The 71526-nt window shown below is 43.9% G+C and overlaps 2 protein-coding genes across 2 annotated transcripts; both read left to right on the top strand.

Moving 5' to 3' along the window:
- Positions 1-4193: 4193 nt before the first annotated feature.
- On the top strand, positions 4194-6853 carry LOC124320588 (prolyl 4-hydroxylase subunit alpha-1-like). The gene is made up of 10 exons (XM_046783426.1): positions 4194-4350; positions 4421-4572; positions 4682-4861; positions 4936-5096; positions 5223-5489; positions 5603-5853; positions 5934-6045; positions 6124-6252; positions 6353-6518; positions 6591-6853. Exons 1-10 carry the CDS (start codon positions 4220-4222, stop codon positions 6704-6706), a joined length of 1665 nt encoding a protein of 554 aa, XP_046639382.1. The 5' UTR covers positions 4194-4219; the 3' UTR covers positions 6707-6853.
- A 10673-nt stretch (positions 6854-17526) lies between these two features.
- On the top strand, positions 17527-61030 carry LOC124320584 (MOXD1 homolog 2-like). The gene is made up of 12 exons (XM_046783418.1): positions 17527-18336; positions 32507-32921; positions 52113-52259; positions 52438-52614; positions 53763-53849; positions 54009-54197; positions 54454-54605; positions 55764-55939; positions 57635-57759; positions 58348-58541; positions 58760-58928; positions 59004-61030. Exons 2-12 carry the CDS (start codon positions 32553-32555, stop codon positions 59646-59648), a joined length of 2430 nt encoding a protein of 809 aa, XP_046639374.1. The 5' UTR covers positions 17527-18336; positions 32507-32552; the 3' UTR covers positions 59649-61030.
- The last annotated feature ends 10496 nt before the right edge of the window (positions 61031-71526 follow it).

Genomic DNA, 71526 nt, shown 5'->3' with positions numbered 1-71526 from the left:
GATTAATTTTTTTTAAGTTTGCGAAGCTTGATTTTATTTATCCAAACATAAACCATATTTTTATAATCAGGGTCATTTCTCGTATTTTCTGAAAGATTTTTCTCGTTGTCGATATTTTTTCGTGAATTTCCGAAATTTAAATATAAAATGTTCTTTCTTTTGGATAAAACATTTAATTTTTATTAAATTCGTTGTACGTTTTGATTTAGAATTTGAATTAAATTGATTTGATTTGATTTATTATTTGGATTTTGGCGATTTTCTCTTTCCAAATGATTTGATTTGGATTTGAATCGTTTTTCAAATTGATGTTGACAACACTGCTATTTCTGATTCAAACCGAGAGCACCATGTTTTCTTTCGCAAAGACTTTGAAAAAAACGTGTTCAAACATAGTTCTGGAGAAAATTCGCTTGGTGTCACTACGATTTATCGTGGCAACCTGGGATCCAGCCTTTGGGAAACTTCTAGCACGGTCTAACAGGAGAGGTACACTAACGCCCTATCCCTCTGATCAGCCGGAATAATCAAGGGACTTAGAAGTTTCCTCAAAATGCCGCTTAGATCGCGGGCGTAGCTTGGTCACAACTCTTCAATGCTGCCATTGCCGCCAATTGCCGCTGGCGGCTTGGGGTGGGATTCCCCGAATATATAGAAGGAGGGGGGAGAGGGAGACTGTGCAACACACAACAGCTGGTGGCCAAGCTACGCCGCGATCCAAGCGGCATTTTAAGGAACCTTCTAAGTCCCTTGATTAGTCTGCTGCCATGGCGTTAGTCTACCTCTCCTGTTAGACCGTGCTTCTAGTAAGTGAACAAACCATCCCCTCTTTAACTATGCCTCGATGCTGACAACCAGCTGACATCCGACACTCGTTCTTGTTCACCAGCTCGTTTAAAATATTCTTTTTTAAACAGTTGTTCTTGAATCCAATAATTATTTCCTTAATTTTAGTAAAATGAATAAATAATATAAATTTTTGCAACGTCGCAAAAAGTATCAGCGATAATCGCATCGATACTTTTTTAGCTTCATCGTTCATCAATTGTTAAATTAAGGCGTATTGGTTTCACATGGTCTCAAGGGATGAGGAAGAGCGCTCCATAAGCCTCTGTAGCAGGAATTGAACCATTGCGTTACCGCCCCTCCTCTAGAAAAGCTATCAGACTGAGGAAGGTCTACCTGCTGATAAGAACATTAATTTTAGGCCTATCCATAATTTACAATTTTTGAGTGCAATTGTTTTCATCAAACGAAATCTTTATCTTCTATTAAGATTATCATTATTACCAACAGAACCAGTTGGAATGTCCAAGGCCAAGTGCCCTTATTGCAGTGAAATTATTCTCTCTTTTTATCAACGAACATTTAGCGTCTAATGCGAAATAAAAATGTCACCTGGTGAACTAATTTTTGTCATAAACTATTTATGAGTACAGTTAGTAAAAATGTTTCAATTGTCTGTATGTTTGATATAATTATTCATTGTCATCTTTAAGATGGTCAACTTTACGGAATTATTAATCTAACCTTAGGAGATTAAATATCCTGATTTTAAATATATTGTCTTCATAAAAGTTGCGCTCGCTTATGCGCGTGCGCATGCCGCGAACATTCAGTGTATCATCTGCAGCAAAATATATATAAAATAATAAGTAAAAATTTACATTGGAGAAATTTTCTTGTTTTTTAGCCCAGAAGACACAAAAAAAACATGGGAAAGAGAAGGGACAAGAAAAAATGAAAAAAGAAGGGCCCCAGTGATGATAAAGAAAAGTCTCTGATAAAATCAGAGTAGCTTTGACCTACGTAGCTTAAAATTACAAGTTAGCCTAAGTATGTACTGTAGCTAGTTTTTATAACATTATTTATAACATTAGTAATCATACTATATTTATTTATATTGAGGTACAGGTATACAAGCAGGTGTTTTGAGCTCTCAGTTACGTACCGATGAATAAGCGGTGAAAGTTTCCGCGTTTTAGAGTAAGAACTGAGAATATTTGTGCTTCTCGCTAGATGGCACAAAGCCACGCTAGATCATAGCTATTTTTTTTTTCAAATTTTATTGTATATATTTTTTTTTTGTTCTAATTTTTTTTACCTTTTGGCGTATCATAGTGCCATAGCGTGCCATTCCATGGAAAGGCGAAAACTTTTCTTTTTTAGTTATAGGAAAATTTCTAAAGTAAATCGCAATATAAGGGAATAGAAAAAAAAAGTGTATTTTATCTACAAATTATAGGAAAATACTATCTACAATATAGGTAAAAAAAGAAAATACACATAAAATCGAAACTGATTTGATGGGACACGAGGAGACGAACTGCCGACGCGACCGTGCGTTTTCCTGGCGTTTTCATTTGGTTTGATACAAGATTTTGATTTTGATGATTTTTTTTCGAAATCATTTGATTTAAATTTTATCGTTTTGAGTTTGCCAACATTGGCAGAATGCGTAGACAAAAACTTTTTTTTTTTTTCAATTTTGATGGTACTCCGCTGGATTGATTTTGATATTATTTGAAATCTTGCGAATTTCCGAACGTTTTCCTACAATAAATTTAATCAAATATAAAAAATGTGTAAGGTATGAGAGTGGGGAAAAACCTACTATTAGTTAATCCCGCATAACCATTTTTGGACCACCTACGGAGTCCTTACTGAAAACGCCTGGCAGAGGCGTAAATATCAACGGCCCAGAAGGCAAACGAGAACGTTATTTTTTATGTTATTATTTCAACATGCGTTTCGTCTGTCAAAGTGAATTTCGTTTAGCTCGTGGGTCTGACGGCAGTTAAAATTTTCAGCGCACAGACAAGCGTCAAAACTGACGAAACCTACGCTAAGCTTCCTTCACAATTCATTTCATCAAATACTTTCTGACTTGATACGAAAGGCCGAAAGCACGCAAATAAAAGTTAATGATTAATAGAATACCACAACTATTGGCTAGGCATCGCTAATAACCGCATCTCAGTCAGTCTAAGTCTAAATAATTTCAAGCTCAAGGCCATAATAGATTAGTCACTATATGCTTTGAAGTCCATCGAGAAACAAGGATATACATAATGAATACCCAAATTTGTATGTTAGTAATGGGTTGTAGGATTTCTGGTTGGCCGCGTAAGTTTCGTTTTTCCTCACGACGGCCTTTTCGGTCGGAACGATGGAGCGCACTCAGCTTACATGTACGCCTATGTTTACAGTAGCACCACATCGAGTCACCGACCCAACACGTGTAACGCCAAACTCTTCGTAACCGATCGAGATTAAATCTGATATATTAAAATGAGACGTCAGATTTTTTTTTCTTTTTTTAGAAATGACAACACAAAAATAAAAGTATTTCAAAACCAGTTTGTACATTAGCCAGGCCACCCATCAATATGAATAATATCCAATTACATTTCCATTTATTTCTCCTTTGAAGATTTACAATGTACAAATGGATTTCTTACTCTCTTCCACTTTTTTTTTATTCTTGGCGATAAGATCAGAAATATCAACCTTTTATGGAACTCCTTAATATCTTAACGCCATCAAAAAACATTAAATCTTCGATAGTTTCTCATCATAAACGTGAATCCTTGGCATTCTTTGAGTTGGAGGCAAGCAGACAAGTAATGTAGCACAATAAAGTCAACGCACATAAAAACAAAGCATTAAAAATCAATCTTTCCATATTTGTAAAATTCATGTCGACCGTGGAGCGCGGCTAGCTAACAACTCTTGTTTGTTACGAGCCTTACAAAAGGCGGCTTTGAGTTTATTTTTTGTGGTCAAACCGCATGCAGTCCACTATATATGCTTCACGATTTCTGAAGATCCAAGACCAATCCTGATTGTTCTTCTTCCAATCAGAGAGCTACCGACGACTTCCTTAAGGCTTCTTCTTCATAATTATTGCTGGTGTGTTAATGACCTGGTGGTAGAATCGCTGAAGTGCATCTGCCTCTGTACATCAAGATAAAAAGGAAATTGAAATGAAGGAGGGATAGGGGCGGGATTGAGGAAGGAAATGCGTCAGTGTGGAGAGCAGCGCCAAGGTCTTTGATCTTGTCTCCACTTGTCAACAAGAAAAAAAACTCATCAAACTCATTTCCAGTTTCTTGGCTGACGCCGTTTTGTCAGTCTTGGTTTCAAGTGTCAACTTTCAGTCGCCGTCGAAATGAACTGCTTTGTATCTCGTCTTGTGATCCTTCTATTGATAGGGGATATGGCGCTCGCCAGTGACATGTACTCGTCTGTAGCCGAATTAGAGCGACTCTATCTCAAGGAGCAGCAAGCCGGCCTGAAACTAGAAAGCCTCCTGGATCTCATCAAGAAACAAACGACTGCTATCGATCAGTATGTGAAACTGCCATTTGTGTGGGATTCCCTTTTCCTTCAACTCACGCACACAATCACCATTTTGTAGGTATTTGTCGGAATTGAGAGAAATTCGCTCCGCTAATCTGGACTCGAGGGGAGTCATCAGTAATCCAATCAATGCTTTCCACATGATGAGACGCTTGACAATCGGCTGGCGAGAAGTCAAAACTACCTTAGAATTCCACGGCAATGTTACTGGTAAAATTGATGACTTCAATTTTATTCAATTTATTCGAACTGAGTTTGGGAATAACCCGAATTTTATTTTATTTTATTTATTTATGTATTTTTTTTTTTTCAAATGCAGACATTGTTCAAGATGTTTTTAAAATTTCAAAGAGTTTCCCAAATGACGAGGACCTGTCGGGAGCGGCATTTTCTTTGGCTCAATTGCAGGGAGCCTATCGATTGAACGTCAGCCAACTAGCAAGCGGTAACGTCCAACTATCCGATAGAATCTCCTTCCCCAGTGTCAGAGGACTGAACGGTATTTAATCGGTTACACATTGTGTAACTGCCGGTTGTTCATGTTGTACTAAATTTTTATGTGGTTTCGAATAGCCCGTGATTGTCTTTTTATCGGGAAACATGCTTTCAATAAGGGGCTTTACGGCCAGGCCGTTGATTGGATTTCCACCGCCGTGGAAGTTGCCCGTTCCGAAAACAATCGATCAGCAAGCGTCAGTGAAATAAAGCCCTTTCTGTCTACTGCCATTCGAGTGGTACTTATCCCATCGATTAAAACCTAATTTATTACGCATTTAAGTTGACAAAGAAAGCTAACTTTGAGTAGACGGTATATGCCTGCTACGAAATAATTATTTTGGTTTCTATTTATTGGACAAAAGCACGACGACGTTTTAGAAAAAAAAGGTCCTATTGGAGCCGACTGGAGGACAAATCCGGAGCCCTTCGAGCGACGAGCCAAGAGTCTCAGCAGAGCTCGTCGATCTCAAGAACAGCAACAGCAGCAGACACAACGGATGAGAGATATTACTTATACCCCCTTGGGTGCGGGGCACGGATTGGCGACCAATAAGTCGCCCGAATGGAGCGAATGGGAAGAGATGGAAGTCTTTTTCAGGCTTTGTCGAGAAGGAGAAGAAGAATCTCGGGTATTTATAACAACGCACAGCCAGCCCAGCTTGATTCATGAATCATGAACAATGAATCTGTATAGTCCAAGTTGAATGGCTTTCCTCTTTTCTTTTCTTTATTTTTGATGAAGCCAACAGGTCTGAAGGGCAGGTTGAAGTGCCGTCAGATCAGCCACACTCACCCGTACTTCATCTTGCGGCCATTAAAGTTGGAAGAGCATTCTTTGGTGCCGTATATCGCCGTCTTTCACGATTTCATGTCCGACGCAGAAACGGAGATATTCAAGTCGCTTGCGATGGCGGAGCGCCTGGAAAGGTCGGCACACGGGAGCAAACGACCAGGACAAGGGGGAGTTACCAGCGATAAACGCACGTCCAAACAGTATGATATACTCTGACCATCTCTATCAGTTGCCTTTCCGTCTAGTGGTAGAGACGATAAAATGATTCGTCTTACGTCAGGTCGTGGGTGGAGGATGGCAGCCATCATGTTGTTGATCAAATCTCTAAAAGGATCAGCGACTCTGTCGGTTTGAACAGCCAACCTTCTAATGTCGGGTCGGAACATTATCAAGTATATATCTTCATATCGAGTTTTGGTCGGTAAGATTTCCACTGGCAAACTCCATTTTTTTTATTTTTCCCATAACAGGTGGCCAATTACGGAATCGGTGGAAGGTACACACCGCACACCGATCACGGCGTTTTGTCGAAATCCATGGGCGGACCCTCCGAATTTGATCTCTTCCGCGGCGATCGCATCCTTACTTTCATGACTTATGTAATCCTTTGCGTCTAATAAGCTAATGCCGACTGCTGATGAATAAGTATTGTTTTTGTGTTTTGTTTTCCTGCCCTTGGAATTTTTCTAACGCTGTAAGCTGGATGACGTGGAAGCAGGCGGGGCGACCGTTTTCACTCACGCGGGAGTAGTCGTCAGACCCAAAAAAGGAATGGCCGTCTTCTGGTGGAATCTCAAGTCGGATTCGAGCGGTGACACGTTGACTCGACACGGCGGATGCCCCGTTCTTCACGGCTCCAAATGGAGTAAGTCTCGATAATTCAATGTCGCTAAAAATCACAAAGTCACGCCTTTACTATTTCTCTGTCATTTCACAGTTGCAAACAAGTGGTTTCACAGTGGCGAGCAATTTCTCAAACGCCCGTGTGCTAAAAAACCGCGTTCTCGAATTTCATATCCGGGAACAACGTCGTCTTGGCTATTAAACAATTAAAGTAGACTGACGTAAAAAAAAAAAAAAAAAAAAACAAAACAAAACAAAACAAAACATTTGTTAATCTTTTTAAAAAATTTACTTAATATTTTGGTTGTTCAGTATATAAAAATCCACTTTACAATACAAAGGCCTGTAATGCGGTAATTTTTCGAATCCCAAGAGAAAAAAAAAACATTATTTGAACTTTCGCGTCCAAACACAATCGGCTGCTGTCTACATTTTCTCTTTTTTTTTTAGTTAACTAGATTTTTTATGTCGTAATGGATATATAAAACAGTTGAGTTCATTATTATTTAGAATGATTAGAAAAAGAGATTTAGTTTCGCCAAAGTATTTATACATTTTTTGTTTTATTAAAATTTCCCTTAATAAGCTGCAAGCCAGGGGGTGCTAACTGTTAGAAAATGAGAGATAGTTTGTTTCGGTTTATTTTTTGTTGCCCCAACTTTTCTCGATTGGAATTTTCTTTCTTTTTGCTTCGAGGCAATAGAGTGTAGGCATTCTACCCCATGCTGATTGCGGCTATTAATCGCGGAATAAGACCAATATTGAAAAGCATCACAGAGAAACAAAAAAAAAAACACCACGCTGGCCAGCAGTCTATACACAATTCAGATGATGTTCCTTTCTGGTTGATTTCCTTGTGGCATTTCCATCGTTATGTTGTTTTGTTTTTTTCTTTTTCTTTCCGAGGGGGGTGTATATATTTTCCGTGTTTTTTGTTGTTGTTGTTGAAACTGACGTTTTAATGTGCTGTAGTCGAGATGTATAACGATCGTAGGGATTATGACGTGCTGATGGAAGCCAGAGTAGTACTGCTGACCTTCGAACGTCTACCTTATCGGGTGAGATCGCCTTACCACTTTCACTATTCTCACACACATGTACATTACATAGAGACAAGCGCACACCACATGCATAAGGCTGCGCGATGTCTGATGTGCAACGGATGTGTATCATCACCGACTGATGGATGGGTCAACGAACGAGTATTTAGCCGGTTTCGGCGGAACGACGATGCGGAAGCGGGCGGAGTGAAAGTGTTCAATCATGCGGGAGTGACGGTCGGGAAAGAAGAAAAAAACTTGATGAAAAAAATTGACGCCTATTTGTGGCATGTCGATGAGGATCTCGGCAGTCGCCGCTCATCTTTGACGGCTCCGAGTGGTGGAGTATCTCAATTTTCTAAGGTGCTGCCCGGACCAGCCCCGTTGCAGCATTTCTAACATATACATACACAAGACACGTTGGGCTTGCTTGCTGCATCCACCCGTAAATACGTATAGACAGATATACACAATCTGAAAATGGATTCCCATGAAGCCATGAAGCTTTGGGGTTTGTTTGCTTAAAGGTTTTACGGCTTAAAGTAATTGCGTGACTATTCTCGAGTGGTGCTGGTGGTGGTGGTGCTAAGTGGCCGGGGGTCTTAATGGAACTGTGCTTTACACATAGTCTTTACACGGGTCTTACATAAAGCTATTTCTCCGTTGCTAAATGCGCTGGCCACGACTCAACGCATGTTCAGTTGTCCAAAACATAACTGCAGCAAAGCATTTACGTGAACGGGCGATAACCTCGGACAATTTCCCCCATTTGATGAAAATGAAGCGACTGGCCTAACAAATTTCTCCCCCATCGTCTGGAACATCACAGAACACGCACACATATGTAGTGCCTTGTCGCCTTATGCTGCATTTCTTCTTTTTATTTCCCCCCTTCACTTTTCTTCGCTTTTATTGTTGAATTTGATCAATAAGCGTCTCTGTTTTGCATTTTATTAACCTGCTTGGCATTCCTTGTCCGTTGGAGATAGCATCACCATTACTGTTCGGTGTCTGTCGTCTACAGTATTATTACCGCTACCCGTCAGTAAAATCAAAAATGCAATTCCATAAGGAGCGATTGTACGTAAAGACTTTTCTTTTAGTTCTCTCAAACCCAATTTGTTAGCAGTCTCCCCTTTTTTGATTTTATTCCAACTGTTTCCGAGCGCTGATGGAATGGCCATCATTTTTCACAATTCGTGACTGCTCTTTTTCGAATGGTGCAATTTTCGTCTGCGCATCTGCTCATCCGTTCAATTAGATTAGATACATTACAGATAAGATTCCGCCCCTTTTTTCTCTTATTTTTCTCCCCCCGAAGCGCTGGATATCCAGTTCGAATTCACGGCACTAGGTGGCCGGGGGAAAAAAAACTCAATCACCAAACGTCCCGGAGGGTGGATGATATAAAATAGATATAGAAGGAAAAGGAACTGGTTTCTCTCTGTTAGATTTTTAAAGTATACACCATCAATCTTCCTGATCCCGTAAAAATGTCATAGCATGGTTATCATTTTGGGTGCCTTAATGACTTCAACATCCGTTAGGTTTAGGTTATGACGAATTATTCCGACTTATGGAGAAGGTTGAGTGATGGTTTCGGAAAGAATCTGGCGCCTCCTTTTCGATCGCCAGAGATCAAAGTGGCATTTTTTGTTATAGCCAAGTCAAGGAATAAAAAGAAAAAACAAAAAAGAAAAAATAAATCTACAAAGACGACGAGCTCAAATGGGAACGAAACACTTGGGCAATGTTTTCCAATTACGCGGGCACTGACAGCTTGTTACGTGGGCATTTGCGCTAGAAGCGGTACATGCATAAGGCAAGGGACTATGGCAACAGTTGATTATTATGACCGAGGTTCACGGACGAGCATTGAGTGTTTTGATTGCGAATGACCTGGGTGTGTGTACTCTCTCTCTCTCTTCTTGTAGGCGAGCTGTATGCGACTGGCACGATAGCCGGATTTTGTTGTGTTTGTTGCCTTCCGTCGTAAATTTGCTGGATATGCGCTTCTCGGTAGGTGGCGCTTCGGTCATAACTCCGGGGTGATGCTATTTCAGAAAGAAAAGAAAGAAAAACATCGTGTCTCACCATCACCTTTTTAGCAACAACAAAAAAAAAAAGGATAGAAGGAAGAAAGAAAAAAAAGGAATGAACAATCAATGGCCATTGCGAGCACAGTTTTTCTAGAAACGGCCAGCAGACTGAGACCTTGATTAGAGCTCTTTGCTGGTCTCTGTCCGTGATGCCTGACAGGTGGCTCGGTCGTCCAGGCAACTAGCCGATTGAATAGCTTTCCGAATAGATCCTTTCTCCTCTCTTCTTCTATTCATTTTCATTTCCTTTCTTTACCCTTTTTGATCTCTTATACATACGTATAATATTATATACCAGAAGCGCTGTGTGTGTTGCTGTTGTTACTGCTGCCGCTCTGTCGATCGTATTAGCTGATCATACGAAAGAGGGGCCCCTCCGTAAAAGGTATAAAAACAGGTCAAAACAAAAGGAGGTAACGATATAGCTGCTGCTGCTGCTGGACGATCGGCTTTGCGTGTGTACTAGACAACATTTATATTACATATATAGTATAATGTCTAATGTATATATATACTACAATATAAATGTTTTAAGAGGCCGATTGTTTCAACAAAAAGGGGCTCTCTACCAGCTGTTTCACTTCTTCTTCTTCTTCTTCTTTTTTCGAATTCCAGTTTCGCCTGGAGAGTAGAGAAGAGCGGCCGGCGCGGTCACGTCAGCCCTTTTTGTAATTAATTGGAAGTTGTAACTTAGACCAACCCTTTTTGCCTCTTCAAACTGTCGTTAAACACCGCGATCGCTCGTAATTCCCATTCTTCTTCCTCAGAGTCGTCCCCCGTGGAAGGGAAGAAGAAGAAGAAGAAGAAGAAGAAAAAAAGAAAAAAGGAAAACTTTGTTTTGTTGCCCCCCTTTTTGTTTTTTGTTTTTTGTTTTTTGTTTTTTTGTTTTCCCTTTATAAGAGGAAAAACTTTTGCCTCTCGGTCTCCACCCTCCTTTCAGTCAAACTATCTCGACGGATTGCGTGTGCGTTCTTCTCGGAAGAAAGCCCGTGTCTTACACACACACACACGATACACCTGCAATCTAGGCTTTTACCTCCGTCTACCTGCCCAGGGTAGTTTGTGAACTAGAAATTAGTTTAGGAGCTCTATATACCATCCGCTCGCTTTTAAGAGGTAACGAGAGACGAAAAGGAAATTTAACAAATAACAACCCGAGTGGAACCTTTTTTGTTTTGTTTTTTCTGCCTCGACGGTAGAGAGAGAGAAAGAGAGGAAGGTCTGTGTCCTCCGGAGCTATATCGTTTCAAAAGCGGGGAGGCACGAACAACTACTCAAGAACGCCATAATGTGTATATACGTATATATATATATATAAAACACAAACAAACAACAAGAAGGCGAAAGGAAAAAAAGAAAAAGAAAAGGGAGGGGGGCTCAGGATAGGGCACACAGGCAGTCGGTAATAATGGCTGCCGATGTCGTGTTCATTTACTTTTCATTATGAAAAGACGTCGACTTGGAAAGAGGAGGAAATGAGAGTTGCTTGGGTTATTTGCCCTCTCTGACTTGCTTCCTTGTCTCTATCTCTCTCTCGCCTTTTCAAACCCCCAAACAAAAAAAGAATAGAAGCAAGCAGAGAGGAAATCGTGAGCGGCGCCGCTTATTCTTTCGTCTTATATATTTTCTTTTTTCTTCTTTATTTCTTTTTCTTTTTGTTTTTATGATAGCGCGTTGGTATAGAGCTGACCCCGGCGTCTTCTAAGAATGAAAGAACCGCGCGCTGTTGTTTGTACAGGTCCCGGCCCCCTCTTGCCCGCTTGTCTCGCTTGTCTTGCTTTTAAAAATAAATAGCAATTAAAGCATTATAATATAATTTATGATGGCGAAACATCAGGCGGTCGCGGCGCTGGCGTGAAATCAACTCATTAGAAAACAACAAGAACTCTTTAGTCTCTCTCGCACCCAGCAGTCCCCCAGCAGACTAGATAGGTAGGAATATAATAGGTATGACGTCTGAGAGAAGATGGGAACATGGGCTGTTTGCTTTTTGCAGGTTGCCGATGGAAATGAAAACCGACAATCACGAAAGACTTCTCAATTAATGGGGCTTAAATTCATTAGTTTGCCGGGCGATCAATATGTGTATTATGTATAGAAGAGGCGCAGCAGCGGCAAGTCGGCAACCCAAAAGTTGAATGTGTGTGGGTTTGAGCTTTGAATTTCTCACCATCAGCAGGGCTCTTCTTCTTGCGGGCCACGCAAGACGCAAAGCGCTATTTTCGTTTGATAATGGAAAATGAAAATAAAGAGGTAGGATGGAAAGGGAAACAAAACCAAACAACCAACACATATTCAAGCCGGATGGTAGGCGGTGTTGAATGTTTTCTGAAAACGGTAATCGTAAAAATTCAACCCCACCATCATCATCTGCCTCTCTCCCATCTATATAGCTCTACCGCCAAAGCATCAAAGGCGCAATCTAGGCGAAGGAGCCGGGGTAATTAAAACGCTTTTTCGTTCGCGGTGGCTGCTCCTGCAGGGCTGCAAAGCAGGTTGGAAAAAAGGCTGACTCTCGCTATACACATATCCCATAATAGAAACAGTTTGCGCTCCCATTTGGAGCGCTAAGAACGGTGAGAAAAGGTCGATAAAACGCAATGAAATACTCTGTTTGCCATTCTTAACAGAGCGGGTGCAGCAACGGTGTGCGAGCGACTGTGATGGGCCTAGACTGTGTGTACACACAACGCAAGGGATATACAGACACGAAAAATCTATAAAGAGAGTATAGTGCTGCAAGAATTTAACACGTCAAAGAGAAGAGAAAGAGAGAAAAAAATTCCAAACAATATTGACATAATCCGGCGGCACGGTATTAGAGAAGAGAAAAAAAAAGGTCGTGGGTATATGACGGCGGCTATACAAATAAAAATATTCTTTGTTGTCGGTTCAACGCTTTTCCTCATCAGGGATTTCCTGTTCAACAAGCGAGACGGCAAAGCAACGAAAAGAAGAAGAAGAAAAAAACACAACTGTATATAGTAGTTGGCCAAATCTGGAAAATACCAACAAAAAAAAGTCTCAACTCAAAACTAAATTGATTGGATTTCATGTGTAGGACATGGTGTATACGATGGGCCAGCGTGCGCCCAGCAGATCGGCAGATTCCTCTTATTGTCGGCGCGAGGGAGGGTGTTTGACCGTTTCTTTTCTGATTCTCTTCCAATACAATTTTACAGATCCCGAAAATCCCTCGTTCTTCGTTTTTTAGTTTTTTTTTTTTGTTTGTTTGTTATTGAATTATTTATAAATCCTTACACGGTAGAGCGAATCCATCAGCTTATTTCTCTTTATTCTCTCTTACCACGGTCTGCCACGGTCCCTCCGATCCATCGCCGTGTGCATCAGCGAGGAAAACTTGTCCAAATCTCTAATACGTGTTATAAATAAAATAAAAAAGAGAAACAAACTAGTCGACACACAGAAAGAGAGAGAGAGAGAAAAAAAAGGTAAATAAAAAAAACAAAAAAACTCTTTTATACCCAAACCACTTATACACGACGGACACGAGGCATAAAGACACAGAAAGAGAGAGCGAGAAAAGAGAGAAACAGTCTGGCACTATTATAAATTGAGATGAGAAGTGATGAGGAATTCGAGTGCATGCTGGCGGAAAAAAAAAGAAGAAGAAGAAAATGTTTGGCGGGCCGTGGGATTGGGACCAGATCTCTACCTGTGTGTGTGTGTGTGTTGCCCAGCACAAGATTCATTTATTCCATCGGTCGCAAAAATTCCTTATTCCTTAGAGCCAAAAAGGGGTCGAAAAAGGAGATACCGGTGTATAGTGAGATGTGTGTGTGGGGGGGGATAGATATCCTGTGGTGTTTCGAGAGATGCCGGAGAGAATTTCCTCCTCCTCCTCCTCCTCCTCCTCCTCTCTCTCTCTGGCATTTCCGACCGAATTCATTTCGGTTCTTTCGAGCAACATCTTCTCCACCCTCTATACGCTGTTATTAATCAGTTGAATAAATTGTACGACCCCCCCATCAAAAATAATGAGAAGAAAACGTCGTCTCTTTTGCCGTAGTAAATCAAACTCATTACAGCCTCTGATGAGGTCATTTGCATACGACGATGAAACTATTAACGCTCTTTCTCTTTATTTTATTTTTTATCTTTTTACTTGGTTTGTTTTCTCTTCCATATTGGTCGGTCAGGGGAAACAAAAGAAAAAAAAAAAAATACCTGATGACATTTCCTTAAATGGAATATAATATGGAATATAACCCCAATCGACGATCGAGTCGAGAGATTCAAGAGATTCGAGTCGCTCTTTAATTGGGCGCCGAGAGCGGATCGTTGACGACCAGCAAACAAACGAGCACTAGGGACATTGTAGACGAATGATTACGGAACGGTCCCGCTGTCCAAATTGGAACAATTCACTGGAATTGGTGGGTGTTGAGAAGACATTTCTTCGGACTGTCGTTTCTTTCGCCGTTCGGTGGCGGAAACCACGGTTCGAGTCCAGGTGTTTCGAACACAGAACCATTGATTATTATCTCGCGGTCCTTTTTTTCTCCGTACTACCGATGCGGCTCTTATTCTTTTATCACCAGAAAAAACAAAACGGCGAACCAACAATCGAAAAACTAGTTTTTTGGCAACGGAAATATAACGAAGAATCACCGTTGCGTCGATTGGTGTGGCGTTGACACGATGGAAGAATCGTGACGAGCCAGCCAGCAAAAAAATAAGAAAAAAAGGGAAAAGGCATCGAGAAACGTTGAGATTGAGGTCGGCAATGGATCGATGGAGTTTCGTTTAATTTGCATAATGCGTCGGCAGTGAGCCACTCGACAGCCTTGGTATAGCTTTTTTTGTCATCACCGTTCGTAATCCCAGCGCGAGTTGGGAAAACGCAGAAGTACAGTAACGTATTACAAAAAGGGAGAAATGAAGGCCCTCTTTTTCATTTCCCTCTTCTTCTTTTTCTTTTTCTTCTTCTTCTTCTTCTTCTTCGTCTTCTTCTTCTTCTTCTTGGCCTATCTTTTTTTCCAGCTTGTCGCCCTTTTGTTGACACAGTGAATGATTATTCTATTTAAAAGGAAAGAGATTGAGAGGTCTTCTTTCCTTCTATATCCCTAAAATCTCTCACTTCGCCCATGCACACGCATCTAGAAAAGCATCGGGGCCAGATGAAGAGGAGGAAAGAAGAGCTAGTAGATATATATATATATATCTATCTGTTTGATCTCGCGGGAGGATCAACCCGTGTGTGTTGTATACACAATACGGCACACGACCCTGCAGCAGCAGCAGCAGCCCCCGAACGAATGGTTCTTTTAGTCTTTAGATACACATCGCAACGAATATATATCGAAGAATTTTTCCAGATGAGCAGAGTCTCTCAATATTTGCTTCCGGTTCCGGGAGAAATAAGAGAAGATCGTCTTGTTTTTCGCCTTTTTTTTTTCCCTCCAGCGCTAGATGCTAACTCTTCCTTTTTTTCGCTAGCTCTCAATCTTGACACTTTTCGCTCTCTAATATATGTGTGTGGACTCGCTTTTCGACTGGTTTTTTTAATCTTTTTTCTTCTTCTTCTTCTTCTTCTTCTTCTTCTTCTTCTTTCGATTCCCTTTTTTCAAGTGCCAACGACTTGAATTCCCGCGTGAATCGACCCTTTCAGATATATCTATTTATTTTCACGTTTTCTTTAGACTATGAAGAAATATCCCGAGCTCTTTTCGTGTGTGTGTGTGTGTGTGTGTATGTGTACACCCGATCCATTCGGCAGAGTATAGCAGCTCAGCACTGAGAGAGGAGTCGAAGAGTTGTTACAGTATCAAAGTTCGATCACGAGAAACATGTCAGTGTTGTTTCATTCCTGAAATACTCGGAATAGATGGATGCAGAGGAATGGGTTCGTTACTGGGGGAGGACGGACCATTTTCCTCGTATCCCGCCGGTCCGCTATGAAATTCTTTATCCCGCCATACCAAATTGGGTGGGGATACCAATGTCATCTCGTTCTTTTTCCCTTTTTTTTTTTGATTCTCTTTTTGTGTTACCCCCCTTGTCTCCAGTTCTCCACGGTCTCGTGTATGCGTATATATAAGTTCTTCTTATATGTTGGTTCGGAATCTCGTTGTCCAAGTTTTGTCGTCGACATTTCGTCACGAAATCGGTTCGCCCTTTATAAATGTGAACGAGGCGGACGGCCGGCTCCCAGCAGCTCCTGACTTATAGTGCATACTGTAAGTATGCCGTATTCTAGTGTAGTCTACGTGTCGTTATTTCTCATTGGATCCTCACATTTCGAAAGTGAAATGGCCGGAACGACAATGTGTCCTTGGTTTTGGGAGTGGTTTTGTTTCTTCGTGTTGTTCAATCAGTAACGACGGGAGACGGCGGCGGCGGCGGCAAACCCGAGATTGACGTGCAACCGACAACGAGACGATGCCGTGACACGAAAGCTTCCCATTGCCGGGGCAACCAACTACTACTAATTAAACCGAAATCAGTGGACGGCAATACCAGCAGGCGTAGGCTACTGTATTGTGCCGTATATGTATGCATATGCATGTGCACACGGGGGTGCGAAGATCAGCCGGCCGTTGTTGTGCTGTGCAACCCCCACGCCCGTCTTCCGCCCGGCCAGCCCCCTTCAAGCCTTGCGCTGATATGGATAAGCCCAGAATGAAGCATCATGCAGATAGCATAGCTCTAGCATGCTGTTATATGGGCTGATACTCGGTACAGGGTGGAGCAGCAGCTAGCAGCAGTAGCGGTAGTGGGTTTCAAAGTTATACTGGTCCAACTTGTGTGTTCAGCGTTGATGGAAAACGATCCCGGGACCGGGACCCTCCTCGGTGTATATAACGTCAAGCTACATAGGCAGCAGCAGCAGCAGCAGCCGCATGAAACGGAGTCGCCGCTATCTGATGTCCAAGCCCCGCAACTTCTTCTTCTTATAGCCATATACACGCGCGTTTAGGGCAGCTCTGGAATGTTGAGACTGCTGTCGATCTGTGTGCATCTTCTTCGTCTCCTAACTACTACTCTGACTGGGATATCCTTCATGCCATCGACACACGAATCTATTCAAAGCCAGAAGGAGAAGGGGGGCAAGAGTGAAAAATGGAGAAAACAGTCGCCAGTTCTTCGTTGATGGAGCGGGACTGAGAGCTCCTTTGCTGCTGCCGAGGCTGGCGGTAGTCGTTCGCCTGTGTATTATGGAAGGGGAGTGAGAAATATTTACGGTTTGTTTACTCTGGAAGCCCGGCCGCTCTCGCAGCAGCTCCGACATTTCTTAGTTATCAGACGCGAAAAAAAAAAAAAAAAGAAAAAGAAATATGTAAGGAAAGTACAAACAAAATGAAAAGGAATTTCATGCCGTCATTTCTGCTGTCTGTAAGGCACTTGTGTTTCCCCATAAAAATTGACACACTTGGTAAAGCCGACACATTTCGATGGTTATAGGCTGCACACCATTTTCTTGTAGTCGTTCTGGGAGTGTAAACGACGACCTATACCGACTGGCTCGCGCGATTGACAATTGATCAACGAATAACACTGGAAAGACGATCAGGATCGTTTGTTTAGATCAGAAAGCCAATCCAGTCCTGGTTTCATATATAGTGCAGTGACCAAAGATCTTAAAGAGAAAATGTTTTTTTCTGATCGAGTTCATTTCTCGGGGATCCAAATCCATCCCCATGGAATGAAAGAATTAAAAGGAAAAGTAAAAAAATATACAAAAACAAACGAAAGTTTCGAACTCGCGTTTCGACTTTGTTATTTTTCTTTTTCACGCCACCACTTTGGCCCACAGATGGCGCGCGCGTCATTCCTCTCGCATGTACGTCCCCCTCCCTCTCCACTCACAAGCAGCCCTCCTCTAAAGGCCCTCCGGTATTAGTAACTCGTGGAACTCTTTACTCTCAGCTAGTCGACTACACGCCGCCGTAGAGTCCGGACAGGCACGTTAGTGTTGTCGTTATAATATACTCGTGTGAGCTTTGGCGAATTCTCTTCAACATCCGATTTTTTTTATTTTTCTCTCAAGTAGAAAAATCTCAGTCGTGACTTGTTGCGGAAAATTTGTCTCTAAAATAAAACATCAAGTGCGTTTTGAATTTTTATCATCAACTGACGGCAACTTGGACGAGAAGCAAAAAAAGTCGAATCTCCATCCAAACATTTGTCTTAAGTGAACCGTCTCTGGATCTCGTCTTGTCGTAACAAGTCTTGAAGATCTTCCGAGACTTTCAAGTGTTATTCGAGTCGGAAAACATTGTCTGTGACGAGGAACTCGTTCAGCGACCATTAGAGTCTGACAAGAGAAGAGGGACAGAGATTTTGTATATTTCTGTTTTTTTCATAATTACACACTGCCGAGGACGAGGGGAGGAAAAGAAATAGCCGTGGAAAAAAGGAAAAAAATTACTTAGTGTCTTTTTGCGTGTCAGTGCGTATCTTCGTGTTGTGTCTTTTGTGCCTTGCGAGTGGCGTACATCGAGAGCCGGCAGTGGCTTCGAGAGTGTCCATCTATTTGGCCTGTGTGCTGTCTATACGTTCGTCTAGGATTGTCGAACCGTTTTTCCTGCCACCGTTTTCGACCCTTCCAGTCGGGGTTGATAATCACCCGAAAAGAAATACAAGAAACTACTCATCGTTGTTGTGGCCTTTGCTCGTCTCAAGACTCAAGACTTTGGCTTTAACCAAGTCAAACCCCCTCTGGACGATAAATAATTAGGTAAGTCAGACTGGATTCTTTCCTAATGTTTTCTCTGGGTCTTTATCTCTCATCTGTTTTTTTTTTTCTTTCTTTTTCTTTTTGGGGCTTTTCGGGTTTTTTTTCCTCTCTTCTTTTTGCTTCTGCCTCTTACCTATTGTCGTTCATTCGTTGGTTATTTTGTTGTTTTTTTTCTTATTGCCGAGCTCCTTTAACCAAAGGGGTGGATCCACCACTTTTCTCTCTTTTGGATTTACTCCGGTCCCAAAGTTCCATCGCCCCGGTAATTGTTTGTTCATTCATCACGAAAGTTAGACAGTTCGTCTCCTCCGGGCTAATAAGAACCTCTCTTTTGCGTGTGCATCTCTCTCGCTCTGTGTGTTTTCTCTCTCTCGCTCGCTCTCATCTTTCTCGTTCAGCAATAAGCGGCTGCTGCTCTGGTATATAATAGTTGGATGATCGGGTCTGCTGCATCTCGCTTGGATGGCCAATGCTCGACTTTTTCTTCTTCTTCTTCTGTTTTTTTTTTTTTTACCTTTTTTCCTCCCGCTCCCTTTTTAGAGGCGGGGTGGTGTAAGACATCAGAGACAATGAGGGCAAAACCTCGTTCGTGATGATGATGATGATAATGATGATGATCTCAATCGGTTCTCTACTACGATCTGGTTGTTCCTGAAAACACCGTGAGAAAAAATTTCCCAACCACTCCAAGAATGTTACCAGCAAACTATGTGTGTTATTCCATTGGCAGCAGTCACAAAGTTTCAAAACCCAAAGGGAGAAAAAAGAAAGAAAGAAAAGAAAAAAAAGGGGGGCCCCCCGCTTTTGTCTTTCATACATTTTGTGGGCTCAGGTTTCACCCTACGCCTCGTTACGAAGCCCTCCTCCGCTGAGGAAGAAAAAGAGAGACAGAAGACATATGCCAGAGCGAAAAAATCACGGCTGAATCGAGAATGTCCAAGTTGTGCATCGAGAAGCTTTTTTTCTTGACTTGCTGAACAATTCTCTCCTACAGCACACACACACAAAAGCGCTCGAGCAACAATAAACCCAATAGATCTGTCAATTCCACGTTACTCACGTCAACTGTATCCTGTGCGCTTGCATACCTGCCAAATCCTAACGAGGTGTCACAAAAAAACGTCTAGTAATCCCCTTACGTCGTCGCTGTCTGTTACATATCTTTTTTTTTTCTTCCTTCTCCGACGACGACGGAAAACTAAAAAAAAAACTAAAACGGATTTCCGAGCCCCCCACCCAAATAGAGGAAAATGTGCGCAGGCATAAAAATCCGGATTGAATCGTCAACTGTTACTATTGATGGCCGCATTTCTTGTATTATAAGGCATATTATACAATAAGTTGGGAGGGTGTCAGGCGTAATTTATGGCATCGTCATTGTACAAGAGCTTTTTTCTTTAAAGAGGGAGGGGGGGGGGCTGGGGGCAGATGACTTGGATGGTAACACAAGATGCTGAATATTCGGTCGAGTGTCAGACCTCAATGTCAACCTTTGGGGTTTTCATTTTCAAACAAAAAAAAAGTGGAAGAAAATGTCCGGCCCCCTCTTTAGACTTTTGCTACGTGCCTTCGTTACCACTCACCCAGAAAAAAAAACCGAGTCCCCACAATTGGGGGGGGTTTACTATATATATATAAATTCTATTCATTTTTACGACGATACAATTTTTTTTTCTTTTCTAAAAAGGTTTACAATAAAGTAGGGCGCGCGCGATGGAACTTGGGCATTTGATTTCTTCTTCTATTTTTTTTTTTCTGGTCTCCTTCTTTATATGGGTGGGTGCCCTGTGTACATGTTGACGGGGCTGCAAGTCGAGGTGGTTCAAGCGGATACGTAGAAAACTGAAAAGAGACCGAGGAATGAGGAGTCCGGCTATTCAAATGTATCCGAGCGGAGAGACGGACAACGTGCGCCACGGGGAGTGTAAGCAGCCGACCCAAACTTTCGTTTAAGAGAAGGGAGGAAACGAAGATCTTCTGGGAGGATTGTGTTTTGGGTCCCCCCCCCCCCTCCCCCTTCCCACCCTCGATTTCAGGGTAGAATTATTTAGCGGTCCAAACCTTCACCCCCTTTGGGACTGTAGACCATTCACTTTTGTCACATGGTAGGCTAGATGTACTGTTGTGCTCTACTGTTACTTCTTTACCTTTTCATTCATTGCCCGGATTTTGATGATGGTCCCCCCTTTTCTGTTTCCACGATAACGACAATCCATTGTACGCTGTCAAGGCGAGCGGAAGAAAAGCGGGGGTCCTCTTCTCTCTAGATATTCCGTCCGGATAGTCTAGTATAGTATAGCATAGATGCGGGTTTGTTGTGTCCTCCAGGTGTTGTTTGGGGTACCGTAATCTCACTCCTCCCAAAACAGTTGGGTTATCGACAATTGCCAGTTTTTGAGAGGGTCCAATCGATCGGAAAAACAAGAAAAGAAAACCAGCCGACACAAATTCCATCTAACCTCGTTCTTCCGTAAACGTTTCACACGCGCCTTTATAGACTGGAAAGGATCCGCTAGGGAATTGTGGCGTCGATGATGGAAGACGACATCTTTTGAATGCGACGTCTCGAAGGTTAAGATCCCGCAGAGACCCCCAGACACACTGTGTGCTCTGTGCTGAAGAGGGGGGGGGATGATGGCTTCAAGTCTTATTCCATTCTAAACGGACCGCCGCCGTCGTCGTCGTCATCGACGTAGATCCATCAAAGTGGAAGAAAAATCCCAAAAAAGACGAAAAACTTGAATGATCCATCATTTGAGAGGAAACAGATTCGATCCGCATCTCTTTACATATGTGGTTTGCATGTATTCTCGTATGCACAAACCATACCTGCTGGTCGAGATTTAGTCATCACTTGTATTTTCCAGCGTGAGAAAAAAAAACCTAAAGCCGTGTGATTACCTAAGAACTCGGTTTCAAACTATTGGCAGAAACATTTTTTTCCCCTTTTTTTCCCCCCGGAAAAAAAAATATAATCTCTCGTGTGTGTTTGGTTGGTCATAAATTCAAATGGCCTCACCGCCAACGAAAAGAAGGAATGCGACGGGACCCGTGAAGATAAATCACGCAACGCCTGGCGTCTCTCTGCTATACTCCAATGAAAAAAAAAAAATTAAAAAGAACTGTGACAAATCAAAGTGCCTTTCAAGGCTGTCTTCATCTCCGCCGCAACCACCACCAACCGCCACCACTTGTTGTTGTTGTATTATTCCGGCGAGGAAATAACAAGCCCACAATGCATGTACGTGTGTGTCTAAGTCTAAATAAGAGAGAGTGAAAAAACATTCGAAGCCAAACAAAAACAAGTGACACAAAAAAAGGGGGGAAGGTATTTTACACGAGTAAATGCGTGTGCGATCAATATCCATTTTGGTGTTACTGTATGTAGCAGTGGATTGCTCGTCGTTTCAACGCGGAGTCGCGCTCATTGGCGCCGCCCATGTCTTGGCCGGACGAGCGGAACATTGTAAATATAGATTTAGGAGAAGGTTGCCTTTTTTCCGTTTTTTTTTTTTTTTTTTCTTTCTTGGTGTCGTGTCCTTATCACGTAATAACACGGTTCAAGTAGTGTACAGGGGGGTTTATTTGCACCGCTACCAAGGGGCTACTACTACCATGGTCGGCACCTGAGATTTCCACCCGAAAATGTTTTCCATCTCATGTTTGAATAGATGCCGGGAGAGAAAACGGGTTGTAATGATTTACGCTCGGTCACGATGGGCTGGAAAATATTTCACAAATGTTCACAATAATGATAGTCCCCCGTTTTTTTTATTTTTCGTCCCCCTTTTCTTCAAAAATCAGATGGCGGCCCCATCTAATATATTTAAATTGTTCGGCGCACTTTAATCATGGGGGCGCACGTGTGTGTTTGAACCGATGTTCAAGAACGAGGCATGGATATGAATAGAGAAAAAAGAAAAAAAGAAAAAAAATAACCCGACCAGAATGAGGAAGCCATCACATCATGACTTGGCCGTATTCTTCTTCGGTAGATTCGGGCCCCCGTAGCCCAACAAGGGGGTTCACGCCGCCGCCATGACTCGGCTCCTTTTTTCCCATTTTTTTATTTTTTAAATAACCCGAAATGTTTCCAAACATTTTTTTCGTCTTTTTCAAGGAAAAGAACTTGAAGAAAAGGGAAGAGAAAAAAAAAACGAGTTATGAACTCGTTCGTGTCAAACGGCCATTTTCCCATTTAGTTATTGTATTGCGTAAGGTGTCGCCGTGTGTGTGAACCGTCGGGTACGTCAACCGAGCGGAAGAGAAATAACCTCCAAATGATAATGATAGCGTGATTCGAATAGACACAATCAACTGTTCTTTCTCGTGACGGTACCTCGGGTCCAATCAGTGTTTCCCCCTTCCTCTTGCCTAACTTTGGACACTGTCGAGACGGATCGAGTCCAGCAGGCCCCGCGTTGCCCACTTGAAAATGTTACGCACGATTGGCTTCAACACGCCGTCAGATCGATGATTGTCACCCAGTGATACGACAAGACTGGTGGGGGGGGGGGGGTTTACCCGGTTAGTCTCTCTCCCCCCAAGGCAACAAGCCCCGCCACTTGCCACCGTTTATTTCGTCAATTTTCAGATAGGGAGAAAACGAAAATAAGATGGCACACTGGGAAATTAGCTGCAACTCTTTGCTGCTTATATGCATAACTGAGTTTATCTTGAGGGGGGGAATAAGGAAACGAACTAATGTCGACAGAGCTTCACGTTCCTCCATCTATATATGCATGCCTGGCTGGAGTTGTCTCGATTCACTCGCCCAAGTTATTACACAAAGTATACTTTTCCACGAGATGAGGGAGGCGACGGGTGGGGGGTGATGGTGGGGGGTTCTGGGGTAGAAACGGAGGCTCTGTATAAATCAGTTTGGTCGAGATTGCGTGCGTGCCGCAACGCCATGAAACGAGGCTACTAAGAAGGCAGATATGTTGATACTTTATAGCATGTCGCCGTCGAACGGTCTCAAAATATATTCGATCGATCGGAGTATATGTAGCATTCGTGGGTGTGTGTGACGTCGGAGGTGAGAAATGAGAGGTATACAAATGTATTCCGGTTTGGCCAAAAGATTCCGCGTAGGAAAGAGATGCGCGTGAGTGACATATCCAGTACATATATACCGGCAGACGGCAAGTAAACTTGAATAGCGCTCCCGCGATTCCCGGAACCCCATCGCAAGGTAAAGACAGAGGGGAGGGAGGGGGGAGAGGAAAGAGACCCACTTGCGCAAGTTCACTTTCCCTTCAATAATAAATAAATAAATGCTGAGCGCCCCCAAAAGAAGAGAAGATTGCTTGCATATACAACTGTTGTAGAATTAGGACAGGAGGGCACGGTCCGCGGGTAAATCTAATTTGATATCGTCTGTTCCACTGATTCGATTGCTCCCTTCGGAGCACAGCAGAGTGGTTCTCTCATAGGGGCGAAAGGTTGGTCGATTTCAGACTAATCGCGTTACACAAGACGGAAGAGTGCCGAGCTGCTGGATGAGAGCTGCTGCATCAGGTAGCGCGTCAGATGAGAGAGGCAAGGAGAGACGGAAGGAGAGAGAAGGTTGGAAGCTGCTACCGACTCGCTCTTTAAACAGGACCTAGGTTGCACCGTTGCTGCTTCTTCTTGATGGAATTGCCCCCAACCCCACCCCCTTGAAAACGAGAGGAACAAAAGAGGGAACAAGACGAGCAGGGGTGGAGTAAAAAGCAACCCCTAGAGGCAATTCTCTTTCACGCCGAGCTCCTGCTTATGACCGGTGCACGTATAGAGACCATTTAACCTCATAGTCTTTCTCTCTCCCCCTCTACTAGTATATACGTGTATACCCAAATAACTTCTCTTCTTCATTCTGTACAACCCCCCTAGTGTTTTTTCTCTCTCTCTCCTTTCTGTGTGCCCTCGTTGGGGTTCGTCATTCCTGGAGGCAGAAGCAGCAGCACACCTTCTTGCGCGCACAGCGAGCACAGCGAGGTGCCAAAAAGAGATGCTCCCATCGCCAATAGGTCGGCCCACCCACAACTCTGCGACGAATTTCTCCCCCATCTAAATAAAGTTCCATCTTCTCGAGAAGCAGCAGCACTCACTGGAAATGCGTGTATAGAAACTTGGAACTCCAATTCGTTTTGTTTAAACAAGGAACTTGAGGAAAAGTCAAGAATTTCACGTTGTTCTTGACATGTTCTCCCACAAGAGCCGTGCGTTTAGATGTGTGTGTAAATGTGTGTGTGCATGTGGTTTAGACTGAAGAGAGTGAGAGAGAGAGAGAGTTGGGCGCTAAGAGTTTGACAGGTCAAAGACAAACAAGAGAAGAACACCGTGGCACAGAGAATGGGTAGGTACGTGGTGTTTGATAATACAGTAGGCCCGAACTGGCCGTGTCTGTCTCTCGTTGTTTGTACAGGCAAGAAGAACCTTTATAGAGTTGAGAGAGAGTGAAAATGTCTAACTCGGTTTGGGAGTTGACTCTACTCAACACCAGTGGCTGCCTCTGCCGCTGCCGCTGCCTCTGCCTCTGGCTCTCTTTCTTAATAACACTTCAAACACTAGACGAAAGAAGCGACAGAACTTGGCGACAGACGTGTGCCCTAGATCTTTCCTCTTTTTTGTGTGTGTCCCTTAACTGTCTGCGGCTTAGCGTTAACGAACGTCAATAATTGGCGATCCAATCAACGTCAACGATTGGTCTAGATCGATGATCCCCCATTCCCCCCCGTCTCCATTCTCTTCTTGATGGAATCCTCCTCCTCCCCATTTTCCCACTTGGCGCGTTTACCCCCAACCGACGAAACTCGCGACGAAACGAGTCGTCGTCCTCGAGTCGCCCGTTATACGATCCGATCCGCCAACTGTGTGCGACAGGGGCGTTGTTAATAGTTCTTCCCATATAGCGGACAAAGGCGGGGCTGGCCACTGGCTAACTCCACACACAACTACTATCTCGATATCACTCGCGGAGTCGGGGGGCAAAAGCAATAAGAGAATAGATCTCTTTAAATCCGCGATATGACATCAATAGAATCTAATCGATCGTTGACCACTGCGGTTTTTGGCATCTAACTGCTTCCCTTTTTATATAGAGTATATATATAGTATATCGACATCTTTATTGATTACTGCCTTAAAGAAAAATATACAGCGGCTGAAAGAAGTTTTTTTTTTATTTTTTATTTTTTTTTCTTGCTATTAAAAGAAAAGGTTGCAGCGCCGAAAGAATTAAGCCGACGCTGTACTTTTTATTCCCCCATGGTTGTTCGGACGTCACAATCGAAACTGATTCATCCGTAAAAATAAGAAAGGCGTGCGGGATATAGGCAGCACAGCACAGCAGCAGCAGACCCTATTTGTCTTCCTCTTTTATTTTTTTCTTTCTTCTTATATATTTTAGTATTGATTTTCGATCGGTTGATTTCTTCAACCCCTAGCTGTTCCTTCTTCGACTTGTTCTTCTTGGTTCCAGGAGACTGCTATTACGTACAACAACCGCGAAGATTAGAATTTCAGATAGGCGTTGCCCAGGTATAGGGCTGCATGGCGGGGTTAGTCGCGGACTAAATCCTTACACCTGCCTTGACATCACGTCACTTTGACCCACAAAGGAAAAAAGCGACCGAAAGCGACTTCCTTCCTCCGTTCGACACGCCTCTGAGAGTTTGTTTGATTATCTTTGATTCTGTTAGCGTCGAGAAAGTTATTAAGTCTTGCGTGTGCTGTTGTCATTTTGGAAAAAAGAAAAAGGAAAAAAGAAAAGAAATCCGTCTGCATAACGATGCTCTTATATGACATCTTGATCTTAACTTGTGTACACATCGGGGTGTATACAGAAATGCTGACCTCTTGCAGTCGCAACGATTCATCTGACAGTTTGACGATCTCCCGTTCAGGTTAGAAAATATAGATGGAGGGGCCACAGAAAACAAGAGATAGGACCACCCCCTACGTGTCTGGCTCTTTTCGAGATCAAAGATCTCTTTCTTTTTCTCTTTTTCTCTTTTTCTCTTTTTCTCTCTCTCACTGGAGGGATGCAGACGGAGGCACAAAACAAAAGAGACATTGAGACCAGCACGCCATCAGGCATCAGCCATCATGAAATATTTAAAAACCCATCGTTTCCTTTGAAATGTGGCCCCCAAGATTTGAATAGACCGCGCGCCGTGATGCATGAGCCGAGGTGGTGGTGGCTGGTGGTGGTGGTGCCGGTGAGTTGGCGTGCCACCATTGGAATCGTGTTCAAGTCTTTTTTAGCTTCAATATTTGATATTTTTCATATTTGTTTTTATGTGTGTGTGTGTGTGTGTGTACACGGGGAGGTATATTGTACTCTCTCTTTCTCTCCCCCCTCTCACATACGTGCAAGACGTATCGAGTGTCAAATGTCGTCCATTGTTGCCGTCACGCAATGCCAACTTCCATCCATCCCGTCTTATATATTTTTTTTTCTTCCCCCTGTTATTTGATTTTTCCTTTTTGACTTCTCGTACCAAAAGTCAACCTGACCGAGCAGCACTCGATTGTCAACCCAAGTTACGGGTTCAGCACGGAAAAAATGCCAGCCACGGTTGCGAGGTATTTCCTTTATTGCCGCCAGATTTTTTTTTTTTTTTTTTTTTTGCGGTTCCTGTGCGGAAGTTTGAATATCATTTGCTCTAGCGAACGGTAATTTTCAATCAGTTGACTGCGACCAAAGTTGTCTCATTAACGGACTGAACAGAACGGAACCAAAAAACGAAAAGAAAAACTCTATTGAGCTGAATGGGTGGGGAAAGTTTATGTGGGCACTCTGTTCCGCTTGCGCAGACACAATTAACGACGGTGTGACTTGCTTTCGACTTTCAACACGGTTCCCTCACTCGCTCCACTCTTTCGGCTTATGCCTTATTCATGCGAGAGACATTGACATTTGCATGAAATAACAGTGAGTGAATCTCATTTTCTAGCATAAACCAGCTACTTGTCTGCTATTGCTTCACGGACATTTTACACCTGGATAATATCAGGGGTAGACAGAAAAAAAGAAAAAGGAAAAAAAGAGATGTTGTTGAAGGTCTTCATTCGTTTGCCGGGGATATAGATACATATACATATAATACGCGCCAGGTGATTCTTATTCTATTTCTCTCTCCATTTTCGGTTTCACGAAGAATGGGGATGTCTATATGGTCTAATCAACTTTTTTTTTTTCTTTTTTCTTGTGCCACCGCGCCGTATATTATCAAAGCTGGCGGCATTGATCGGACAGAAGCAGACAGTAGTGACTTCTTTTTTAGGTCTAGAAAATTGAGGGTCGGCAAAGGGAGGAGGAAACGTCATTAAAAACGATGAAAGGACCAAGTGGGCCGGCTGCAAAAATATTGAACTTGAAGAGAGAGAGAGACTGGCCGGTGTATATACATACATATATACCCCCGGAGCGGATGAGGTAGCGCGACGGCCCAGTGGCAGCAGCTGCTCCTGCTATTGCAAGCAGAGGAGTCTCTTTTTTCTTTCTATTCTTTTCGGAGCCTCTTTTTCTCTTCTGTCCTGTGCTCTCAGCATGGGGCGGGCCACCTTTCAGTTCCTACTACAACAACAGGGCAGGGGACGAAAGAAAATGGCAATGTAACATGAAGCACAGCACAGGAAACTTGTTCCAAGTTCTCTCGCACTCGCACTCGTCCTCAGCGGACCAGCCATCGGTTAATCAATAGCGACCAACACTGACAAGTGGAGGGCGGAAAATTCCGCTTCTTCTCTTTCTCCCATTTCCTCGTGACAAAGAGACCAGAAAAAAAGATGAAGTAGGCTACAATTGAAAAGAGTTTCTTTCTTTTCCCTTTTAGAAAAAGAGACCATTCATCGAAGATGACACCTTTGCTAAAGAAACTCGAGAGAGAGAGAGAAAGAAAAAAAAATGGGGGAAAAAAGGTCAGATTGGCCCCCCGATATCATTCGTTGGTGCTGGGGGGAGAAGTTGAATGTTGATACTGGGAGACCTCAAGACTGCGGGAAGAAAAGAACGTATAGATGGTAAGATATCAAATGTCTTGGCCGGAAGTGGTCGATAATGTCAACACACTCATTGTCAAATCCGCTTTCAACATCAAGTGTGTATATCTGCTAAGGAATAAATCTCCCAACATATCACCCAGTCGAAGGCTCGAAGCGGAAGAACTTGATTTACGTATTTTATTTTTCTTCCTTTCTATCCCCCTCCATCCAAATGATTCCCTCTCCAAAGACATAGTTATCCAACATAAACATAAATGTTGTTGTCCTGACCAAGATCTCTCCCACCCTGCTGGACGGACTTGCTGGTCGCGTAGGATTTCACGACCCTGGACATAAAAAGACACGGTCATCATTCACTCGACCTTTTCTTTTTTTCTTTTTTTTTTTCTTTTTTCTTCCTCTTTTACGGCTGCCGAGCTTTTATCGTCACGTCGACTAATCGTCACATCACACTCCCCAATCAACGTTAGTAGCCGGGGCCGTATATATTTAACCAGTGACTGGCCAAAGACATTTTCTCCCTGGAAACATTATTTTGACGGATTTTTTTCTTCTTGTTATGGCATGTCTATAAAAATAAGTCGTCTTTTCTATTTCAACTGGACAGGACATGAAAAGAGATTTCATTCTAATAGTCGTACGTTGCCTGGCTCTTTGAACTCGACTGTGGGGGAGCGTTAACTGTCGCCCTGTCGCCCATGTTTGCATTAGCCGTGGCAAGCTCTAAAAGACTTTATCCCTCGGCTCCTTGATGACTTCCAGTGCAACACCGAACGTGCAAGCATCTTTCTCTCGCTCTCGCTCTCTATGTAATAATAATCTTTATTGATAGTTCCGAGGGTGAGAGACTCGGGGTTGTACATCATCCGTCCATGTATAGTATAGACGCTGCTGCGGCAGCAGCAGCAGCAGCAGAGCCCCATATATATATACGTATATTATCTACCAGGCGATAATAAATGAACTTTACACACACATCATGAAGGAGTGTGTGTGTGTGTGTGGGGAGGACTGTTAGCACGGTTACAAAGCTTCGCATGATTATGTGTGCAAGTGATGATGAGTCTTTTGCCTCCGGTGGCCTCCAGTTCCACCAGCAGCCAGCCTGCCAGCCCCTACATACATTATATTCCCGAAAAGAAGAAAAAAAAGCCCACCCACACACACACACACACACACACACACACATACATACATAGACTATGAGATTAAGGCGCCGTCGAAGACTTGTTGGAGGCCCGGGCTTTTTGGCTTGGTAATATAATATTGACGCCTTACTCTCTCTCTCTCTCTCAATGTCGCCTCTATTCTTCTTTCTTTTTTCTTCTTCCCTGGCTCTATACCCCATTATTATTGTCTTTTTTCTTTCTTCTTTTTCTTTCCCCTCACCCGTCTGTCTCCGCCGTTGACTCCGACAAGCGAAGAGAAAATAGGAGGGTTTCTATGACGCACTGACGCGACCCCCCTCCACCCGATGTTGCGGTGAATGCGGTTTTCCTGTCACGGATCCTCTCTCTCTCTCTCTCTCTCTCCACCTCTTTTCCCCATTTATTTAACACAAAAATAATGTTTAGGTAGAGAGAAAGGGAGTCTGCGTCTATAGGCGACTTCCCTCCCATATCCATTTCACAGCCGGTCAGATTTTGGGTTGTTGTTGTTGTGGTTCATATATTTTGATTGAAAAAATAGGAATAACAAATCAGGGGGGAAATTCAAACAAAATTCAAATATCAGCCCAAAACCCGACAATATCGAATGTGATTTGAAAGCGATAGCATATCGTCGAAAGCCGAGAAGTTGAAAACGAAAACGATTAAAGAGCGATTGAGCGAGAAGGAAAAAAAAGGGGAAAAATAAAAGGAAAGTTGAGGAGTTGCGACTCTCATTCCTGACTGGTTTGTTTTTCTGCCTCGTTTCCAATTCAAATGCTGAACCAACAAAGACGTTGTGCTAAGAGAAACTGAAAGCTTCTCTTTCAATCTCTCCATATCTCTTTCGGGGGCGCTTCCTGTGCGCGCCCGCCCACGGGTGGGACCTTGTGTGTGTGCGCGCGTGTCTGTTGGTTTTTCATTAGCGAGATTTGCATAGATCTCTATAAACTTTGGCATTGGGAGAAGGAGGTGGAGAGGAGGACTGACTGCAGGGTGGTGGGGGGTTGGCGAGTTATATATACATATTCGAGATATATCCGCAAACTGCTGTCTGACTTGGGTCTGAAAGCCAAAAGGAGGAGTTTGTAAGCTTATAGAAACGAGTGAGAGCAAGTAAGACAGACAACGATGAACAAGTTTCTCTTATGATGTAGAGTCTAGTTGACTATAGACTAGTTGTATCTAGTGTAGTGTATAGTGGTAATAGTACTAGTTCTCAGCACACAATAGTGAGCTGAGAGTTAGGACTCTTGCGCATATATGCGGACTGCTGTCGACCCGCGCGTACTGCAGGAACCCCCTATAGTCTAGGATAGACAAACGGTTCTGTATGGATCTGTTACTATGTATATTCTAATTTATTTGATCTAGTCATTCTGGCGGAAGTTTTCTTCCTTCCCGGAGGAGGAGGAGGAGGAGGAGAAGGCAGAAGATGTGGGGAATGTTTGTGTCGTAGATTCTAGTTATTTACACGCCAACAGCACTCTCCCAAATCACTTTGCCAGCTAGCTTCGTTTTCTTCCCAGATTTTCTTATTTTTTCTTCTTCTTTTTTTTGAGAGAGTAAACTTCCTCCTATTTTTCTTATTTCATGCAGTATAAATCCAAGTCTTTTAGGCTGATTGACACCGAGCACTTTACCGCTTCTGGCTCTTCTGGTCCATTCTATTTTCTTCTTTTTTCTTTTTTTTCAATTTTTGATATGCAGCCATCGTGATCAATGGCGGCGGCTGCATTGTATATAGTGGATTGCGTTACCCTCTCACTTTGCTCTCTCTCTCCCTCTCTACTATTCTCTCCCCCGCTCCACATCTATACATCCATCTATCCATCCATAAATGTATGGTGTAGTCTACGACTCGGAATGACGGCGGAGGTGAATGGAAATAAAAGGGTCAGTAAATGTGAGCAGACCGTGAAGAACTGAAAATAAAAAAAAATCTCGCATTCAGTTCGGGGTGTGGGCTCTCTTTTCTCTCTCTTAGATGTGTGCAATACAACACACACACAAAACTATATCTAGCTATTGAGCCTACAAACTTATACTACACACAAATATAATGTACAAGAAGAGAAAGCCATAGAGAATGAGATTGTTTAAAAGTAATCGGATCCCGGGCGCGGTCACGCCGTCACGCCGCTTTCTTCTACCGAAAAGATAAATAAATAAATGTATATTACACACATATATAAAGAGAGAGAGATGTGTGTGTGTGTTGTGTATTTGTGTTGTGTGTATATATGTTTGAAAAGGGGGGGGGGGTTTGGATTTTACACATGGAATGCTATTGGGATACAGTACACACAAGCGCCCAGCAAACAGTGGAAATGCACACACACGCGTTCTCTTTGGGGTCAAGTTATTGTTTGATTTAATAATATGCTGATGAGATGATTATTATATGGCACTGTGGGGTCGTAAATGTCTGGGCGCGACGGCGCTCTCTCTCTGGTATAGAGGAGAGCTGCTGTGTTGCTGTGTTTTGGCTTTTGGCTGCTACTGGGCTGTCGACTCTTCATCTCTTTTTTCTTCTTCTTGGTTTGTTTTATTTTGTTTTGTTTTCCCAATCATCCCCTGCTTCCCTTCACCAACTTTTGCATGACTCACACAAAAACATCATATCTTATGGTAGCGTTTCAAATGGGATTTCAAATCCGCTACCATAACAACAACAATAACACAGCAACATGAAATAACCAGAAATCCAATCGGTGGAATAAGAGAGAGAAACAGAGAGAGAAAGGGAAAATATATAAGGACGTTGGGGGAGACGAAGGGGGATTGATGGAGAAATAATACTGCGTAACGATCTCTTTTTGGGTCTGGCATTCGAAAGCCGATTTGAAAATGTTTGAATTGCTACTGACAAGGAAAAACACAAAAGATGTGAATCTAGCCTAAATATTCATATTTGTCAACTCATTTCCATAGTTTTGATTTCCTGAATATAACACAATCGATTGAACTTGTTAACCAAATCGAGACGATATTTTAATATTTATCTTCTTCTTGATTGGAATTATCAGATTTTTGCAGAGACAAACGGAAAAAGAAGAAGAAGAAAGAAGAAGAATGGGGGCGGATACGTCGACTTGTTCTTCCTCCTCGAGGTGGGGGTTCCGGTGGTTCTCTGTTGGTGCCACGACGATCCAGCTGCTTTTGTTCGTCTTCCTGATGGGCCGGACTGAATGCTGGAGACCGTCGGCCAGCAACCCGGCACCGGGCCCGACTTCCACCAACATCCCCAACGCCGGATGGATGCACCGGATGCGGTTGGACGCCAACTACGACGTCTACTGGTCAATCAACGAGAGCGAGGTCACATTCGAGGTGCAGGTGCGCACCCTCGGCTATCTGGTCTTCGGCCTCTCGCCCAGCGGACACATCCAGGACGCTGATCTCATCGTCGGCTGGGTCCACAACGGACGCCCTCGATTCCAGGTACTACACGCCGTCACATAACCATTCTTCTTCGTCTTCCTTCTTCCACCTTCTTTAGCAGTCTTCTTGAATAGCGCATCGGCGATTTCATTTAGAGATAAGAGCAGTTTTCATTACGCGCTCTTTGTCGAGCTGGGAGACGTCAAACTCCCGAAGCGAGGCTCTATCGTGAATTAGGAGGCACGGCAGTATGTTTGTCTGTCTGTGTGGGTACGGTACGCCGGTACGGGAGGTACGGGAGGTACGGGAGGTAATACCACGACTACTTTATGCAAAGGCCAAGTTGAAATCATCGTTCCGTGGGAGTGAATAGGACGCTGATTTTGATCAATTATGCACTTGAAACTTAACGGGTTGGGCTCATTTTGAATCATGCGACATGTCCCCATTGAGACGCTGCGACGTGTGCAGCGGGAATATCACAAAGTTGTACTATAAAAAAGAGCGCAGGGAGGCGTCTGATGGAAGAGCGGCAATTCATTAAAAATTTCGTTTGAATGAAGCTCGTCGTCGTCATTGGATACATCTGACGGGGTTTTTTTTTCTCGTTCCAGTCCGTTTCTCCTTCTCATCTTTTTTCTTCTTCTTCTTTTTCTTCTCCTACCCAAGAATTTACACCACCACTTGATACAAACGCTCCGCGGGCATTCATGTCGACTCTCCTCTGCTCCGCCTCCCTTTTGCTCATCCGACCGCATTCAACAATTGATTTATCCGGAATGGCAATCAGCTGTAACGATTACACCGGCCCCTTCCAGGCTCTGCACTCGACATTAGACGCGTATCCCATGGCCCCTTGCTTGGAGAAAAAAGACACTTTTCTCCGGGGTCCCTGACGTGCTTACATTCGACCTGATCGTCAAAGAAACGAAGCGAATAAATAAAGAGGCAAAAGGAAATTGTTTGGGCTTTAGTGGCCGGCCGTGGTGATGGTGATGGTGGTGGTGGGCACGTGAGGTGAAAGCTGATAGATGGAATGCTCACACACAAGTCTCTTGTGTGTGCTAGTGTGTGTGTGTGTGTCTCGCGGTGGGTAAGAATCTCGAGTGCGGTAGTAAACATGTCAGAAAGACGGCGGAGACCATCTTTTTCTCCTCCACCTGTGGACATCATCGGCCGAGAAAATGTGAAGAGGGCCCCGTGAGCAAAAGAGAAAAAGGTGACGCTTCTCGATGATTTATAGAGGGGCCCCTCATCATCAAACGGCCACAGCAGAGGCCCAGCTATAGCTGGAATATTATATAACCAACCTGTGTGTGGACTGTGCTGTGGTGGAGGGCCGTCCAGGGCGCCTTCATTTCACCGATGATGAGAGAAGAACTTCTTCTACTCTCTTGCACAGGTATATGATGTTCGCTCGAGAAGATACGACGACAACAACGACGATGGATAAAAGAAATTTTTTTCTCCAAAAGCTTCTTTCTTCTTTCGTTCCATTCATTGCGTATACCTTCTTATTACGTTGCAAGATTTTTTCTTATTTTTCATATTTTTTTTCGGACCTCTTTTTTCTCTCTGTCAGATTTCTTTTGGGAACTTCGCCCTTTATTTATTCCTTTACGCTCGATATAGCTCGCAGCGGACACACGTGTAGCTTTTCAAAAGTTCGGCGTTTTCTGGAAAAATATATTTATGTATAGACTCTTCTTCTTCATTTCTAGGGTGGGTTTCTTTCCCTCCGTGCATAACGAGGATCATTAACGCTTATTATTATGATGATATGGATCTTTTTTTTTTCCTTGGCTCCTCTATTTATTTTTCTCCCCTTTCAAGCCCGTCCGCACTGGTTTGAGTCAGATGGAAATCGGAAATGGCTACTTGGAATGAGAAAAGAGAAGTCTAGCTGGCCGTGTAGAGATGTAGTAGCTTAGCAGAAGGGAAAATGATGAGGAAGAAGAAGAAAAAAAGGCAAAATGGGTGGTGACCGGTCGGTTGGTTGTACTATCTTAATGAGTCTACTTCCCAGAAAGTGGTGATCATTTTCCAACCGACCAGTCTTTTCCCCGACTTGATTACTAACTTTTTTCTTCTTCTTTCTACCCTTGTGTCATTATCAACGGAAATTCACGGTCAGTTAGTGGAATCAGACGCGCTGATGGCGCACCACGATCTCTTCGTTCCGAAATGAGACGGCACAAAAATCAAGCCGAAGAAGAAAGAAAGAACGAAAAAGAATAACAAAAAGAAAAAATTCTTATTTCCCTTTCAATTCTTTTTCGTTTTATTTTTTTTTTTCGCTTCATTCTACGCTCTGACTCTCCGACCGGCCATTGTCGATCGTCCGGGACATAATGGCGGACACGGTGAATTATCGAGGGCGACGATATAATAATAATACGTAATGATAGAAAGAAGGCGAAGGAAAAAGAGGGCCGTGATGATGAAGATGTCTGATCTTCGCCATCGTCGAATGAAAGAAGTTTTTTCTTTTCTTTTCTTCTATTCTCTACACATTGTGTGTGTGTGTGTGTGTGTGTGTATTGTATTGCGTCTGACCGTGCGGACGCTCGGAGAAGTGACAAAAGGCGGAAGTTCTTGTGTCAATCCTCAGTCCCGACGGGGGGTGCCAACACCGGGGTTCGTGGCCACAGTCTCTCTCTCTACTCTCCTCTATTTTTGATGAAGGCGTCCCAAAAGTTGTGTGTATATATACATCGTGGAATGAGTTGCAATTTCCATCAATGATTAGCTGGATATATCCTTCGGGGCTCCCATTCTTTCTCCCTCTCTTCCCTCTCTTCCCCGTTTCTCCGTTTTCCTTTTATTCCTTTTTTGTATTTGTACCTTTTCTTTCTTGCGTCTTCGGGTAGGAGTTGGAGGAAGATGTTAGAGAGTCGACGGCCGTGACGTGATTGACGCACTTTGCGTGAATCAACTCGATACGATTGCGACCGGGTACTCAGTGCCACACAGCCATGATTCATCATCATTTTACTAACGATTCACGACATGCTGAGGTGATCTATGCTGGTGCTGGGGAACAACAACAACAAAAAAGTGGTTGAAATCTCCTTTTTTTTCTCTCCCCTTTTCCTTTTTTTCTACATCTATTTATATTATTCATCGTTTTCCTTTACATACAAGTACCGTCTGGTTAATTCAATCGATCGACAGGGCGGAGATCTCACCCACACAAAAGGCGGGAATTCAAAAGTTAAAAAAAGGAAAAAGTTGTGGTTAAAAGGAGGAAACCGATCATTCACCGAAGGGGGGAAATGTGTGTGGGTCGAGTCGACAGCCTCTCATGTTCTGTGTATAAATACACTGGAGGGGGGGGGGGGAGGAAGGGGTTTATATCATCAGCTGTTACGTGTATAATTAGACAACAGCATTACCCGCACGGAGAGGCTGCTTGTAGGGCGGTCGCTTACGGGCCCGTCTCTCTATCTGGCTGGAAAATGTTGAAATGAATTCAAATTCCCTCTCTATTTTTTGTGTGTCTGATGTGAGAGTGTGTGTGTGTGTGGGTGAGACGGAACCGCACTCACACATTCGAGCAACTCGAAAATTTGTTGTTATTTTTTTTTTCTGTGTGGTTGAAAGTATTTTGGAATTTCTCGAGTTTTCCTGTTGTTTTTTTTTGTCGTTCCTTCTATGATGATGAGGTTGGAGGGAGACTAAAGGTTTCGTTCAAGAGCAAGATGCGGTTGCTCGTTACGTGCGTGACTCAAGGTCGTGATTGCCTCAGCCTCTCCGGTTCACTTTGTTTCGCTCTTTTCTTCTTTCCTCCTTCTCCTAACTCATTTTACCTTCTCAGGGTTCTTCCAATCGCCTCCATTCCCAATCCTATTTTCCTTACCTGGCCCTTTTCTTCTTGTTGTTTCACACCACTCGGATAGATATAGTATGTGTCTGCCGTTGTGCAACAGAACGGTCCCGACGCACACAAAAGCGGAGACGAGAGAAAAAAAAAAGTTCTACCATGCAACTTGACAATAGTTTTGTCTGGTTTCGGATTTTTTTTCTTTTTTTCTTCCTTTTGTTATTTCCATTTGTTTTCCCCCCGATGGATCTTGTGTGAAGAAACAACAAATTCCGTGTCTACTTTACCCAAACGTTAGTTTTGTTTTCGATTCTTTGACGCCCACGGCCTCAGAGTCCGCTGGGCTGGATGAACCGGAATCAGTGCAAGTGTTCAAAGTTTTTCTGTGCTTATTTGATCCAGCACAAACACACACATTGGCACTGCGTGTCTGTAACTATGCGAAAGTCTATTGAATTTGAGAGAGTCAGAAATAACAAAGTGAGAAGAGATGCCCCAGAAAAGCCTGTGAAAATCTGGGCAAGAAGAAGGACGAGTTATTTCGTTCGAGGCCCGGGAAAAAAACAGAAAAGAAAAAAACAGAAAAGAAAATAAACCCCTCAAAGAGAAAAGAGAAAATGTGAAAAAGGCTGCCGGCCCGGGTGGTGAAAATCCATTTTTAATGGCTGGCGTTGCTGGGCTTCACCCCATCGGTGACCTCACCCTGGAAAATTGCTACACACAGTGAACACATCATACTCTCGCACACACACACACACACACACTCCAATTTCTTTTCTTTTCAACAAAGAAAAAAAAGGAGAAAAAAGATGAAATAAGGGGAATCCATCCGTTGGATAACGCGCACGGCGCGTGAAATTCCAAGTAGCGCGGAAGATCGGCCGTGAACACAAAAGCCGAGAAAAGTGCCGCGTCTGGAACGCTAATCGATGTCGACTGAACTTTTGAACTTTTGCCCATTTTTTGTTGTTGTTGTTGTTGCTGTTGTTGCTGCTGTCGCTTTAGATTTTCGAGTGCGTCTTTCTCTTTCTCTCGGCGTGTGTGTGTTTAGACAAGCGCAAAACGGCGAGTGAGAGAAAGAGAGAGAAGGAGAGAGAGAGACAGCAGCCGAGCGAGAGTTGAAGAAAGTCAAGTCGACAGAAACGATGTCGAGTGGACGACGGGCGCTCACGCTCTTTGAGAGCAAATGGGGTGACTCGAGTACTATTTTTTCTCTCTCTTTTTCTCTCTCTCCACCGTTTAGACTTATTTGCCACTCTGACATTCTCCTTTTCCATCCCGATTCCGGCATCCATCCATCTATCCATCCGAGTATCAGACAGCGCAATCTTTAGCGCACTTTTTCTCTATCTTTTATCTTTTTCTTTTTAAAGAGAAGAAGGAGATGACTAGATATCTGAGCTAAAGAGTAACACATCGTGGTAATTCCGAATAGCGACCGTTCGGTATATTTGGTTAGTGCCTTGGTGGCACTCGAAAGTCGCTTTTTTTTTCTTTCTTCCTACACTTTTTTCTTCTTCGTCTTCTTCTTCTTTTTTCAAGGGCTTGCCGTGTCGCCTTCCATCTTGGGATGGAGCATTTTGTAGTATTACGACGACGGTGACCGCTCGAAAAAAGTGCCATCCAGTGACATTAAAACATTCTTTATTCCACGCCATGTAGAGACCAAGAAGAAAATAACCTACCAGATAGATATGTACGTATATATAAAGAAGGAGAGAGAGAGAGAGAGAGAGGAAGAGAGATAGGCTGCTGCATTTAAATATGTGAAGACGTCACACAGGAAGGAAAAGAATTTATACAACAGCATAAGAAAAAGTCCAACGAAAAACTAAAAAAAAAAAATTGTCGGAAAAAAATAAATATCAAGAGAGAGAGAGAGACCTGTTCAGTCATCTTTTTTCGAGACGATCACCGGAATATATTACGAGTTCGTAGAGTTGGGAGGAGGGGGTGTTGGTGTATTGTTGTCCCGAAATAAATATATATTTTTTTTCTTTTTAAGAAGAAGAAAAAGATGCGCCATTGATGGGTTATGAGTGTGTGTCGCGATCAGAGACCCTCATCATCCAAGCGGGGCGTCGTCCCATCGAGAGATTCCTTTAGTCTTCTTATTCTCTGATGATTTCCTCTCTCATATTTTTTTTTTCTTCTTCTTCTTCTTCTTCTTTGCCTTCACGAATGCGGGAGGATGTCGGACCTGCTGGTGGATGGATCATGCCCGGTCCTTTTCACAAGAATAACGTGATGGAGAGAGCCGAATAAACATTTGGGATAATGGCCGTTTGAATTCCACGCAGTCACTGATTCTTTCTAATGTTTGTTTTTGTTTTCGGCCGGGCCGTCATCAGCAGTCAGCCAGCAACAACAAAAACACAGAAAGGAAGAGAACCAACTCATATTGTACGAGATTATTTCTCCAAGACGAGCGCGCAGCTCGTTTCCGTCCCTCGCGACATTTTCAAAGCAAAGAGAAAGGGAGAAAGAGAAAAAGAGAGAGAGAGCTGTCATCGTCGTCAATCCACAAGATGGCCACCGGAATTTTTGTCATTCCCAATCCGATTTTTTGTTGTTGTCTAGAGGGAGGAAGAAAAAGAACATTTTCTTCCTTTCCCATCATAATATTCCCTTTGATTGTTGTCGCGTTGTCTCGGAGACGTCATGGCTGGCCCTGGCCCTGAACTGCTGGGCTAGGCTGTCGGCGCTATATAGCTGCTGCATTGTGCCGGCTGATGCGTAATCGACCGTGTGATTGATCCGGAATTGAAGCCAAAGCGGCAGATGGAAGGCGATTGCAACAGTGAGAACCCCCAATAGAAAAATAGAAGCGGAGGGAAAGTAGAGAGAAAAGGTTACACATAGACGAGCGACAAAATAAAATAAAACGGAGATGTACTACAGTACTACTATGACCATATACCGCACCGTATATAGTTCCTCTCGCTCTCTCTGTGCCTGGGTTCTAACGAAGCAATTTCGCGCTCCAGCTCAGGGAACGAACCGACCGAAAGAGAAAAGAACCCTTCGCTTGCTGCTGGTGCTCGGCGCTTTACCCCCCATCCAGCGGCTCTGATGCGATCTGCTCCGGCTCTATACAGTTTTACCACGCTCCCGTTGGGACGACGCAACCCAGCCTATATATGTGGAGGTATATATAATATAATATAATATAATGTTGGAAAAGAAAAAAAAAAATAGAATAGAACAACAGGAATCGAAGAATGAGAATGAATAGAATAGCTTCAAGTCGTCGGCTTCTCTCTATCAGCGGCGGCCCGCTCGCAGAGTCTTTTCTTGGCTCTTTTTTTTTCCTCCCTACGTCCAAAAGGAATTGAGTTGAAGCCATTTTCTGGGGCTGATACATCAAGACTCCTCTTCCATCGTCGCCTATTCATCAATAGCGAGAGCCCCCTTTTCTTTCCCCCCTTTCATTCCTATTTTTGTTGTTGCAGGATTTTCACAGTGTGTACGTACAGTTAGAGCAGAGATATTATACTTAAGGGCTAAAAAAAAAGCGTATCGCATCAACCGTAATATCATGGTTCACTGGATTGCTATAGTCAACGGGACGCAGAGAAAATAAACTATCAAAGAAGAAGAGGGTTGCCTTCTTCTTCTTCTTCTTAGTTTCTATTGCAAGTCGCTCTCTCTGGGTGCTCCAAGTATTTTTTTCTTCTTCTTCCCCCAGCTCCTTTGAATCTTTTGGGTATAATATTCATAAAAAAATAACAAATGTCTAGCAAGGTCCCCTGTAGTGACTCGTAAACGGTTCTCCTTTTTATTTCATCCCGTAATCTATATACACACAGAGAACACAATTTCGGATGGATAACATGCCTGGTATTTAACAGGAAGAAAAAAAAAAAGACTTAAAGTTAAATGTTTTTGAAACGCTCAAAAAACAAACCCCCGAACATTTTAGGTGGAAATCTTTAAAAAAAAAATTCCTTGGGGATGTGTGCAGATTCTAATCAACTGGCCCAGGTAGGGGGAGGAGGTCCAGTAAGGAGCTACAAGATTTGTTTTTTGTTTCTTTCGAGGGTGGAAAAAGGTAAAAGAAAAATCGGAGGGTCTTTTGTTTTCCGTCTTTCTCGTCCCATCAAGTCAGATCACGTCCAGATAAAAGACAAAACAAAAAATATCGTTCCAGAGTCAAAGTCGAAGGATCCCAGTCGGACACACACACAGACACATGCCTACTAGCTGGCGTATTCTGTAGTTGGGCTATTATCCGGTTGGATTTGACTGGGGACGAAGGGGAAAAGGGTCGCCTATAAGGCAAACAATTCATTGGGCAGAGAGACTGGAAATCTGTTGAATATATCAGGGCCAGCTGTCACACACACACATACATACACGAGAGAATTCTGGACGACGACAAGAGACGACAAGCGACCCGTGTCTCGTTTGGAATTCTTCTTTTCCCTCTATACTCTCCTATCTGCATCCTCTCGTGTGTTGTTTTTCTCCTTTTTGTCCTCTTCATCCCAGCGATGGTTGACGACGAAGAAGGAAAAAAAAACACACAACACAACCCAACCACCCCCCGAAATAACGATGGAGAAAAAAAAATTCCTCGTGACAGATGGATCAGACCAATTGATAGCACCGGGTTTGTAGCGGACCTGGAAAGAAAAAAAAAACTTTTGCTGGTCGTGTCTTTTGGTTCCATCCAACGTTATTCTTCTTCATGTTCCCCCAACAGCTATCCAATAGATCCTTTATCTCGACTTCGACTTTGACTTTTTTTCTCTTCTTCCCAACGTGAAAAGAGACAAACACAAAATGGATAGGAGGTGGATGCCGGACGCTTTCTCTCTCTCTCTCTTTGGGGCTTTTGAAGTTGACAAACAACACGAAAACCTATAACAAGACAACATCAACAACAACACGAGGAAGAAGGAGAAAAAGAAGAAAAAAAAAGCAAGTGGGTGCCGTATGCATACAACGTATATATATAAAGCTTCAAAGGAGGAATTTGTATTACGGACTCCCGCCGTCTCATTCTCCGGCATTGGTTCTCATCTATCGGGAGCGCGTTTCGTGAGCGCTGATTCACGCTCTAATGTATAATATCGCTCTTCGCCAGTCTCAGTGTGCCTCTTTTGACTGCGAGTCGTCATCTATTTTGCATAGGAGACCATGGCGCAACACACACACGAGCGCGCCTCTATCGCCATCGAGTCCCGGTTCTCCGAGAACTCGTGCGCACCACACCGTGAATCGTGATCCTACACTCTCGAGAGAAGGAGAAGAAAAAGAAAGAAACCTATATATGTGTGCACTAAATATCTAGAGAGAAACAGACAGACAAGCCATCCCGGCCAACCAACAGCAGGGTTGGGATTCTCTCTCTCTGCCAATTTGAAAGCAACACACACACACACAAAACAGGCCGCCATGTTCAATCTCTTATGCCGGCTCTTATTCTGTCGACTTGTCGATATCGATCTCTCCATCTCTCTCTCGTTTTGTTCTAACAAATTGCCCCTTTTCTCTTTGATCGGCGTCTTGTTTCTGCTTGTTTCTTGTTAACCAACAAAAAACAACATCCCGAATAATATATAAAAAAAGAAGAAAGGGGGGGGGGGCTCAATATATCTAGGTGTGTCATAATGCAAAAAAAAAAAAAAAAAGAAAAGCTAAAAAAAAAAAAAATATGCTGTACAGCAGCGGGAATGATTGGAAGTTAAGAAGGTTAACATAGGGCGGGGCATTGTGATGTTGTTATTTTTTTCTTCTTCTTTTCTCTTAACAGATTCATTTTAAATGAAGGCCCCTTTAAGGCGATATGAAGTCGAAAGGCCCCCCTCCGGTGAGGAGGTTGATTGGTTTTTTTCTTTTTTTCTTTTTCCTCTCTCTCTCTTATGTATTTTTCGCTTTACCTTTCAACAGTGTATCCTGCAAGCAAGCAAAGAGATCATTTGCATTTTGGTTGCTCTCCTCTTTGCTTCTTCTCTTTTTTTTTCCCCAACCTATAACGAAGTGGAAGAAGAGAGAGAGCGAAAGGGAACAAAAAATAGTAGACGGATGTACAGACGAGAGCATAAGAAGCAAAAGGAACCCAATAGCTGATGAGAAAAGAACCCCATTCTTAATTAGCCTTTGTGTTGTTTAAGGCAGTCCAACACAAACACGGACTCGGCTATTGTTATTTAGGGGGTTAGAAAAGTCAAAAAATCAAGAGAAACAAAAAATTACATTAAAAAACCAAAAGCTCTGGTAATATTCAAATTTAGATAGATATATAATATAGAAAGGGGGGAAAGAAAAAAGAAAAGAAAAAATGAAACGATAGGAAAAGGTGGGAGCACGCGTGAACGGTTTACAAGTTGAAGTCAAAGCTATAGCCAAGGCACGGGGCGGGAGTGATTGAAAAATCACTTTGGGGGCGCTCCGGCATCATCATTTGCATCTGATTTGCATATGATTATTTTTTTTTTCTTATAGGACTTACGAAAATAAGAGAGTCCCCCCCCCCCATCTCTCCCTTGTTTATCCTATATCCAAGTCCGAGGGCTATGTGGAATCGAAAATGTTTTTTTGTATTTAGAAAGAAAAAAAAAGGAACGAAAAATTCACGTTCACGTTTTTCTTGCAAGGCACGCAAGGAGCACCTGTCTACGTCTCTCATTTTGGTCCTGTTTTGTTTTTTTCTTCACCTAAAGCCCTTTAAGTGGATCCCCAAAAATAACCCATTGCCGATTGTCCATACCAAGAAGAAGACGAAGAAAAACAACAAAGCAAAACAACCGAAAAAAAAAAAACATTAGATGCGTTAGACTTTAGCTTTAGCGGCCTGGCGATGCCGAACGACGAAGGAAAAGTCGCCGCCGCTCGCTCACGCCAACACACATCAGCAACAATCAGCGCCGTTGATGATGATGGAACGGGACACGCGGGCTGCATGCTCGATTTGCCATCGGCTCATCGTTCAAATCTCCTAAATAGCTCTATATGTACTGCTCTCTCTCTTTCTCTATCTTTCTTTCTCTCTGCCGTGACGTTTGCACGCGCTTTTTCCTTCTTCTTCTTCTTCATTCGGTTAATTCTTTTAACGGGACCCACTAAAGGCCCCGCAGCTGAAACGGCATACAGAAAGTGTTGCAGTCGGGAGTGCCAGTTTTAGTTGTGGGGCCCCTCTATTTCTTTTCTTTTTTTCTTCTTTTCTTGCTTGTGCTCCGGCTCTTGAGAAACTTATTGTCATTCATATGTGCTAATCGACTGCAGCTGCCGCGACGCCGTGGCGCGGCCAGCCAGCAGCAGCCCCATCCACTCGGAGCCCCTTTTTCACGGGTGGGACGTGCCCGGCATTGAACTGAGCTCCCGTTTTCTCTCTCTGCCCAACCGACCCAGACCGAGTGCCACTAACCACTAGACACTTATTCCAATTTTAATAAAAGAAGACGGCACCTTAAGCGTCGCTATAGAAAGGAAAGGGGAAAAAAAAGGAGAGCTGGGCGAGGCCGCCAGAGAATTAAATCCCCCCGCCGAAAAAGAGAGAGAGAGAGAGAGAGAGAGAGAAAAAATTACGCAAAAGGGGGGAAAACGAAAAGTCCGTTATTTTTATTGATTTCATTTTGTGTGGGAAGATAAATAAGGAGCGAACGAGAGAGAGAGAGAAAATTTAGTCGGACTATAAGAGAAAAGTTCGCAGTCTTGTGTTAATCATCTGAATGGAGCGCGGTGGAGAGAAGATGGATTTCGTTGTCTATATTGATTCGCCCAGCTCTCTCTCTCTCTCTCTCTCTCTCTCTTTCTTGCTTTTTCCTGTTTTATCTTTTTTGATATTCCACCGTGGGTTTCGGGGTGATGACTGGCCATTAAAAGGAAGGAAAACAAAACCTCCGGGACTACGACGGGCCATAACAACTTTTCGTCCTCGTAAATTCGTCGTCTATGGCCGTGTGTGTCTATTTTTATTAGAACTCGCAGAAAGGTCGATTGAAGCTTGATTGAAGTCTACACCCAAAAGAACTTCATTAAAAACAAACTGGCTTGTTGTTTTTCTTCTTATGTATAGACGCGGGTCAATGATTGCCCAGATTGGAATGTGCAGCATATTATACATCCCACCTATATCATGCTGCCCGTGATCCATCTTTTTGGCCAGCTCTATTTATATCCACTCCATTTTTATTTAGACGTGGCTCGCAGACGCTCATTATCGTTTGTTGCCTAACTTTGATGCGTTTTCTCCATTTTTTCCTTCCCGCTCCATGCTAAATAGAATTTTTTTCTAAACAGAGAATAAACGAGCTATAGTAGTGGCGTCAGCAGACTCGTGTCAGCTGAGAGGGGGGCGGAGAGTTTTGTAAACGCTAAAAGCCTTTCTGCTTTTTGCTCGTCGATTTGAGCTGTGTGCTGCTGCTGCTGCTGCTTTTGTCTAACATATTGTGTGGGGGCTGTGTTTGTCAAAGATGGCGGATGTCAACGGCCCGACGTGTCTCATTTCATCATCATTAACGACCCCCCACTCCCAAATGAGACTCCCCAAATAACAAAAAAAAAAAATAAATAAAAGCGAAAGACAAATAATCATCATAATAAGCCCCTCTCTCCTCTTTTTCCACTAGACGGCAAAAAATGCCATTATACGATACGGATGACAAGTGGGGGGGGGGGAGTAAAAGCGAAACGGAAGAGACAACAAAAACAACAATAACATAAAAAAAAGAAGGAAAGAAACGAGCCGAGTCATTAAATGGAAAAGAGCGCGTCGTTCGGAATCGGACGGTCGGTGTCTCTGTGTGTGTGTGCGGAAAGGATGTTGCTGTCGCCCTGATGGGTCCTATACACTTAACATTTTGTACACCATATATATAAATAATACCATCTACATAACATAACGTTACACACACACACACACACTATACGGCATATATAGAGGGATAGAGAGCATTTCCGGACGTGCCCCATTGTCTCCATCCGACAGTCGAGTGTAATTATCTTCATATATGACTACTACTACTGTGAGCTGCACAAGTGCCCCGGCATCTGTGTGTGTTAAATAAAAGGGGATCGCATGATATGTGTCGCCCAGGTAGATTTATAATGTACACAGACAATTTAAACGCGTTAGCCAAAGGGGGGATATATCCTACCTTCCAACCCGTAAAGAAAATGACGAATAAGCCACTTCTTTTTTTCCTGATTTCCGCTCTTTTTTTCTTTTTCATTTCAAAGAGAGAACAGGTAGAACAGGTAATACTGTTTTGCTGGAATGAGGATGCGAGGAAATGACGTCGGCGACGGTTTCTTAATCATCATTTTTCCACAAGACCGGGGAAATGCATCTATTGTTTACCCACCGTTACTCTTCTTCTTCTTATCAGTTGAATTTTTTTTTTTGTTCGTTTTCTTTTCGAGACCCCCCGTCCAGGCGTGCTCGCACACCCTTTCATTTAAGAGTTATATTATACCTGGGCCCCCGTCAAGTCTCATCTCGTCCTCGGCTAAGGAAGAAGAAGAAGAAAAAAAAAGAGATTTATCCTCATAAATCATCAATCGCTTTCTCAGTTTGAAGGGGGGGCCAACCGAAAAATAAAGAAGAAAAAAAGAAAAAAAAAATTTTAATTTTTAATTGGAAAGGTAAGAGAAAGAAGAGAGGGGGAAAAAGCGCGGCGCTTTTATCTCTAGACACACGTGAATAGACTTAGATTTAATATCGCATGGAAAGTGCGTTAGCGTATTGAATCAGCTGTTAATAAGAAGCGATGATGGCGGAGCTCGAGTGCACTCGAAACACGGGTGAAAAAAAAACGGGAGTAGTAGATAGATACACAATGATGAGACCCAACAACATCGTACCCCCGCCCTTCCTCGCACTCTTGGCAGACATCCCAGGTGTACTACATTGCGGATGTGCGAGAGCGGGCCGGCCCAGCTTTTCTCTCTCTCTCTCTCTCTCTCTCTCTCTCGAGTGAAGATTAAGTGAAGAGAGCTGTCGAACGATGCGTCGTGTCCTCTAGCTGCGCGCGTGTGTCTCTCTAGAGCAGCTGTCAATAGCCGACGAGTTTGCAGTACGTGGGGTGGGGGGAAGAAGAAGGAAACAAGAAAATGAGATGGATGGCATTGCAGCAAGGAGGAGAGGACTCGACTGGACTGTTAGAGCTCGCTCGCCATGTCCATGTCCAAGAGTGTTGGCGTTACACTGTTACTATACGGTGCCGGGGTCCGGCGCACAGTCTGCCATCATTCCCTGTCGCTCTTGACTTGACTTGAACGTCTTCTGGGCTGATGTTTTCCTCCACTTTGGCGCGCGCGAGATGAATAACTGATGAGCCAAGTGATGGAGATAAAGAGCGCTAGAGAAGAGAGCGCCCCCGAGATGAGAGATGTGTGTGAGCGCTGAGCGGGAGAGAAGAGTAGAAGAGCCAGCGATATGTATACAGAATTACGGATTGATATCATTCAGATCATCAGATATTACGTCATCTCTCTCTCTCTTTTAGTTGAGATAAATTCACTACTCTTTTTCGTTTTCTTCTTAACCGAATGAACTCGGTGCTCTTTCACGGATCTCGGGCGCCTGTTAGAGTTGAGGGACGCGGCAGGATCCGCCTTTATAATTGGACATAGCCTCCGAATGTAATGAGGTACTTGTTGAGTATAGAGACGTGCTCTGCTCCTTCTCTTCTCGCCGGTGTATTATATCCCCCCCCCCCGCCAACGATCGAATAACCCACTCAACTCTTTTCTTTTCTTTTCTTTCCCTTTTCGTCTCTTTTGTACATTCCACAAAAAGTCGTGTTTTTATTTCGATCCTTTTCGGCCTGTTGTGTACTGCCAGCCGTTTTTCTTTCCCTTGGCATTTGTCCTAGCACTAAAAAAACCCTCGGCCAGAGTATATATATAGTCAATTAGCTCCGCTCTCTCTCTCTCTCTCTCTCTCTCAACATCTTCCTCTTTTTTCTTCTTCTTCTTCTTCTTTCTTTCTCGGTCGACACAGTAACTAACGTTCACGTCCTTTGTAGTCGGGCCTTTATCCCTCTTTTCTTCCGAGTTTCCTGCGCTATGAATTTCGACAATTGAACCTGCCAAAAAGGCACCAACTACACGCTCGTATGGGAGTGTATAGTAGTAGCCGACGTTTAAAAACGAATCTCGGTCAACACTCCGTCTCCGTCGTCGAATTTTATTGGATTCTTTTTCATACAAGAATAACCCGAGGCGCATTATTGTTACTTTTTTTTTCTTCCTGGCGATTGCTACGGGAATCCGCACATGGCAAATAAAAACATAAAAGAAGTGTGTGAAAGGCGAGAGACATTTGAAACGCCAAGCGAAAAAAAAAAATGAGATCAGAGCTCCTTGCAGAGTTGATTAGCCGCACGACTTGGCGTCACGTGGCAGGAGCTCCGATTCTCCGATTTCATTTTGCTCGCATTTCGTTTCACTCCCAAAATTGGTTGAAGCCATCAAGTTTTGTTTTTTCTTTTCTTTTTTTTTCATCCCTGGCGGAACAGATGGTGTGTGTGTGTTTGTATATTTCATATTAAACAATCCCCAATTGCGCTAGCTGCGTGAAACTTTTTTTCTTCTTGAAAAGAGAAACTCGTCATCATTGATTGATGACGCAATATTAAAAAAGGGGAAAAAAAGACCGTTTGCGCCAGTCAAAAAAGCAACAAAATGAAGACGCGGCGTTGCAAGTGTTCAAGAGTTTACGACTCCATTTCACGCGCAGACGTTTCACACAGAGACTTGACAGGCCAGCAGCCCCTTTTTTTTCTTTTTCTTATTATATTGGTCGTCCCGGGGACTAAATCGTTGCCGGAGCTCTCATTCCCCGACTCCTTCTTGCAAGCGTTACGAATGCTGCCACAATGGAGAAAGAAAAATAAAATGAAAAAATAGAGAGAGAAAAAGAAAATGTGTAACTTGGTACCACGTAATGCGTACAAATAATAAATATGCGCAGTAGTAGTATAACTGAAGGAGAGAAGCGGCTAAGGGGGGAAAGGACCTTGTCGTCTCATCAGAGATGAGAGCCTCCAATGGAGACTCTTTTTTTTCCGGGACGAATAGAAGGTGGGTGTTTAATATTTTTAGAAAAAACGGGGCAACGGACGCCAAGAGACCAGGGGCCCAGCAGCACTGCAGCAGCCGAAACGAACCCGCACATACACACAGCACACACATTGAACTGGCTCGTAAATAACCAGCAGGAGGCGATGGTGGAGATGGTCTTCCAGCTAACAAACATACACACACACACGGGGAGAGTTGAACGATGAAGGAAAAGAAGAACCTGGGTTCTTTAGTCAAGTCGAAATGAAATGAAAGTGAGGCCTTTACACCAACGACGACCCTAAGAGCTTCTTCTTCAACTCCCCGTTGCATCAGAGAATAAGAAAAAGAAAAAAAATAGCCGGCCCTGTGAAATGAGTTTCTGCGCCCACCCGAGTCCCTTTTTTTCCTTCTTCTCTTTCCCCTGCTGATTCCTGTGTGTGTGTATGTGTGAGCCACTGTTATGACGGGCACCACCACCACCGTCCCCTCTCTTTTGGATCTATGTGTATATAAATAGTAAATATATATTTCGTTAAAAGAAATGCAAGGGCCGTTCTCTAGCTGCTCTTACCTCGGCCTGGCCGTCCTCACTGCAGGGAGAGAGATGCAAGAGCAGCGAGTCGGAGAGGAGGTTAAAGATGGCCCCTGGTGATTGCTTTATTCAAACCCGACCGCTCCTATCTAAATAATATACCACCCATAGATTGGGTTTGATGGACTTTACGACTGACCTCGTCCGATCGCTGATAACGCGCCCACCACCACCACTGGCTGCTGGAAAACCAGTCGGTCCGGAACAAGTAGAAAAAAGATAAAAACAGAAAAAAAAAATCTAATCCAGCATGGGGCCTCGCTTTAGCCTATCTCCCTATTTGCTGTGACTTCTCCCTCTTTTATTTTTATTATTGTATTCCTGTTCCTCCCTCCCCCCCCCTCCTCCTAAAAACGAATCACTGCAAAGTACACACACACACACTTTAGATTTAAGCCTATCAAATTCTACGCACTCGAAAAATGCTCAACCGGTTATCTCTATCTGGCAGCAGCAGGCCGTCTGGATCGACTCGGATGGATCCCAACTCTCGTTTCACCTATTGTGTTCCACGCACCAATTTGTGCGGTGCACTGGACCATATCGACCAAATCGTTTCCTCCCCACCGAATTCTATATACTGAAGTAGCGAAAAAAAAAAAATCAATTCGAACATCAAAATCTAGACGCTATTTGTATAGGCTCTAACATCCACAAGATCCAGCAGCACTACGCAATCTATAAATAATGCACCCACTAGAGTTTTGCCCCCCTATGGCGGACCGTAGAGCCTAGGCTTGAGCCTAGGCTCGTTTGACCCGAAACGTCACGTGTGTGTCCCGTATATATCTATTCTATCTGTCACTGATGATCTGATGCCACACAAGGCCGGTGCCCCGTGCCCTCCAACGGAGGGTTATGTCTTCTGTCTCTTTTACATCCAATAATATTATCGTCGTTCCTCTTCTTTTTCTTTTTCTCGAGTGGCCGGGCTCGGCGGGGGAGAGGACGACGACTCAAAAAGACGAGAGAGAGAGAGAGAATATTATATATCTGCTAGACGCGGATAAGGTGATTAGAGTGGAGCGCGGGCGGGTAGGTTGGCCGGCAGCGTCGTTGTTGACGACGTCCGTTTTTCTTGCCTTTTTATATTCCGGGGTTCCTCAAGGACCGCGTGTGGGATGACGAAGATGACGACGACATTAGAGCCTTTAGGGATGGAAGTAAAAAGAGAGGAAAAAAAAGAAACACAAGTCTTACTATACATCTACAACCCGTCGATGTGTGTTACGTTCATGTCTGGAGGGGGTTCCAGCTGGGGGTGGGCCGGCTTGTTATCGTGTTAGATCCGCAGGACACACACATACATAAATACATTGAGTCAGTTTCTCTCTTCTCCCAATTGTGACAAATCCACCAGCTATAGCTGAGTAGTATAGGGCTCTCTCTCTCCCCTATATGAACAGCTTCTCTTCTTTCTTTATTCTTCTTCTTCTTTTTCCCCCTTAAGGTTCGTTTTCTCCCCGCTGCGTTTGTGTAGTTGGTTGCGTTGCAGCTCACCAGGACAAGTCGGAGTGAATCTCTATGCGCATTGTATGAATATCAGTTGGATTGCCTTATTTAACCCCCCTCTGTCTGCCCAGGCACACACTACCGACTAGCTCTGCTATCAAATAAAAAATGTTGACTCTGCGTACTACTATCTAGTATCTACAGGGTCGAAAAGAAAAGAGAGGAAATAAGTAATAATAAGACCGAAACTTGGGTGGTCACACGATTTCATTTTCAATGACGGAGAAATCTTTTTTTAGAGGACTTGTCAAACGAGCTCTCCACTTCTTATATATATACAGATGTATACTTACGTTAGAGTTGGCTAGCCAGCTCACCCGGAGGCTCTCTCTGGACATGTGAGCCATGGGAGACCCAGCCCTTTTGTTCCCACACACATATATATACATTTGGGATGAAGAACCAAGAAGAAAAAAAAGCTATTCCAATGAAAACGAGTAGTAGATGAATTGGCTGGCTGCCCGTTTGATTTTATTCTTTTTTTTCCCAACTGAATGTACAAACAGATGGGGGGAGGGAGAGAGAATGCTATAAATAATGCTGATGGGACGCTTGACTCGTTGACGTTCTATTTCAATCAATTTGTCAGTCTAAAGTCTTGACAAAAGATTTTTTCCTTTCCAACGCTGATTGAAGAAGGAGAGTGAACGACGCTCTATTAGTAGAGAGGGCGCGGCGGCAGCGGCGGCGGCAAAATACATATATAAAAAAAAGGTGGCCATTGTTATTTCACAGCCGGAAGGCCATGCTTATTTCGCAGTCTGATGTCGATAAAGCACACACACGAGTCCCCCTATACACCGAACCAAGAGAAAAACATTGATTGAGCCTATATACATGTTCCTTATTTCTTTTCTTTTTATACGCCAGCCTTCAGTTTCGTTTTCCAAGTTTCGTGACACGAAACTGTGCGTGCGGCTCCGTCTGAAAAGAGCGCGCCATTATTGAAATCAGCTGGCGGAGTCGCGGCGACGATCGCATTAAGAGAACTTGAGACAGTTAATGACGTCAGGCTCGTGTCTACATCGAGACCGCTGGGGATTGATCAAAGACAACAACTCTCCACCATTCGACAACAAAGAGGGGCTTTATGGGCTTTTCGCTTTCGGAAATGGGAGCTCGTTGCCTCCTATAGACAATCTAAATCTGAGGCAATTAATTGGTTGATCGCCGTTAGTTTCTCTTTCTCGCTCTTGTTAATCTGATGAGTGAGCTCGCCGAGCAGCTCTCCAAATCTGCTGTTGATGTTTTTTGTTATTTATTTTGGGTTCCGTTTTTCTCATCTCTTGTTGTCTTTTGCGCTTAATAGGATCGGCACGGATTGGCCAACGGCGGGAGTTCACTGGATCCCCAACAGGATTACGACTTGATCGGCGCTCACGAGAACGAAACACACACCGTCATGCGATTCCGGCGCAAGCTCGTTACCTGCGACGACAAGGATCTCAACATCACGGTAATAATCAAAGAGTTTTTATTTTTATTTTATTTTTTTATTTTCCTGGAAGAAGAAGAAGATAACAAAATCTGATGTCCAGTCAAAATGATTTTTTTTTAAATCCCAGCCGCTTGTAATCATCTTGTCTCCCACTTCTTTATTTTTCTTTTTTCTCGTTTATTTTTGTCTGATGAAGGTGTCGACGTCTTGGATGATGTACGCCTATTCGGCCAGCGATCCTCTGTCGGACGCTGACATTTCCTTCTCCAACAACCCACACGGCTCCAAGCCCGTCTACCTGATGCATCGTTCGCAATTCGCCGACGACGAGCTACCGTCTGACGTCAAAGTCTGGGACTTGAGGAACTACCAGGTAAAAAACACATAAACAAAAAAAACAAAAAAATGAGAAAAATCTATTACTCATCCGCGTCCCTCACCGGGGCCAGTCAGTCAGTCAGCCTCTCTCTGCTGCCCGCGCACGCAAAGAGGCAGGCAAAGGCCAAAAGAGGTAGGCCACATTAGCATCGCACAATGGGACTCCACGGTCCACGCAGCGCAGCACGAACGGACTCACGCACAGACGCTGGAAAGAGAAGAGATAAAAAGGCAAATGAGGCAGAAAGAGAGAAAATTGAGCTGAAGATTGTTATACGTTGTTGTAGAAGAAAAACCAGACTGCCTGTTTTCCCAATAAGCTGGGCCGAGCTGGGCCGAGCTGGGCGAGAGGAAGATGGACTTATTGGTCGTATATAGACTGGAACAAGGGGGAGGTTCGAGACTGGACTTTTTTCTCGGGCGGGAGAGATGGGGTGGGGAGAAAAGAAAATCCATTTTAGTTTGTTTTCACTGAGTTATTTTTTCTTCTTCTTCTTCCTAGGGGTTGCCTTATAAGCCGGAAAGTTTGAACGCTCATCAATCACGCAGTGAATAGCCTTTCCGTTCTCGCGTCTTTGAAACGGGATTGAAGGCAAGGCCTGGGTATATAACATGGTCGACGAAGGGGCTATTTCCAACGTCAATCTATATCGATTTCGGCTGGAAAACTATATATATATCTACCGCGCCGCGTTTGACTCTCTCTCTCTCTTTCTCTATTCGTTTTTTTCTGTGTAAATTCGATAGGCTCTTCTCTCTCTCTGCTATCCCCATATATCCGTTCCGTTGCCGGTGTTTTATTTGTCAGGACGACGATCGAGTCGTTTCCTTCGATTTTTTACGACGGGTTGTTTGTTTTTTTCCTTTTTTTGAGTGGGTCGTTGAATTGTTTTCGGGTTCCATTCCGTAGGCCTAAATCCCCCCCCCCCCCCTCCAGACTTCTTCATTTCCTCCAACTTCCAACCACAAATGAAACACAATGGAACAAAACAGAGGGAAAAATAAAAAAAAAGAGATGCTGTCCCTATGTTTATTCACAGCTTTGTGAGCGTTCGTGATGGGGAATCGTTCAAATGGTTTTGTTGTTTTTTTTCTAGTTGTTTTTATGTTGTATTCTCATTGTTGTTTTGTCTCTTTTTTTAGGTTTCAGTTCCGGAGAACGAGGACACGTTGCACTGGTGTCGCATCTTCAAATTACCGCCTCTCGATCGTAAACATCACATGATCCGGGTAAGGAATCACGCACCCAATCATTTTGTGTTTTGTTTTTTTCGAAAAAGAAAAAGGAATTCTCATTGTGTAATACTTGGGAAAGTTGTCACGGTGATTGATGATTGTTGTAACCGCTGTTGTTTTCTTTTTTTCTTTTCTCTTTGTGTAATTGGTCAGTACGAACCGGTGTTCACGGCCGGCAGCCAGCCTTTCGTCCATCACATGAACGTCTACGAATGCGTGGGAGATCCCAGCGTGTTTGAGGTGCTGGCCGCCACCGAGGGGTCACGATGCTATCAGCCGTCCATGCCGCCATTGTTCTTCAATTGCAACAACGTCGTAGTCGCCTGGACAGCCGGATCGGAGGTATGTAACAAAAAAAACAAATCCAGTTGCGCTCGAGGCCATCAACTCCCTTTTTTGTGTCTGCGTTTGCGTGTCCCGATTGTCGGCCATTTATTTCATTAGTACCAAGAAAGTTGTTGCTGATTGTTCCCGATTACAGATTGACAAATGTCGATAGAACCAGAATGAAATTAATGTGATGTTTTCTTTTCTTTTTTCTTGTTTTTTTCTCTCCTTCTGCGCTATGCGTGTTTTTTTATTTGCTTGACCAAATAAGGGTTTCACATTCCCATCGGAGGCCGGCTATCCAATGAACCGGGCCGGCGGCGCTAAGTTCTTCATGCTGGAGACCCACTACGACAACCCGAACCTGCAGAGCGGCATCGTCGATCACTCGGGCCTCCGACTCTTCTACACGTCCCAACTCAGGTATAGATACATATATACCATATACAACACACACACACACATCCTTGTGTGCGATTGGCATTCATCTTGTACTTTGTGGCAAACAAAAAAGAAAGAAAGAAAAAAAAAATCCGAATTTATTCCGCCACCATCACTGAAATAAAATTTCCGACAAAATACCCAAAGGTATAGAGCGCGGTGTTTGTAGGACATCAAAGAAGAAAAACAAAAGAGAAAGACAATTGGCTGCTGCTCCTCTTTTTGTGTTGTTATCCTTTTTATTTTTCCTCCTTATTCTGTCGTCAAGGATAGAACAGAGGGTAAAGAAGAAAAAAAAAAATAAAGGGCCTCCTGCTATTTTTCTACTAGAGTACACTCTCAACCACTTCATTCGACCGGAATGTTTTTGATCTCTTGTTCTCTCTCTCTCTTTATTATAGATAAATATTTTTTTCCAGGGTATACTATATAGAGAGGAAAAGATAGATAGAGTGTACTTCTATTTATGTGTGTATATAGCTTGGTGTGTCGCAGTTTCGGGCTCCAATCAAAACATCGGCAATAGAAAAAAAAAAGCAAAAAGGCCAAGGAGCTATAATAGTCGTTTTTTTTTTGTTTTGTTTTGTTTTTGTTCTGCGTCGATTGGTTAGTTGACCTGTCTGTCGCTCTCCTTCGCCCAAGGAGCCGACGTCCGAATAGAAAAGAGTTGCGGTGTCGTAACACGGGCCTAGCCCAGTATCCCTTCTCAATTTTTTCTCCTGTGTTTTGAAAGATGCACCGCCGTTGTTTCTTTTCTTATTTTTCGCCCTCTTTTATAATAGGGAAACCGAAAAAGCATCCAGTTTCGTAGTAGACAACAGATGGTCTCTTTGTCAACATTCTTGGCTGCTGCCTATGCCCTTGCACTTTCATCTTTTCGCTCTGCGACCGCCTTTTGTTTTTTATGGGCTCTTGAAACAGAGACCGACGAGAGAGGGTAAATGACGCTGTTCAATTTTTCGAAACGTCCGGCGTCGAATTGCTCGCTGGACCGAGTCCCGTATCTTTCGTCGTGTTTTGTCCGTCACCACCAGACGGTGGCGAATGTTTGTTGCACGTTGGGAATTCTAAAACGAATTGTGTTTTTTTTTCTTTTTCTTTTCTCATTTTTCTTTTTTTCTGTGTGTGTGAATTGTGTAGACATCACGATGCGGGCGTGCTGAGTGTCGGCATCGATCCCAATTGGAAGCACATCGTCCCGCCTGGCCAACGCCGGGTCGTCTCCGAGGCCCACTGCGTGGCCGACTGCACTCAACAGGCCTTGCCCTCCCGCGGCATCAACGTCTTCGCCGTCAACCAGCACACTCACCTCCTCGGTATGTTCTAATATGATTTTATTATGTGCAAGAGAGACCCAGAGAGACTCAGAAAGACTCGAAGAGACTCGGCACTGTATTTGAGAATCCCCAGATTTATATGCATGCGCACTATAAATAAATGTAGATGCCATAATATCGGCCGGATCCGTGATCGACCGAGAGCCGGCCGAGCCGAAAGCCGTGCCCAGTCGAGCCCCATCCGTTCCACAGCGTGAAATATGCCCACATAACCCAGTGGGTGGTTTGGCACTCGATCGCAACGGGGGGAATGGATGGATCGAGGCTTTTTGAGGAAGGGGGCCATCAGCCATACAACCGCATACATATATACACTTTGATATATTCTATATATGATATGCTGAAAGGTTACGAGCTCGCCACACATCGTTGGGAAACGTGATCGGAACGCGTGATAATATTCGATCCGTATCCGTAAAAAGCACTTGAGTGTTTGACGGCGGATCGTCACACTCGCATTCCGAAACGAGCCCATTTTTTCCCCACCATTTTTTAATACCACAAATAAAAATTTCCATTTGAAAAGAAGAAGAAAAAGAAGGAATAAAAAAACGTTGCCAGGGGGAAAAAAAAGTAGAATTTGTGGGTTCAATTCGTTTGACAAATCGGAAAGGGGAAGGTAGAAAAAAAAGGCAAAAAAAAAAGTTGTGAAATTTGTCATCCATTAAGTTGATCACCAGCCAACGAAATTAAAGAAATGAATAATGTGGAATGTTTGGCTTTGAGTTATGAGTCCTCTACCCTCCCACACGTGCCCCAGCACACCCACCGAAAGAAAAAGAAAAAGAAAAAAAGAAAAAAGGTCTATGATCCGGAACGTGGAGGAGAGAGACCATCTTTTTGCCGTTATGTCTGTGTGTTCGAGAGATGCCACCGGAATCGCCGCTTCTGGCGGTGAAAATAGGCTAAAGCAACAACACACAACCGACAGAGCAGTTCATCTTCATCGGCCTTGCCCACTAATATCGGCTCTGTCGACTGTCGACTGTCGAGTTCGGGTCGTCGCTCGTCGCCACACCAAAAACAGTTCTGCAACTAATGTGACTGATTTATTGACAAACGACTTCCGCCAGCGTAAACGCGTACAAATATGTATAGAGATGGGTGGGGGTGGGGTGAGATGACGTCTGCACAGGCCACGGGGGTGAATGGCGTTTTCGGTTGGGACCATCAACGCCCTCGTCTCTTTTTCCAAGATAGATAGAAAATACCAAAAATCTTCCTTCCTTTTTCTCTCTCGCTCTCTCTCTCTCCGGACCCGCCACACACAAAATAAATAAATAAAATAACAAAACAAATAAGACCGGTCGTTTGCCGCGCTGCGCTGGCTTCCGGAATGGAAATGAGCCCGCCCACCTCTGAAGCGAACGGCGAGGGAAATGAAATCATTTTTATTTTTTTCCTTTCGGCGGGGAGGGAGATTGTTTGTTCTCCAAAAGGAAAGAAAAACAAAAGGGACGGCATTGCGTGTGCAAAGCTATTCGGATGGGATTGCTATCCCCCACCCCTTGCCCGGCGTGTCCTCAATAAAACTAAGTCTCGCGGAAAAATAGTATAGGATCCGCTATTCAATTTGATCCCACCGTCCTGTAAAAAAAAAATACTAAATCAAATGTTATTGCCAAACCTTTCTTTTTCCACCTTTTCTTCTAACGCTATTTTCTTTTTTCGCAGGTCGTCAAGTCCAATTGCGTCACATACGCGGCGATAAGGAGCTCCCGGCGCTGGTTGACGACACCAATTACGACGTGCACTACCAAGAATATCGACAGTTCCAGAAGCCGGTCAACGTTCTACCGGTAAAAATGAATAAAATAGCGACTTGTATTCCCTTTCTTATTTCTCATGGCTCCCACGTCGATCTCTGTTTGTATGCGCGTGCTTCTTCTTTTTTTTCCACTTTATTTTATTTTCTCTTTTTTTCTCTTTCTCTTCTGTGGGAGTCCGTTTCATCTGACGATAAGTGGCACGGCTCATTCATGTGGAGGAGTCGTGCCGCTTCCTAACAAAGCGGATCGATAGCTGTCTCGTCGCTTCTTCTTTATTTTATTTTGTATTTTCTTTCTCTCTCTCTCTCTCTCTTCTTTTGACTTCTTTTGCGGAGTTGTTTTTTTCACTGTTGTTGTTGTCATGTTCCCCCTTCTCTTTTCGTGTCCGTCTCGCTCGCTTCCATGTAGCGGCACGCGGTCAAAACAACATTGAAACCCCAGCGCGGGCAGTTTGTTATTGGACTCCGACTAGCCGAAAATAGGCTCTGGACGTGTTCCGTGTTGTCCATGTTTCATTGTCGCTCTTCTTTTTTGTGCTGTGCTTTTCCGGAGCTGGAAGTTTATTTCAATTTTTGTTTTTCTTTTTTTTTTCCCCTTTTTTTCCCTTCCTCCCTATAGGGCGACCATTTGATCAGTCAATGCACGTACAATTCCGAGTCTCGGAGTACCATCACTTTGGGCGGATTGTCGACGCGCGAGGAGACCTGCCTGGCCTATCTGCTCTACTGGCCCCGTGTCGACCTCTCCCTCTGCTACAGTCTGCCCTCATTGGCCACTATATTGCACTCGCTCGGCATCCAGGAATTGCACCCGTAAGAAATTCGAAACTGTTTTTATTTACGTCGTTTTATGGCGGGACGGCGGGGGACAGTAGTGGCCATTACTGAGCCACCACCACCGCCGCCGCCGCCACCGCCTGCTTTTTATTATCCATGGGTTTCCCATCTCATTCCGGCGGGGGTTTTCTACTTTTATTTGACTTTTTTTTTTTTCTTTTTTTCTCTTTTTCCTTTTTCGTTTCGGATATCAGTGGATCGGATCCTGTGAGGATTAAATCGCCGCCAGAATTGGCCGACCAGACGGTCGAAGAGCGGCTCATCACATTCGACTGGGACAAAAATTTTCACACGTTTCAAGAAGCCACGAGGCGAGGAGCCTTCCGACCACTTTGCTGGGGCAAAACGCAAGCGCTGATTGACGTAAGTTTGAAATCAATTGAAATAGAAATTTGATCTTTAAAAATTGACACATTTCTTTTGTCCATCGATGTACAGGGATCAACGGCGCCGGATTATTACGCTCCCAACATCACCCAGCCACTGCCGGAGGCTGATCCATCAGTTTGCGCTCCACGGGGAACGCTTCCGCCGAGGCCGGCCAACGTGGCCAAAACGCCTCACAGGAAGAACGTCAACGGCGGCGTTTCTGGCAACGTCCAGCGGAATCGAACGGCCACCACGACCCACGCCCCGGCGACGGTTCCAGCTCTGACGACGACGACGACGACGACGAGCCGGTCGGCATCCATCACAACTGGGCGGCCTTCATTAGCGGCGGAGAGCAGCAGCGGTCAATTGAATCATAACGGCCAAGTGGCCTCCGTCTGGGGTCAGGGCGTGTCGTTGAACCACGAGAAAGCGGCGGCCGCTCCGCTTCCTCCGTCGTCGGTGGTGATCGAGACGCCGTTGAACGACGTCATTCATTTGCACAACCACTCAGCGGCGACCCAGGAGACGACGGCCAGCCAGGAGCTCAGCAGCCGTCGCGCTTCAGTCATGCAGAATTCGTCCGAGTCGACATACCCCCGACTAGGCTCCTTCACCATTATCCTAATTGCCTTGTGTTGTACATACAACAGTGTCTGGGCCAGCAGCAGCTGCGGCCGCAGCAGTAGCAGTAGGAGGAGAAGCAGCTTATAACTCGGCTCCTGCAGTCCTGCTCTTCGAGTTTCGACACTCGCAATACAACAACACTGACTAGTGACTATACTGTACAGAAGAGATGATGTGGCTTTTGGAGAGGGGCGGGCAGACGGAGTGAAGGGGGGAAAAGAAGAAGCTGGCCCGGTCGTCGGTCGGTTGTCATGTCTTTGTGTTGTGTGCCGTGTGTGCTGTGTGCTGTGTGCTGTGTGCTGTGTGCTGTGTATGTTTGCACTGGCTATTTATTCGTCGTTTTCGTCAAGGAATAAGCAAAGGCAAATGCCCAGTGAAGAGAGAAGAGAGAAGGCCGGCCACCAATAAGTCGACTTTGAAGGGAGGGAGTGGCCCAGTTGACAAAAGAGAAGAAAATCATAGAGCACGCACACACACACACACGTCACAAGAGTTATATCTAATCATACACGTACATAAATGTAACAACAAACTTCCCTAGCTACTACCAACTACCCTCCATCCGTTTCTCTTTCCATACACCACCCAGTCCACCCCCCCCCAACCCCCATCTTTTATTCCTCACTCCTCTCTCTTGCCTTCCTTGTCGTCTCTCCGTTTTTTTTTTCTTTTTCTTTTATTGTTGTATATGTCCGTGTGTAACCGGACCACGCCCACCCCCTCCATCTCTCGTGCTGCCCCCCATCCCGGCTCGACGTTATTCCACATTGAAGAAAAAAGGGAAAAAGAAAAGAGAAAGAAATAAGTGACTATAGTACTATAATAAAAGTAAAAAAAAAATGCCAAGTGCCATACTGTTCATATTTGTACATATACAACAAGAGAGAGCCACCCGTAACGAGAGTCACAAAAGACACGATGCTGCTGCACCGTTGGGCTCCTTTTTTTTTATTCTCTCATTGTTCGAATTGATTCTGATCATTCTAATAATAACCGACTAGCTCTCCGCTCTTGATTGGCGTGTTCCTTATTTCTTTATAGAGATTCGACCCCTCCCACATCCCCCCCCCCCACACACACACCCTCCGACCTCCACGACAAAAGAAGAAGAAGAAGAAAAAATACGTTTGAATCATTTTGACATGTTGACAATTATTGTACCGACGTCACACAAAATAAGCAATGTAAATGTACGTAAAAAAAAGAAGGGAAGCAGAGAGAAAAAATTGTTGGCACTGGATTTTTATAATGAACTACATTTTTTGTTGTTGTTGTCTGTATTTTGTGCGTGTCATTCGTGTCTTTATTTGTGCATCATTCTGCGCCCCGTCATCCCAAAGTCCTTTTCTTATTTTATTTTTGATTATTTCTTTCTCTCTCTCTCTCTCTCTCTTTCTATACATATATACATATACATACTATGCCAATAGACCTGTGAAATGAGATATAAAATACAAGATTAACTCGGACTTACGACTCATAGCTTTAGCTTATACGGTTGAAGTCTCACATGGCAGGCCATTGCCCAACTCAAAAGAGCGCAATAAAAGGGCGGAGACAACAGGGGAGGGGGGCGACAATAGGGGTGGAAGAGAAGCCCGAGCGGATGGCGGATGAGAAATGTCATTATTGGCGGGGAATTTTACACAATAAGGTCGTCGACGAGATGAATAATATATTGGGTGATGCAGGACGAGAATACAGCCACCCCCCTCATCCACCTCCCTCCACCTCCCTCAATCTACCACACACACACACACACACACACACACACACACCAATGACAGGATGAATTAGTGCTCCGATTGTATGCTCTGTGTGCGCGACGCGCCAGGAATGCTTCCGTGATTGCTGTCGGCCAGCCAGCCAGCCAGCCCGTCGCTGTATGTACACTCCGCAATGTGTTGGGGGGGGGGGGGGGGAGAAAAGGATCGCCATATATAGGAGCCCAGCCGGGCTGCTGCTGCTCCTCATTCTTCGTGCCGAACAGCGTGAAGAACATTTGGCACACAACGAATGATGATGGCGTCGTTGAGCACCGTCAAAGATGGCCAAAGAGAGGGGGGGGGGATGCTGTGTTTGTGTGCAGCAGCAGTAGCAGCAGCAGCGGCGTTGTGTAGGAGCTGCTGCTCGCCGTTGTACATCACATCAATGACGAGCGCAAAAGGAGGAGCTGCTGGCACAGAGGAGAGGAAGCATTCCGCCAGTTTCCTCCCGGCGGGACCATCCGTTGTTTGACGAGTCAATCGTAGCTACTATAACCCGACGCCGGAAGAACTAGCTGGTACAGCCGGCCGGCCAGCCCGCTTTCAACTTGATGGAACGTTGAATGTCTCTCGGCTGCTGTGCGGTGATGTCGACATGCCCGCCCGGCTCACGCTCACTGTGTGTGTGCCCCAGTCTCAGCTGTGCACGCTCCTCCTCGGGAAGACGGTGAATGCGTGCCGTCATTTTGATGGGGCGCCATCAAAGGAGAGAAAGGCGCTGACGTGAACATCACGGCCAAGTCGTTCGGCTCTAATTGAAATCCGCATTAACCCATCCATCATCATACTTTGTGCCATCATCTCGTCGCTCGGTTCACGGTGACTTGGCCATTGGGCACAATAAATGGCGCGGGCTATTTCTTTCTTCTTTCTTTCTCTTCTACATGAAGGGCGTCCGTTCCAATCTGCAACCGAGATGATGACTAGATTACAAATGTTCCCATTCAAAAGGTTATAGAACGTTACAACGTCCTGATTCTTTGAAGCCGTACAAGAATTCTCGGTGTCGAGCCGTTTTTTTTTGTTTTTTTTTCGGAGATCCGTTTTCCGTCCCCATTGCGGGTCTTATGGCATTTCGATGCATCTACATGGATCAAATCCGTTTTTCAAACCGTAAACTCAAAAAGAAAAGAATAAGGCAAAAAAACACGAGAGGAATAGATGGAATCGTGCGCCTCGCGTTACTTCTGCTCGTGTTCGGCTTCCACAAACTTCTCTCATTTGCATTCAAATCGAACTACATCTCAAAAAGAGTAGACCCAATCGCCGTTCCGTGGGCGCCCAGATGTGCTGTGTCTATGTCTGTGTGTGTGTTTACTGTATAGACATCGGGGCTAGTTGAACCGCAGTCTAACAACAGCAACAACGACAGGGTCGCCGAGTTCCTGTACCGAAATTTCTTCTTTTCTTTTCTTTCTTCGAAAAAAAAAAAAAGTGTGCACCATCATCATCATCATCGTTTCCAATTGCCTAACACGCACGCACGCGAGGCCTCCCTTTCAACTACAACTCGACTACTACTCTACTTGTATATCTACCCACGTCATACATTTGTATTTAGATAATATATATATATGGTAAGACATTGGTGCTGGTGTCTGCTGCCCGGCAAAAAGCTTTTTTTTCTTTTTTTTCTTTTTTCGTTCCTCTGGGGCCGCTGGCGCGAGCGAGCGCGGGAGAGACAAGAACGAGAGAGTAATTAAGATCTCATACGAGATTCCGTCGATTCATCCGTCGGCCAGCTTTCCAGCGCGGCTTCCACGTGGCGACTTGCACTATGCCCAACATCAGCACACACACACACACACAATAGTTTGTAGATGATGAATAGAATGTGGCTTAGCAGCAGCAGGAGCAGCAGCCGGCGGACCACTTCTTCTTTCTCTTTTCTTTCTTGTTATTTCGGCAGCTTTCAAGCTTCTTAGCGACTTGCCGATCTGAAAAACCCTCCCAATCTCCCGACACCGTTTTTATCTGTAATAATAAGTACCAAATCATCAAAGATGCTGGCGTGGTTCTCTCTTCTTCTTCTTCTTCTTCTTCTTCTTCTTCTTCTTCTTCCTTTTATTTTCTTTCTGTAGCATATATATCTCCCTTCGGGCCTCATTCGTCGATGGAAGCGTCAGAGTTATCCTACACTTCGTTAGAGACCCCGACTGCCAGCTTCACACGATATATACTGTAGCAATCATGAAAAATGTTGTTTTTTTTGTTTTTTTTACTTTCTATTTTTCTATTTTTCTTTTTTGTTCTTTTTCGTTTGCTCTCTTTTTACTGTTACAAGGAAAAACAAGCGAGCAACAACATTCCCCTGGAAAAACAAAATTTAATTGGTGTACAGCGCAGACTCTAGGTGCTCGTAAGAAACAAAGATGACGTGCTCATAATCATCCATCATTCCGGGTATCGACGAGCAACCTGCTTCTTTGATCTTTTTTCGAGTGGAAAAAAAGAGGCAAATAATAAGAAACAAGAGGGGGGGATCCTCTTTGGCCACCAATGGAGGGATATACGGCCCGATGCATGTAAGCTATAGGTTAGGTAGTAGTCACGGCGACGCGACCGTGTTGCCTGTCTGATACCGGCTCATCACTTTCTGCTTGTAGGTTATCTGTTCAACATCAGGAACGGCAAGGATCTAATTCCCCCTCCCCGCCCCCCCTGTTCGTGTGTTTCTCAGCAGCCGACCGAGTCGCTTTTCGAGTTGCCCCAGTGCCGTTCAATCAAACAACAACAAACAACACAACGCCATAGCGTCAGAAACTTGAAACGGTATGTTGTATAGGACTCTCCATGAGCATTGGAGCTTTACAACGCGGTATACAGGATCTTATATGTGGTGCGCGTCGGGTGCGCGTACGTGGCATATATGTATAATATGTACTGGTGTATAAGGAGCCACTTTACGGATCACTGCCGACTGTACAGACCATCCGGGTGGTTTCCATCACCATTCTGCCTCCAGACGGATGACCACACCATTTATTACCGCCGCGGCTTGTTGACCGCAGCGTGTATAACACAAAAGACTTTGTGGGTCCAATTAAAATTTAAGACAATCAGAGTTAGCTATATTGAAGATAATATAATATCGGTCTAGAAATTGAAAAGATTTTTAGCTTGTTTGGCTTTTTTTTTTCTTTTTAATTTCATTTATCTTTTGGCATCGAAGAATTCGTTTGGACGTTTTTCTTTTCGAGAGGGAAGAAGAATTGTCGCAACGCGACGAGAGGCAAAAGCAAAAGAAAGCAATGCCAGTCAGCAATTACATCATTTCCCTCGACATTTCCGAGGGCTGCCGAAAAGGAGAGAAAAATGTCAACGAATAAATAGCGGAACTCAGCAGCAGTCGAGAAATGCAGAGTTTTGAAATTCTTTTGTCGTGAACTTGGAGAGTTTTTGAACGCGTGGGACTTTTCAGTCGTCGCTCATCGCGGCCGCAATTCCCCCCGCAGAAGAACTGATAGAGAAAATGCACGTTTTTCAAATGATAAGTGACGAAAGTCAAACACTCAGACCCAGTTTTCTTTTTCTTTTTACGTTCCCGGATAAGCTGTAATAACCTTGCACGCCATTCAAAACATTTTCGTGTGGGAATTCAAAAACAGTTTGAAGAGTAATGAAAAATTTAACAACAACAAAAACAACCAAAAGGGAGAGAGAGAGAGAGAGGGAGTAAGAGAGAGAACTGTTTTGGGCGAAACCCAGAAAGTGGCAAGACAGTTGTGAGCACGACGAATGATCAATGAGGTGGGAGCAATTTGGCAATGCTATCAACTCAAATTAGCAGTTGTGAAAGCGCAGTGCTGGCTGCGCTAGGGCCGCGTTCTTAAACTCTCTTTCTCTTGTGCGAGCGCACAGGGGACGGCGGAGGCCATTTCGGTCTGTTAAACTATTTCAGCCATTAGTTGGTAGTGCGTGAGAGTGGAGTGAAAAGCTTTGGGAATTATATTAGAAGTAGGGCGGCTTATCTCGGAGAGCTATCGACCGTCTAATTATTCTTTCTCACTTTGGAAAATCTCTGGCCGTAGTGGGCCAGTTTCCAAAGGCCTACGGTGAGACGAAGCAGCCGGCGGTGCCCGCCACTTCATCTATGCAGTACGTAACACCCTGGAAATCTTGCCATCGCCCTTCTATATCTTTCCCAGCCAGATTTAAACTGGAGATGGCGTGAACGGTATAATCGCCCAACTCCTTGCCTGCCTCGCTGCCTGCGCCCGTGTTCTTTCTTTCAAGATTGATCACGTATACCCGTTCGACAGCCAGCGAGGCCAGAGTCTCAAATAAACGGTTCCTTAAAGTACCAATATTTATGAGGATAATAGCCAAGTCAATAGGGCATTTTCGACATGGGGTCTTCTCCGTATATATAAATAGATATAGCGCAGATGGGATTTTAGGAAGCAGCTCTCTGGTTTGCCGTGGGACAATGTTGATTCAGTTGAGACGAGATGGATAGTGTTCCAGCTCCCGGGATTCCTACTACAACACACATTTACTGTAGATATAAAGCTATATAGTGGAAAACGCCAGGCCAATACTCTCAAGAGCCAATACCGAAGAGGTCGGACTAATGGGAAGACTGACGAGAGAGTACGACGCTCTCACCCGTCACGTCACGAGCAAACATAATTGAACATTGATGGTTGTCTCACGGATATGGACCGAGGCCGTAGATCAAACAATAGCAAGTGCGCTGTGCGCGAGCCAGCAGATAAAATATAATATTTTGTAGACAGCACACCAAGACTCGCCGGCGGGAAATTCAATCTGCTGTACAGTCTTGGTCCCAATTCAAACTCTCGGGGGGTAGGAAACTAGGAGGTTAATCGAAAACTGCCGAAGAAATGGAAGATTTATAGCTTGGAACTTTTTTTTTTATTTTATTTATCACACGTGAAAAAAATAAAAGGGGAAAATCGACGGGCGAAAATAGCCAAGATCGCATCAAATGGGAGGAAAGGGAGGGCACCAGGCCAATCGTCCAATCCGGGATTGAGAGGACCAACACCGTCCTTAACTCGATTCTAGTTTCATGCATCCGAACTGTGATGCGAGAATCGATCGATCCCGTAACGGCCTCCTCACTTCCCCATCAGTGTCGACGGCTGATGCCTTTCGCCTCCGGTTGTATCCATCCGACACCTCTCTTTGTATAAACTAGTGCGCCATTTGCGGATGAAAGTAGCCGAGCAGAAGCAGTGTATAACTCTCGACGGTCTCCCTATCTAATAACGGGGGAAAAAAGACCCGGTGACGAGTCCGGTGAGAACGTGTGAGCGTTGAGGTCGAGTCCGACTGCGCTTCTGAATTCTAGATGCATTATAAGCACTCTCCGATATCAAAGGGGTTTCCCCCCTAACTTTCTTTCTCTCCTTCTCTGTCAATTCTCTATCCCAGCCCATCCCTCAGGGTAGCTGCTCCCGCTCTCCCCGCTCATCAGTAAAAGCTATCGGGGAGATAATGAGATACTCTTTAGATCTCTCAGTCTCTTCTGTCCTCCGCTCGGCTGGCTCGATCCAGCTTTTATGTTTCCACGACTATCTCTAAGCTATACCAAACGGAGTCCTGGAAATAAAGGGGCGGTGGGAGGAAAGAGGTTTCTCCTTTCTATACCCTAGCTTCTATATATATGCACACACACACATAGTGGAGTAGGTTTTCTGTTTTCGTCATCCGTCGTTGAGCGGGGACCGCGCTCTGCTCTTTCTCTTCTCCATTTTTGTATCTCTCTCCCTTTTCAAACGTACTAAGCGGGTGCGCGTCCTAATATACTCGTTTCCGGACGCAAAGTGGCAATCCGGAAGAAGACGCCGACAGCCAGCAACAGCCACTGGGAAATATCCTCGAGCAACTCGTTTTTGGCGGAAACTATGCTATAAGGTTGCTTGCCGTGCAGTCACCTAAGTGACGCCAGGTTAGAGCGAAAAAAGCCGAGGTCCGGGCGAAAAGCGCTGGAAGAATTTATGATTAGACACATTAGATTCAATTCTGGGTAATAGGCTATACAGAAATGTTTGTTTGTTAGATATTTTCTTCTCCCTATTTTAAAGGCAACTGGTCGACCACGTACGTATACTTATAGACGCCTGGCTCCTTGCGTGTCGTAGTAACTATAGTGAGATAGAGAGCAAAGCGCTAGAGAGAATAAGGAGGTTCGCAACTGTCTAACTCGGGGCTCCTTAAGTAGGATTCATTGCCAATCGGGCGGCAGTAAATCGTCACACGCTGACGCGCTCGCCATACGTGCCCGTTCTGACGTCGTACATTTGGGCCTGGTCTCCATCCGTCAGCGGCCACATTACTCGCACAATATATACACAGGATACTATGCCGAGAACTGAACTGTACACACCTTTTGGCTCCGCTGAGCCCTATATATATACAAGTGCTTTTGCAGCACACTAATCCGACCTCTCTGTTCGATGATAATGGCCACTGGGATACACGAGAGGCGTGTGTACGCCGTCTGACTTGCTCTCCTTTTTTCCTCCTCTTCCAGTTCTGTCTGTGGATTTTTATTTGATTTTCTTGCCTTCCCCTTTTTTTATGAGACTCGAAATGTCTCTCGTCAGTGTCGGCGTGCGAGCTGCTGTTAACGGCCGCCGACATCTTTCAACTCCTCCCGCCCCTCTCTCGTCTTAGTCGTCTGTTGAAAACTTGACTGCATTTGAGATTGTCGCCAACTAAGCTCTCGGAGCAGCTTTTTTTCTTCTCTTTTTTTTTCTTGATTTCTTTCTTCCCGTTTCCTTTATCCCTTTAAATGGGATAGGAGCCAAAAAATATTGTAATGAGATCCGTCGTCGACGTGTTGTGCCATGCACTTGGTCCAAGTGTGCAACCTGCACGTATCCACTTATTCGGCATCGTACGACGTGATTTAGTAACTGCTGTATTCGGACTCTCGGCGACTCTCGGCTGCACCGATGAATGACTGCGGATTTTTACGATGGATTTGAGCGCGAGTTACTACCGCTCGTTCGAATTCCGGATGGAAGAAAGCGAAAAGAGTCAGAAGGGGCTTGCCGATTGCCAATTTCTTTCTTCTTTTTACAACTTCACGGACTGCGATGCCGTCATGTACTTGCTTACTTGCACAGAGGGGAGAGAAAGATGATGATGGAGAAAAACAGGGGAGAAGTAGTTCTCTATTCTAGTTTATACTGATGTTGTTAGTGCCCCCGGCGGTATGTGGTGCGCTATCGATTTGAATAGTTAAATCCATGCAAAGTGTGTGCATAAAAATAAAAACTATATTTAGGTTTCCCTGCGCATCTCAATTCTTATGCAGATGTATTGCACATTGTGGCTCTCTATGTGTCGCCTTGCATTAACAACATATCTTGGTTAAATCGGGTTAAATTAAATCAAGAACAGATTTGCTCGTTTATTTATTGAAATCTCATTTGGAGACCAGAAATGGAACTAGTAATGTACATATATTCCGACAGGCTGTTGCTGCAAGCTGCATCATTTGAATCGGCGAAGAACATTTTGCGACATGTTGCTGTTCCTCCTCAATCGGGCATTGGGGAATCGTCGAATGAATTTATCAGGCTTTCTTTTTCCTTGGTAGAGATCAACTAATTTGTTCTATACCATCTGGTGGCAGTTTTGGATCTACATTTCCGACAAGCGGTCGACGACATGTATAAATGCGATATAAAGGGAGGATTTGGTAGGGGAGGGAACCTTGGTATCCAGACAATGCCGGAGCAGTAGTATTTGGAATTAGCCATCTGGTTACGAATCTGCTTGATTATCGAAAAGAGCCGAAAAAAGAGCGAGAAAGAAGGGGACGAGTCACAACACTTTAGGGATAAGAGTAACTTGATTATTCTCAACGGCTGTCGGATTGACTCGTCGTAATAATGATAACGTGCGACAAAACGCTTGAATAACTGCATATGCCCTATTACTACTTTAAGTTATTAAACAGGCAAAGTAGTTGATTTTTGCTTCTTAATTGATTTTCATTGAACAAATGTGTTGTCATTTGTAACTGTGTAGGCTATGCTATTCTATTGTAGCTAAATGTTAGATTTTGCTGGATAGGCATTAATCGGTAATAGTTTCAAGAAAATGTTTCCATTTGGACTTCCTGCGAACGACAAATGTCGAACATTTTTATATAATGCTAATTGCTGAGCTATTTATTGACTTTCAAGCACAAGGCATGAAAAAATTACACAAGGGGTCAATCGGATCGTTTTAATAGGTGAAATCTTTAAATCAATTTCCATAACATTGCAACAAGCTACGCATGACAAGCTCCAGAGATAGTGTTTCGGCTGATTGATCCAGAAATGTGAAGGATTTATTTGATGAGAGAATAATCAACATTGACTCACCGTCACCCTGCTGTCACCTCAGTACATTTATGCGGACCCACGTTTTCATAATGTCCGAAACGTTTGAAGTGGCCATTAGATGGCGTCAAAAGCTGGGAAATTTCCCTGTGCAAGCAGAAGAGGGAAGAAAAGGGAGAAAAGGAAAGTATGAAAAAGTATGAAAAGACCCATACTTTCCTTTTCTCCCCTTTCTTCCCTCGGACCGATTCTCTGGAAGATTCAGTCGCGAAAAAAGTAAACAACAGGGGAAAACATTAAAAAAAATACAAGGAATGTGATCTGGAGACACAATTTGCTACACAAACTAAACAAGATACGTAGCAATTAACTGACACAAACAAAAATTAAATAAATTACACTGATTCATAAAATCCACTTTATATTGGGAAAACACACTTTCCGCCAATACAGACAACCAAAACAACCAACAACCATTGCGGACATCGAAAAAATTGACTCGCAAAACCGCGAGGTGAATAGCCTCTGTAGTACGAATTCTGTAATCTGTACAGCCACTAGCACCATCTATTCGTGATTCTGGTCGTGAGACACGTTCATCTTCTAAACTCCTTCTTCACTCTCCCCGAACCCGTACGAAAGGGTTTGGTGATCGTGCCTTCTCTGCTGCTGCACCTCGAATATGGAATTCTTTACCCCTTGAGTTGCGCTTGCTAGCCCTTTTTCCCTATTCTTCTCGTTTCTCTCTCACACAATTCCGATGTCATCTAAAAACATTCTTGTTCCGAAATGCTTATGGAAACTAAGTGTCACATGTTTTCTGTTGGGAGCAATAGCGCCTTTGATCAGTCTATGGAAAAGGCGCTATACAATATCAAATTAAATACATTATTATTATTATTATTATCTCTGAGGAGGAATAACCACTCAATAAAAACAACAAGTTGTTCTTAATTTTTAACAAGTTTTATTAAAAATTGCGATAAATAAAAACATTTATTTACCGTACTTGCCGTATGTTTCGAATTTCTAATCATTTAAAACATTTACTTCGTTTTAAGTTTTTGGCATCTCATAAGAAATTCAAATTCAAATTGGCAATGCTGTACATTTTTTCTGCAATGGACGTCATTTAATTTTAAGCTTAGGTCTCTCAATCCCGTGACGTTTCCAAAGCGATTATTTCTGTGAATCTTTTACACATAGACTCCATTTTATGAGGGATTTTTTTTAGTTCAGTTGAGGCACAGATGAAGTTCAGTTGAGAATGTTTGAAGTACTTCCGGACATTTTTTCATTGGGTGACCTGTGTAATAAAAAATTGAAAATAAAAAAAAAAAAAAGGCAAATTAGAAGGGAAAGATTACATTCGCGCATGGAATTTTTTTTTAATGAAGATTCGAAAATGGTTTTCCAAATCATTTTGGCAGTTTCGTTGGAGATCTTGACAAACTCCTTTTGAATGTAGTCCAGTGAGGGCTGAGAAGCTTGCAGTCCCGTGTTAGGTCGGAAGACCTTGAAGCGAGACTGCCGTTTTTCAAGCCCAAAACGTTTGGCATCACCATTGTCCATAACCAAAAGGACTGATTGCAGTCCCTAGACAAAAATATATTTCTTTTTTAGCTTAATCTAGTTATTGGACTAAAGCTGTTTTCAAACTGCCAGTAACGCAACGCTACGGAGGATAGTGCCACTCAGTTTGACGAAGGGAATCTGCAACACTACTTTAGGGGGTTGAAGCTCCACCCTCATTGCTTTTCCTTACCCTAGTAATGGTTGACTAGACTTTGCTTACCTTCTCTGCAAGAATAATTCTTTGATGGTTTGCGGCGACATCGTTAAGGTATAACCACACCATTATTTCTTGAATTGGTGTTTAATTATCTTAAC

This window comes from Daphnia pulicaria, chromosome 1 (assembly GCF_021234035.1).
Source record: "Daphnia pulicaria isolate SC F1-1A chromosome 1, SC_F0-13Bv2, whole genome shotgun sequence".
Lineage (NCBI taxonomy): Eukaryota > Metazoa > Arthropoda > Branchiopoda > Diplostraca > Daphniidae > Daphnia > Daphnia pulicaria.
This window is presented reverse-complemented; position numbering and strand designations above follow the sequence as displayed.

What these genes read in the sequence shown, in the direction of transcription:
- LOC124320584 (XM_046783418.1), top strand. Translation starts at nt 32,553, where the DNA reads ATGGGGGCGGATACGTCGACTTGTTCTTCCTCCTCGAGGTGGGGGTTC. An exon ending in ACAAGGATCTCAACATCACG is followed by an intron (nt 52,260 to 52,437) that starts GTAATAATCAAA and finishes TGTCTGATGAAG; the next exon opens with GTGTCGACGTCTTGGATGAT. An exon ending in TTCTACACGTCCCAACTCAG is followed by an intron (nt 54,606 to 55,763) that starts GTATAGATACAT and finishes TGAATTGTGTAG; the next exon opens with ACATCACGATGCGGGCGTGC.
- LOC124320588 (XM_046783426.1), top strand. Translation starts at nt 4,220, where the DNA reads ATGGCGCTCGCCAGTGACATGTACTCGTCTGTAGCCGAATTAGAGCGA. An exon ending in ATTCCACGGCAATGTTACTG is followed by an intron (nt 4,573 to 4,681) that starts GTAAAATTGATG and finishes TTTCAAATGCAG; the next exon opens with ACATTGTTCAAGATGTTTTT. An exon ending in TCCTTACTTTCATGACTTAT is followed by an intron (nt 6,253 to 6,352) that starts GTAATCCTTTGC and finishes TAACGCTGTAAG; the next exon opens with CTGGATGACGTGGAAGCAGG.